Here is a 70547-nt window from a genome sequence, read left to right on the forward strand (position 1 = left end):
GCTCAGAGTTGCAGGATCTCTTAAGTACCCCTTTGTCCAGTAGAAGACAAATTCTGACTCTAATCACCTGGTGGTATTCGGGATGGATAGCATCACCATGTATTTTCTTTTTATGTTGTGTTTTCAGTTTAGAGTTGAGTTTTCCAGGTGGAGTTTTGCTGTCTTTACTTATTTCTTAACTCTGATTCAATTTTTTTGGTTTTAGCAGATGATTCTTTCAGAGGAGAATAACCAGGAAAAGATACTAACGGACAGGGTGCTTGATGTACATCATGAGCAAGAAAACATGCCAAGCGCCAATGGAAAGGCAAGTCCTTGGTCTCGCTCTCTGTCTGGTTCTCGTCTTACCATCCAGTCTGTGCGGGGCTGTTGGGACCTCTCACCGATGCACCATGTAGGTTTGAGTGGCCACGAGGGTCCTGTGAGCTCCCAGAGCACAGAAGGCAGTTTTGACCTCACAGATTGCCCGGAAGTACTGTGTTCCCTCCCTCCCAAAACCAGGCTGTGTAAGGCTTCCTTTCCCCCTTAGAGACCCTCCGACGGCTCTCTAAGCCACAAGAAAGACATGGTTAAGAAGATGGAGCTCCAGGAAATCATAGAGAGGCAGTTGCGGGAGCAGAGCCAGATGGAGGAGCGCGTGGCAGCCCTCTCTGCCCACGTGAAACATCTGGAGGAGGACCTGGACACGGCCAGGAAGGACCTCCTCAAGTCCAAGGACATGAACAGAATACTTGAGCGGGACATCCGCGAAGTGAGTGACTGCAGCTGTGTCTGTTGTCCTGAGGTGGAATGTGGGTTTCTTGTTCTCCCGGGGATCTCAGCCTTGGGATGGCTGCGTGAGTAAGAGCAGAGCACCGGAGAGACCACAAGTAGCTGCCTCCCTGCCTCTGCGTCGAGGTCTCTTGAGAAGAAGAGGCCTGGTCCAGGCGGTCCGTTGGCAGTGGACCAATGTGAGGGCAGCCCTGACGCTGTGCCGCACCCTGGGTGTGGACTCCTCATTTCCACAAGTTCTAGGGGGCCCACTGTGTTCCTTTTTAAAAAATTCATTCATCCATTCATTCATTTATTGGCGTATAGTTGCTTTACACTGCTGTGTCAATTTCTGCTGTACAGCAAAGTGAATCAGTCATCTATCTATCTATCTATCTATCTATCTACGTATCTGTCTCTCTTTTAGATTTCCTGCCCATTTGCTTCACCACAGAGCACTGAGCAGACTTCCCTGTGCTGTACACTAGGTCCTCACTCGTTGACTTTATGTGTAGTATCAGTGCTGTATATATGTCAACCCGAGTCTCCCGGTTCATCCCCGCCCCCCGCCCCCCGCAACTGCCTGTCGAATGTGTTCCTGATGATGCTGAAATTTGCTTCTGATTCACTCAGGCGAGTCTGGTGACACCTGTGGAGCCTGTTCTCTCGGAGAGATGGGAGCATGCTGTGTGGGCTCTGCTGAGGCAGCTTGCCTGGCCATCTTCTCGAGTTTTCTGAGGTTCCGCTCCTTGAAGGGATGTGTGACAGTGATACCGGTGGTCAGACAAGTCGAGTGGTGTTTGCTCACCCTCAGATCCTCAGGCCCGAGCTGTGTAACCATGTGGAATCGTGATGTCTCTGGCGGTCATGTCTGCAGGTGTCCTGATTTATGAGAAACTCCCTAGCGGTCACTGTGAAAACAGAGAGTGCTGGGGACTCAGGCCTCTTCCTGTGAGCCTCGCCTCTCCTCTGTGCACAGACAGACAGCACCCACCCGGCCCACCCCTCCCCCGTGAGACCGTCTCAGAGAGAACCCCTCCAACATGTGGTACAGCAGGTGTACTTGTTTAGTAGCTTGGTGTGAGTAATTCTGTGTGAGAACTCAAAACAGAAATATTTGCACAGGTTTGCATAAGCTATTCACACTACTCTTTGGCAACAGGAGATTAGGTGGCACAGTTTAATATGTATAGAATTCTAGAAAATGCGTTTTCAAGACCTTTCACTTTTAAAGTTAGGACTTTGCTCTCACATTGGTTACTTAGTGACCAGGGAGGGACCTGAAGTGGATTTTGAAGTGGCGGACAGGAGTTGCACCAGCAGCAAGTTCTGGTCCTGGTTTGAGCGTTTCATCCATGTGGTGTAACTCTGCTTTTGAAGAACTAGGCTTGAGAAGGCTGCTCCCAGTTGTGTACAATTTGACTTCTGTTTCCACTCGTTAATATTCTACTTTAATTCTGAGGAAATTGCATGAGACTTTTCCAACTTTCACTCGAGGAAACGAGCCTCAGAGCTCCCCGTTGGATCTGTTGAAGGTCCCTCCCTGTTCTGGGTCAAGCCCGCCTGTATGGTGTAGCCGACAGAGGTCCTGACTTCATGCCAGATACCTTCCCTCCTGGAATTCTTGCAATAACAGGGTAGTTTAGTATACTTTTCGTTTGCTGTTTGGGTTTATTATGTAGAAAAGAAGCTTGGTAAACCAAGTGGCTGGACAGAACGTTAAGACAGATGGGTGCCAATCGTGGCAAACGTGACCTTTGGGAAAGGCGCATTTTTGCTCACGTCCGAGAAAACTGCCGTGTCTAGGACTTTTATTCTGAGGATGTTAACTTTATGTTTGATTTGAAACTTAGGACGACATCAGTAATAAACTTAAAAATGAAGTTGCAAATAAGGATTCTAGGCATCGACAGGTAATGGCTTTTATGAACCGTGTCTGACTTTTATAGTAGTGAATTACTGAGGAAGGAAGGTAAAGATCTTTTCATGTGACTCCCACATTGGAAATCAAGTCCCAGTGTAAAGTTCTTATGACCCTAAAATACTGTGTTCAAAAGTGTGGATGTACATCATGGTAAATCAGCTGTACTGGAAGGAAATACATTTTTAAAAAATTGCGGGTGACTGCAACTTACAGGTTTGAATTATTTGGGACTTGGTTTAACCATTTTGTGGAATTCCATTCCTGACTCTTTTGTTTTACTTGAAGGTGAATCTGTTGGCTTGTTAGAGTTGTTACCGAAAGAGTAGAGAGCAGCAGGGAACCTCACGGCAGCTGGCTGCCTGTTGGGAACTGGGGTCACTGTGACAAAAGGCAGGGTTAGAGCTCCAGTCTGATTAGGGTTTGTACTTCCTGTGGTGTGGTGAGCCTTACTCGCTCCTGTTCCCGAGTGGTCTCAGATAATCAGGACTTAACCAGGAAAACCAAATCTGGCTTCTCCAAAACAAAGTGAGTCAGTCTGGTGCGTGCCAAAGTGTATCATTGTCCCCACCCTAAAAATAAAATACTAGAAAGCCATTGAAAAGTATGATGGGGAATGCTAATTAAAAGCATCACGATATACAAAATAATGGCTGTAAAAGGCAGATCAGAAAATACTATGTACCATATGCTATTGTTTTCTGCAGGTTTTAAAGCATAGCATATTGTTTGTGTACATACATAGAGGAATACGCACACAGAAAAAGTAAGAAAGCTGCTTAGAAACAAATGCTAACCTCTCAGGAACCTGAGCTTATAGATAGTTTAGTTTTTTTTTTGTTTTTTAAAAAAGAATCTGTCTAAATGTTCTACATTGAAAGTTTTTCAGAGTAAGAAGATCTGTTAAAAGAATAATCGTGCATTTACAAATACTAGTTGACTGGCATTTCACCAGGCATGCTCTTATCAGGTCTGTATTTCAGAGGAGATGAAAGCCATATTTTGGCTTACACGCCCGTAGCCATCTGCGGTCGGTAGGGTTCCCTCTAAATGATGATTCTGGTGATATTTTAAGAAGGGTCTGTAGTGAACCCTTCTTCCCGTAACTTGTCGATAAGAATGAATAAGATTCTACAGATCTTCTTTAATATAGAAGAACTTTTTTTTCTTTTTTTAAGATGTCCTTGGGGAATGTTTAGGAAAAGCAAATACTCTGGCAGGAGGCATTCTGCTCACTGAGACCAAGCCCAGGAACACTGAGAGAAAATTTACCCTGAGGGAGCTTCCGAAACAGAATGAATCCACTAGACACGTGCATTTAGGTTTTGTCTCAGCTTACTTAAAGCGACAGTGGCTACACCTCTCGGCCTGTGTTGATCCTCTGCTCTCCCTTTGTAGACAGAGGATAAGAACCGCCAGTTGCAGGAGCGCCTGGAGCTGGTAGAGAAGCTGCAGCAGAGACTGCGGAGGGCAGAGACGCTGCCCGAGGTGGAGGCGGAGCACGCGCAGAGGGTGGCCTCGCTCTCCAAGGTGCTGCTCTGGGTCCCTGGGGGGCGGGCACAGGGAGGGCCTGTTCCCCTGCTCTCCCACCGCGCCCCTGCCCGTGCTGCTCAGTCCACACAGGAGCGCAGACGTGGGGGTCGTGCTGCCCGTCTGAGATGGGAGCGCTCCCTGAGTGTCAGGCACGCCCCACTTCTGCGTCATCCCTACGTTAATTTCCCTCCAGTTTTGCCCCAAGTTGTGTGTGTGCCTAGGACGCTTCAGCTCCGAGTCACTGCTGCTCAGAGTTCAGTCAGCCACTCAAAGCCTAGCAGGATAGAGACCTAGAAAAATCCCATTCTCGTTTAAGAGATGGCCAAAATAGCTCTGTAATGAACACAGTTTTAAGTTGTTATCCATACACTTGTTAAAGAAGTCCCAGCAGGGCACGTGCAGACCCGAGGCCCCACTCCCCACTCGCCGTCCCCAGAAGCCTGTGGGTGAGAGGCCATGTCCTTGGGATGTGGCGCTGCTGGGGGCACCGACCCCATTGCCAGCCAGCCAGCCACCCTGTCCTTCTGACGGGAAACGTGTTGCCCTGCGCTGCCAGTGGGCACTGGCTGAACATAGAGAGTCGGGCCGGGTCTGTGCTGACGTGGCTGTCGGAAGCCTTGCCAGGAGCTCAGTGAGTGCCCGAGGGGCCATCACGTCGCGGGAGGCCGCCGGTGTCCGGTGCTCACAGACCCTCCCAGAGCAGGGTCACTAACAGCCGCCAGGGGGCACCCTTCTGCCTGTGATCTTCCTCTCCAGGCTTGGTTTCTCCTCTCCCCTGGCATCTCTGCTGTCCATCCCCAGTCGGCCTTGTAGTCCGACCTTTTGTCTTCCGGAAGCTCTACCACTCAGGAGGCTAAACGGTTCGAACTTCCTTCCCAGCTTAGGAAGGTAGAACGTGTGCCTCGGGTTTGCCGCTGTCTGCTGCCCACGCGGGCTCGCCACAGGCAGTCAGAGGAGGGAGTGCAGCGGCCGTGGGTGTGGGGCCTGGGGCACGGGGAGCACGTCTCCTCTCACGAGCTGGTCACCAGCATCCTCCGTGAGCCATGTGTCACACACGAAGCCGCGCAGGCTGTGTGAGCAGGCATGCGGGCATGCCCCCGGCGAACCCAGGGCCCGTGGTTCGCGCATGGCCCACTTGCCGCCCCTGCGATCACAGCCCGCGTGCTGTCAGGACAGGGTTGTTGTGAGTGGAGCTGACGCTGTTCTTGGCCGACAGGCAGGAGAGAGAGACACAGCAGCATCGAGGATAGGCTGTGCCAGATGGAGGCCCAACTGGAGGCAAAGAACAAGGAGCTGCAGCGGGTGCCTGTGCTGACAGGGAGGCGGCGTCTGGGCAGGAGACATGGCTTGGGCAGGGGCCAGCACTGCCTTTCTCCACCAGTCCCGTCTCTGGCATCGAGTGTGTGCCTGTGTGGCCCCATCTGCTGATCCGGGCACCCACCTCCTTGGGAGCAGGGCCAGAGGTGGTCGCCCATAGGCAGTGGGTAGGAGCCAGGGCTTCCCCACATTCAAAGAGGCTGCTTGTTGCTCTGACCAGCCAGTCCGGGGAGCTGCTTGGGATACAGGTGGACCTCCCAACTGCCCCTCAGACAAACCTAGGGGTGCCAACCTGGGGCCCATGAAACTGAAGGCATGGCACCCAGGTGTGGAGCCTGCTTGCCTCGGACATGGCGCTGGAGTCCCACATGCCAAACCGCTGGTCCAGACACGGTGTGTGTGTAGGATGGCTGCCTCTAGACAGGAGAACCGCAGTTGCGCTGCAACAGAAGGCGCGTCAGGAAAGGGTGATGGTGGAGGCTCACATCACCGAGTCCTGAGAGAGGTTTCCTGGAAAGGTTGGCCACACGGCAATACAGGCCATCCAGGAAATGGAGTGGGGATCCCGGGTCCAGCCTCACGTGTCAGTACTGTCCCCACCATACCTGTGTTCTTGGGCCTGGACTGCAGAGCCTCACAGGCGGACTTCCAGGGGGCAGTGGTTCTGACTCCCATCGTGAGACCCGCAGTGAGGCGCCCTCCCCGCTTAGGCAGAGAGCTCAATATCTCCCAATCAGGTGTGCATTTCTTACTTTCATAACTGCTGCTCAGAGGCTGTTGAGATCGGGATGCTGTTTATGACTAGACTAAGCCAATTCAAAGTCAACTTTTGTTTTGCTTTAAAAATCTTTGAATGCCGACGCCTTATTGTGGAAGCTGTGACAGGTTTTGTTTCCTTGGGCTCAAAAATCACTGCAGACGGTGACTGCAGCCATGAGATTAAAAAATGCTTGCTCCTTGGAAAGCTATGACAAACATAGACAGCATATTGAAAAGTAGAGACATCACTTTGCCGACAAACCATATACTCAAACCATATATGACAAACCATATACTCAAAACTATGGTTTTTCCGGTAGTAACGTATGGGTGTGAGAGTTGGACCATAAAGAAGGCTGAGCACTGAAAAATTGATGCTTTCGAATTGTGTTGCTGGAGAAGACTCTGCTTTAACAGAAAATAAACTTTTTAAATGTATTACGATGGAGAATTGCAAACATGCACAAAAGTGGATGGAGTAGTATAATAAATACCCATGACCCGTCCAGTCAATTAGTCTCAGCAATTTCTCATACAGAGCCAATCTCAAATAGATCATTCTTTTGTCTTCTCTCCATTTTTTTTTTTAATACAGTAGGTCCTAAAACAGCTTTTTAAACCTTGAAATTGATGCTCATCTTACAAAACACAGACTTGGCAACTTTGTTATTGCATTTAAAAATTGCTTGAGGTAATTATTTCCAGTTTTTTAATATGAATTTTCATATTGGAAAAGACCCTGATGCTGGGAAAGATTGAAGTCAGGAAGAGAGTGGATGACAGAGGATGAGATGGTTGGACGGCATCACCAACTCAGTGGACATGAGTTTGAGCAGATGCTTAGCAGAAGTCGAGTTCCATTTTCCTTATGGCTAATCCACTGCTATAACACGTATAGCACTTCTGGTTTTGAACACTGAATGTGTTTGCATTATAGATGGATTTAGAGTGTGTGGCTGTTGTGTGTGGTTCAGAATTCTGAATAGTCCTTTCAGGGATCACCCAAAAGCTCAGACAAAGCGTGAGCCATTCACGTGGACTGTGCTGTGCGTCAGAAAGATAATACGAGCCACCTACACAATCTAAAATTTCCTAAAAACCAACGGGCTACTCGACGTCCTTCTTTCACCATGAGTCTTGAAATCCTCTGTGTGATTTCCACATCGGGCTTTGCACCAGCCTGTCTCACGTGCTCAGGGGCTGCACGAGGCAAGTGACTGCCGTGGCCAACAGCACAGAGCTTCCAGGTTGAGTTGAGTGACTCACAAACTTGGCCCGTTTGACTTGTTTTACCCCATGAGGAAGTGAAGTGGGCTGTAGAGGAATGAATGTGAGGAATGCAGGTGAGCTCCATGGAGACAGTTTAAAGCAGTGAGAGGAGGGAGGGCAATACAGTGAGTCGTGTCCCCCTGACCCGAAACCCCCGCCTGAAGTCTAGCTTCTCTCTACAGACTTCATCGTTGTTAATGGCTTGCCATGTTTCCTCCAGAGAAACCTTTTCTACACCTGAGATGGAACTTCCTCCTCATTATGGTTAATAAGGGTTAATATTGTTCTGAGTGTTTCTATTTGCTAGGGACTCTTAGAGAACATTTTCTCAGAATTACAATGTTGGGAGTTGATACCTACTGATGTAACCTGTTCTGCACATTTTGGTGCAAGTCACTTTACATCCAGAAAGCAAGCGGTGCAGGCTGTGTCATTTACTGTTTCGTAGGACCAGCTGATTCTAAACCTGGAAACCCTGAGAGCCGAAGTGGACCAGACGAGACTGTGAGGGGCTCCCTTGCACCACAGGTAGGCTGCTCCCCCAGGCAGCTCCCCTCAGCGCTGTCGAGTGTGACAAGGGCCTGTCTGGTGTGTGGACAGTATGACTGGGTGTTGCTCATGGTCGCACCTCAAGGAGCCTGTAGCTTCGTGGCCAGCGAGAGGGAAGAGACAAGCATCGTTCCTTAGGGTCAAACTTGGTACCACGGAGTGGTCGTCACAGGATTGACAACACTCAAAACCACAGCAGAGGTTTGGAAGTAGGGGGCCGACCAGTTGGTATTTGGGCGTATTCATCTGAGGGGCCTGACAGACTGTGACGCTGACGTTTCTGAAGAGTCGCAGAAGGTTAATGACCTGTAGTCTTTTGACTGCGGTGGGAGGAATCACCTGGCTTGTGAATGAGGAGAGCAGATTACTGAGCATCCTGATTTTTTCTTCCTCGTTGTTATAGGGGCGGTAATTCTTATTAAGTATTTAAATGTTTCTTTGTCTTCTTCACGGAAAATGGTCACAAGTGAGAGAGAAACTTTAGCAAAGGTTATTAAGTGCTTACTGGTGACATTCATTCATTTGTAGGAAATGGACTACTGCTTGAATCCTGACTTAGGAGACAGTTTGGAGCCCATACGCATATTTCTGTGTTTGAGTGCTTAGGGGATCCTCACCGTCCAGAGCCCCCACCCAGCTTTCTTCTAGAGAAAAGGAGATGTCATTTGAGACAAAGGCAGAGCCAGAAACTGGTCCTGTGTCTGAAACCATGGTGGGTGGAGTTCAAGGAGAGCACGTGCCCTACAGAACAGGAGGGGACGTGGCCGGACTTGGTGGCAGAGCTCCTCCAGGGTGAGGGGCTGGGGCTGTCAGAGGTGGGGAACCCCTGCTCCCAGGGTGGATGAGGTGAGTGTGAGGAGGACTGCGTAGACAGTGGAGGAAGAGGAGGTGGACACGGCCTCCTCCTCTTGGGGGTTTTTGGGTAACGAGGAGGGACCTGGTGCCAGGAACCGAGGCCTGACACAATTGGGGGCTTCCAATGGAGAAGCCTGGGGCCTGGTCACCAGTCCCGTGTGTGTCAGTGAGAGTGAGAGACGAGAAGAGGAAGCAGCCGCGGGGCAGGAGGAGCTGCTGTGCTCTGAAGACAGTGGGCCACAGCGGCTGGTGCGAGGGAGGGGTGTCTCCAGGAGGCAGCTCTGGAGGGGTCACAGCAGTGACTTAGCAGCACAGGTGGGGCCTCAGAGTGGGGCTTGTGGGCAGTGTGGGCTGGGTGGGGGGCACTGTGCTGCCTCAGGAGGGAGGGAGTGGGGACTGAAAACTGGCTCACAGGCAGGGCAGGCATGGCGTATTTGGTGGGACCTCCCAGAGGAATTGGTCACCTTGTCTCTGAGACATTCTCCCGGAGGAAAGAGCTTCGGGTGAGGAAGGGGAGAGAGATGGAGGTTGCACCCCGCGAGGGGACTGGGAGGTGATGGTTGGGGATTGACCCAACCCGGAGGCCTCTGTGGCCCTCAGAGGACCCTCGAGGGTCCCCAGTCCACAGCGGGACTGTGTCATACCCCCCACTCAGTTCTCAAGTGTGCTCTAGCCCCAGGCCCTTGGGTGGAAGTGGAGCAGAGAAGGGAAAAGTTCTGTCAGGAGGGAGGGGAGATGGGAGGGAAGACAGGTGTGGCTCCGGGAGATTCCAGATTTCCATCTCCTGTGCAGCACAGTGTTCGCAAAACCGTCGAGCAGAGCAGCCTGTGACCCTGAGCAGGCTGAGCTGGTGGTTGGCCCTGGCCACTCTGCAGACATATGGGGTGTCCTGTCCTCGGAGGAAGGCCCTGTCTCCTGGGTTTAGGGACTTCTGCACATGAAGGCACCACCCTCGTCCCAGAGACAAGACTGAGCAGAGCCCGGGGGGTCCTGCAGTACAGGCGGCTCACAGTCAAGGCGGGGCTGCCCTGCCTCCCAGCAGGCCCCTGCTGAGTGAGCTCCTGGCACCTGCAGGCCCAGGCCTTAGTGCTCAGGGCCTGAGCATCTGTGCTGGGGCTTGTTCAGCCCAGACTCTGGTGACACGCTCACCTCTGCTTTAATGGGAGACACCAATGGTGCTCAGCTCCGAGCTGTGGGTCCGAGGCTTTTCTGCTGCGGGTTGTCTGAGGCGCCTTTAAAAGCACTGAGAGCGGTGCAGACAGTGTTCCAGGCAGACCGGTGATTGTGATCCACAGACTTCCCGTGGGAAAGGGAGGTCAGAGCAGGCGTGGGCCAAAGGGGAGGTGGGGTGCCAAGGGGAAAGCAAAGCAGGTGCACACCCTGCCCTGGAACTTGAGAGCGGGCTCCAGGGAGACCCTGGACGCCCCAACCCCAGACAGCCGGTCCTGTCCTAGTCAGCTCCACACCCTCGCGTCAGCACTGCCTTCCCCACATATGGGAGTTTTCCAGCTGCTGGGGATGAGCCCTGAGTGTCTGCAGAGCAGCGGGCGGCCTGTTGCTATTGGAGCCAGGAGGGCAGTGCCCTCCTGGGGGCCCTTTTGCTTTGAAATTGCCGATCTTCCAAATGGACAGGCTTTGGCTCGTCTGACAGAGTGAGCTCTCTTTTCTTCTAACAGCACTCTTCTTCCCCGTGTGTTTCAGCCGACCCCACTTGGGCAGCGCCCCGGACCTCAGGTTCCCTGTGGCGGACCGGCCGGCAGACTCCTTGGGCAATGGGGCGGTGCTGCGGTGCCCCCAGAAAGGCCGGCTGGCAGCGCTGCACGATGAGCCATCCGAGGCAAGGACCCCGCCACCCCCTTCCCATCCCTGGTTGGCACCTTGTGAGGCACCTGCCCCCTCACACTGTGGTCCTGAGGTGGGTTTGGAACAAAGCGCTGATAGATTGCTTTACGTCTCCCCATTTTCCTTTTTCTGGCTAAGAGTTTACTTTTAAGGCATGCTTTTTTTCCTTAACCAATTTTGATTATTTGTGGCCTACTGTGAGGCCCAGCATGGTACTAATTAGCACAGTTTTGAAATCGTCCTACGAGTAAATGGATACACATATCCATCAGCTTATAGTGAGAAGAATTCTCATTGGGAGTTTAAGTGCCTTTATCTTTTCGCCTCATTCATGCCATGTATTTGTTCATACATGTCTGTGTTTTGAGCTTCCACATTCAGTGAGCAGTTAGTTTGGGCCAGACATGGTCAGAAGTAGGACTCCAGCAGTGAATTAAAAACCGTGTGTGTCCTTTATCCACTGCTACGTAACGAATCATTGCAAAGCTTAGTGACTTCCCAGGGAGCAGCTCACAATCCCCAGTGCCTGTGCATTCTAGCAGGCAGGCCTGGTTCAGGGCCTCCTGAGGGCAAGGGAAGGCCCCCCAGGGCTGGATGGCAGGCTTTCAGACTCACCTGGCTGCTGGGGACAGGCCGAGGTCCCTGCTGTGTGGCTTTCCCATGGCCTGGCGCTCCTCGGAACACCCTCTGAGAGCGAGAGTGCGGGGTTTAGCCCGGGGCCTTTCACGCCCTGGTCTCAAGGCCGCACACCTTCACTTCTGTTTGCGAGAGTGAGCTGCGAAGTCCTGCCTCGCTCAGGGGCTGAGCAGGAGTTGCCCCTTCTGCCTCTTGAAGGGAGGAGGATGGAAGAATTTGTGGACCCCTTTTTAAACCCATGCAGCCTGTTGAACAGTAATGAGCAGGGAAAGGAGACCAGAGTGCCTGAGTTGTCCAAGGAGGAGGGGATGATCGTGTGTAAACAGGGTGGCCAGTGAGGTGACACCAGGAGGGTGACCTTGAACCAGAGACCCAGAGGCAGGAAGAGAAGTAGCCACTCGGAGATAGAAAAAGGGTCATGTCAACCAGCGGGGACAAGGGAGAGAGTAGGCCACATCAGGGAGGAGCCTGGGCTCAGGCCTGAGCAGCTCGAGGCCAGAGCCTGTTTCCTGAGGTGAGGAGGGCGGCTGGGGCGGGGAGCTAAGAGCCGGGCCTCAGCCCTGTTGAGGTGGACGAGCCCATTGGGTGTCCCGGGGACGTGTCAGGAGAACAGCTGAGTGTTCCGGCCTGCATCCGGGAGAAAACTCATTCAGGTCAGGGTGGACTTCGGGTCGTGGGCATACAGATGGCATTTAAAGGCACGAGCACAGTAAAGTCACCAGGCGGGGGCCGGTGGAGAGAGATGGGGTGCAAGGGTAGGGCTGTGGGGCATCCTGCATTCCAAGGTTGAGAAGGGGCGCAAGGGACTGAGGAATGACCGCAGGGAGGGCAAGGCGTGGAGCCCAGGGAGAAACATGCTGGGGGCAGGGGGTGGCGTGGGGGAGGGCAAGGAAAGGAAGGGGCTTGGTAACTCGGGTTCCTCGAGCCCCTGGGGAATTGCCCTGCAGGGCGGGGCTCACCGCCTGCTGGCAGAGAAGTGGAGACCTGGCAGGGAGGGGGACCATAGAGGCCACTCCCAAGGAGCTTTCAGAGACCCGCAGTGGGCGCTGCAGGGAGCCCTGGGGGAGGAATCTGCTGGTTCCCCTTGTGTGATTGGAAGGCGAGAGAAGGGAGATACATGCCGACCAGGCTGATGGGGGTGAACCCATAGGCAGCTGGTTCACTGGAGCAGAGGAGGAATGATGGCAGGCGGTCCTGGAGCCAGCAAATGGGGTAGCCCAGCCCTGGGGCGGGGTCGTGATGAAGACAGGAGGCTAGGGCACTGGACACAGGGGCAGGGAGCCAGCAAGCCAGCACCTCGAGGCTGCCCCTCAGTTCCTTTGAGGTCCTGTCTGGGAAAGAAGGCAGGACCTGGGTGACAGTGTGGCAGGGGGGACGTTTTCAGAGAGAAGGGTGTGAGGTGTGAGAGCGGGAGGGCGGCACGGGGCCCCGCTGGCACTATCCCATGTGTCTCTGATGACAGAGCCACCCTTGCAGTGCGAGGAGCCATCCCCCAGAACAGCCCGAGGGCCTGTGTCCCGAGAGGAGAGCCACGGAGGGGCTGGCCCTCCCGTCTCCTGGCTGCCCCTGCTTGCGCCTCTCTGTGGGTGTTCAGACCAGCCTGGGAAACGGAGGACTGGGAGCCTGTGAGGACGGCACACTCTGGTGAACTGGTACCAGTGATGACCGCTGATAGGGACCCAGCGGCTGCCGAGCTGAAGGGTTCTTTTTTCTTATTTTCCTCCAGCCTGGCTGATGGAGGCATGGATGTATTTTTGTAATTTTCAGTTTCTGTCTCTGACTCCATCAGCCCACCCTTGTGAATAACCTCATAGGATTGCCTGCCGTCCACGCTGAGACCTGAGTGTCACCAGGCCATCTAGGAACTGGATTCTCCCCCTGCCTGTTTCTTGAGTCCTGTTCGCTTAAGAGATGGCAGTGTCTCATGAGCATGGTCCATTTATCCAGAGTCAGGGCTTCCATGTAAAATTGGGTTCAGTTCCTGATAGACTTGAGCTGCCCTGAATGTCGCTGATGAGACGTGGTCCTCTCATGCCCAGGTGCAGACCCCGAAGGAGCAGGACTGGGAGCGCACGCAGAAAGCCAGCATGCTGGCCGACGTGGCCCAGGCATTTGAGAGTGACGAGGGCGTGTCTGACGACGAGGGCGACAGGGTCACCCTCTTCAGCTCGGCCACTCAGCTGTCGCCCGGCAGGCAGGCTGATGCCAAGACTCTGACCGTGATGATGCAGGAGCAGCTGGACGCCATCAACGAAGAGATCCGGTGAGTGATCCTGAACTCAGCTCCCCAGAAACTCGGTTTCTCTGAGGAGCTGTCTTCTCCTAGGGACGTCTGAGTGTTCCATAGTAAGAAACCTGACCTCAGGTCTGCTTCAAGAATTTTCAGTTTTGAGATGGCCCTTGATTACAGAGCTCGGTCAGCCAGGGCATTCTGTCCGTGGTGTGGTGTCAGCACTCTGTGGGGGCGGGGGGGGGGGCGTTGTGGGGTGTCCCCCCTCAGCTCTGAGCCACAAGGTGAGTGAGGTACCGAGGCGGTGTCCCCTGTGGCCCGTGGACCCTCCTGTGTCCCTCAGAGGCCCCCATGTTCTGGTGAAAAGCCACCTGGTGAAAGCTGGGGTTTTGGGGTTGGCAAATTCCCACTCAGATCTGCATTTTCCTTTTTAACTTAATGCAGTGTGAAGATTGGCTTGTTGTAAGACAGTGGTCCAAGGACGTGTGTTTGAGTTTTTCTCATCTCATCAGTATATTTAAGAAGTTTTCTTTAGACACCGTCTTGGCAGTTATAACAATTTTCAAAACAGGATAGAATCCAAAGGCCTGCCTCGTGGTGAGCGGGGGGCCTTGGGTCTGGGTGCAGCCAGGTGGCTGGGGGCCCCGAGGCCTGCCTGGTGCCACACCCTCACAGCTATGCCCGTGTCCCGAGTCCATGTTCAGAGTGGCCGCAGGCCAGTGACCCTGCACAGGACCAGGCAGAGCTGCTGCTCAGACTGTTCTCATCACGTCACCCCAGGCCGAGGTGCCCGTTACTGTCGGCCGAGCGGGATGCTCCGGGGGAAAGGCAGGGGGTGAATGGGACAACCAGCAAATGCAGGTGGTGTCGCCTGCCCATTTGACGCCAAGACAGACAGCTTTGTGGGCCGTGTTTGAGCACAGACGAGCTCAGAAAGATGGTCTTTCCACGTCCCTGCAGGAAGTATGGAACGGTTATATATTAATATTTTTATTTTTACAGCAAGTTGTCAGGTAAAAGTGATTTTTCCTTATTTGACAAGTTGACTTGATGTAAATGGTCAATTCTGTCCATCAACTTGTTATCAACAGTGAAAAACTTTCCAGATGTATGAGTAGAAGTGAAGCTGGAGAGTTTACTTCCTGTAAGAATCTTGTATTTTAATTTGAAAGTCATTTTATTTGCATAATCGTGTATTTAAACTGCTATATAAAAACATCCACCACACATTAGGGGAGAAGAGCAGAAACTGTGAATTCTAGGTTAATGCAGCACATTGACATGAATCCAGGAACTCACACAAAGCTGGTGGAGAACCTCATCAAGTGATGCGTCTGTATATATACAACCTTAAAATAAAAAAAATAAAAAAAAAAAGATCAACTCAGCACTTCATCTGGTCTGGAGACTTGTGTTTAGAAACTGCAGCTTGTTCGTGAATTGCTGTTTTGATTATACAGAGTTCCTGATTCCCAGTGGAAAAGACTTGAGGCACTGACGTGCATCTCTGCCCTGAGAGCAGGGGAGGTAAGGGTTGTCAACTTGAGGTATCTCTTCACAGGAAAGAGAGTGGCCACCAGGGCCCCTTCAGAATGTTAGAGTAAATAAGTGAAATCAAGCGTGAATGATCAGGGCCAGTTTGTAAGACTCAACGCTAAGTTATTCTAAGTTTGAGAATATTCAAAAGAGGAAACGTAGAACCTTTTGGCTGAGATGTTCATTGAGCAACTGTTTCTGGAATTTGCTAATCATGACACAGAATGCCAGCCCAAATTTATTGTCCAGATAGGTTCCTCTGCTGACAAAGGCAGGTGACGTATTTTATTCTATTTTAGGTTGATCGAAGAAGAGAAGGAGAACACGGAGCAGCGGGCCGAGGAGACTGAGAGCAGGGAGGACAGGGGGAGCTTAGGCAGCCTCCATCGTTTTAAATCAGTGAGCTCCCTCAACCTGCTTCCCACTTCCTCGCATGCTGGCTCCTGCCCGCCCCTGCCCAAGCCCAGAACGAGGCGGCACAGCCTGGCACAGGAGGGAGACCAGCTGGGCATCATGACTCTGGTATGTGTCTGCCTCCTCCCTGCCGCATCCCTCCCCCAGCACACTGTTTTTTTTTTTGTTTTTTGTTTTTTCTCTTTATACCCAGAAGAAAATCAGGTACATTTGCTACGCTCAGAGGTCTAAAAGTTTTTAAACCGCCTAGTCTTTAATCATTCCACAATGGCACAGCAACAAATTAGTCTTGATATTTGGACCACTACTTAGCACGTCATCATGAACTCAGCCAGAGCCTGCCTCTGTAACGTTGGGCCTGGCCTGTGCTGGGCACAGCAGCTGCAGGGAAGTTTCTGTTCTCACGGAGCAGACAGCTTCCTGAAAGTAGCCATAGGCAGCTCTCATGGCATGGGAAAGCCGTACAGCACATTCTCCATTGGGGATGCCTGGCTGCAGGGTGCAGGGCATGCGGTGGGAACAAAACCAAGAATCTACACTGGTCTGCTTGCTGATGGACCTGGCCATGCGCTCAGTCCAGCTCTGCGTGTGAAACCAGGTTAAAAGCCTAGGGCCCCAGGGCCCCAGGGAAGACGTTGGGCTGCCTCAGTTTTCTGAGTCTAAAACTGGGATGACGACCTAGGGCTTTTGGTGACAGAGTGTGCGGCTCTAAAGCACATGTTCCAGCTTTCTTGTGTGTTTAGCTTAGGTGTTGTGAGTGTATTGCTGTTTACCCCATGAAATCACGTGTACAACATTCTGCTTTGTAACTGGACTTGTATTGTCTCTTTTTTCTGTTACCACCCATTTCATGTTAGCTGCCTTGTTAGTCAGCTTATAATTAAATTAACCATGAATCATTTTAGCGGCCTGTGAAGTGGTAACCAGTCCATTTTGTGGTCTTTTGACACTGTTTTTATAATTGGCATCATTGGCTAATTAGTTGATATTTAAAATTCTTTGATGATTTCTCTGTGGTTTCATGCTTGATTTCTTTCCAAATATTTGGAAAAAAACAGTTCTGTATGTTTTCCTTGCTCTTGGAGTTCTCTGACACTGTGTCTGCTTTCATCATTGGTTTTGATTCCCTGTCTCATCCTGTTGTCTGCTTAGTCATCATGAATCCAGATCCCCCCCAGCCCCCGAGGCTGTAGTTTACCCATCCATCTCCCGTCCCCCGTCCCCTCACTTGCTCTGGTCATAGCCGTTCTGTGGTCCACAGCGTGTGTCCCCTTAGTCGGGTTTGTGCTTTGTCTTCATGTGTCATTAAATGGTGTTTTTCCCCCATAGCAGTAAGTTGAATTGGTGTATCACTGTGCAGTTACAGGAGAAGGCAGTGGCAACCCACTCCAGTACTCTTGCCTGGAAAATCCCATGGACAGAGGAACCTGGTAGGCTGCAGTCCATGGGGTCGCACAGAGTCGGACACGACTGAAGGGACTTAGCAGCAGCAGCACGCAGTTATAAGCATAATATATGTAGATGGATCCTAAACTACATATCATGTGTAATTCATAAATGAGATTGTGCTTACATGAAGAAATGATCCTCTTAAGTGTAGAATTAATGGACTTTTAGATATGCAGATGACATCACCCTTAAGGCAGAAAGTGAGAGGAACTAGAAAGCCTCTTGATGAAAGTGAAAGAGGAGAGTGAAAAAGTTGGCTTAAAGCTCACCATTCAGAAAACTAAGATCATGGTATCTGGTCCCATCACTTCATAGGAAATAGATGGGGAAACAGTGTCAGACTTTATTTTTTGGGGGCTCCAAAATCACTGCAGATGGTGACTGCAGCCATGAAATTAAAAGGCGCTTACTCCTTGGAAGCAAAGTTATGACCAACATAGATAGCGTATTCAAAAGCAGAGACATTACTTTGCCAACAAACGTCCATCTAGTCAAGGCTATGGTTTTTCCAGTTGTCATGTATGGATATGAAAGTTGGACTGTGAAGAAAGCTGAGCATCAAAGAATTGATGCTTTTGAGCTGTGGTGTTGGAGAAGACTCTTGAGAGTGAGTCCCTTGGACTGCAAGGAGGTCCAACCAGTCCATTCTAAAGGAGATCAGTCCTGGGTGTTCATTGGAAGGACTGATGCTAAAGCTGAAACTCCAGCACTTTGGCCACCTCAAGTGAAGAGTTGACACATTGGAAAAGACTCATGCTGGGAGGAATTGGGGGAAGGAGGAGAAGGGGAGGACAGAGGATGAGATGGCTGGATGGCATCACCAACTCAATGGACATGAGTTTGGGTGAACTCCAAGAGTTGGTGATGGACAGGGGGTCCTGGCATGCTGCGATTCATGGGGTCACAAAGAGTCAGACACGACTGAGCAACTGAACTGAACTGACACAATATCCTTTCTGTGTTGGTGCTTGTATTTAAGACTGTAAATCTCATCAGCTTTTGCACAGTTAATGTCTCTATTAGACTCGTTAAAAAAGTATCTTCTATGGTTAATGTAAAGACTGCACCTGCTATTATGCTAGCTTTCATTCTTACATATTTTCACAGGGAACTTGCTTTAATGAATTTATTCTGAGAAGTTTTAAATCAAATTCTGTGTCAGGATTTTACATTAATGTCCAAAAGTTGGTTAGATTTGTTCAGTGTTAAAATAGATATTATGGTAACTTCCTCATCAGTTAAATTACTAATTTAAAGTATAACATGTTTTTGATTAAGATAAACGAACTTATAGAGAAATTTGGCTGAGAATAGACACCTGTTAAGGCCCTTTGTTGTACAGAATGCTATGCTTTAATAAATCATGATGTTGTAATAGAATGGTATCTTCTTGAGTAATAATTTATAGTGTTTCTCTAGTAAATCTCGAATAGCTTATTTAACTTCTGTGGTCAAAAAAAATGTTCTGTTTCCAGTCACATGTTCTCTAAATCTTCATGTCACTTACATGTTTGCCATCATTTTTGCTTTACTGTATTTGCCTCTACGGATTCTTGAAATTTTAGCTTCAAAGTTGCAAAGAATCTGGTTCCTCTTCATTTCTTTGCATGCATCTATCAGCCTAGTGATTTAAGGAAGCAGCGTCGAAAGGTAGACTGTTTACTAATTTAGCAGGCCTTTGTTTCTCTGTGAAGTATTGAAGAGTCCTTATCGTTTAACATGAATGAACACTGTGTGGTTATGTCTTGGTGAATAATTGATGTTTTAATGGAAGTAATGAAACTCACCCACCACTTAAAATGTGCTGATGGTTCTGTTGGAAATAGGTCATTCGTTGGGAGAGTTGTAACAGTTTGCCTTTCTCCCACTTGTTTGCCTTCTGATCATCTCATGCTTGTTTATAATAGACATAGTATTATTTATTATTTTTAAAAGTTTCTATACTTATGTTTTTGGCCATGCTGCACAGCTTATGGGATCTTAGTTCCCCAAGCAGGGATCAGACCAGTGTCCCAGCAGTGAAAGTGCCAAGTCTTAACCTTTGGACCACCATGGAATTTCCGCTTAGTGTTTTCATGTAAGAAATGACTGAATCAGAGCCATAGATGTTAGATTTGCGGGAAGCCAATTTAATGATGGTGGGTAGCAGTGTGCAGGAGACTCTGTGTGCCGGGCACGTGCTTTCCAAGTCTGTCATCTCATCCCCAGGTGAGGTCCAGGCTGCTGCTATCCCCATTCAGCAGACATAGACACTGAGGCTTAGCGAGGCCGGGCACACTGCCCAGGCTCTCACACCCAGCAGCGTGGTGTGGACTGGTCTGATCAGAGCCTGGACACTTAACCATGGTGCTGTCCAGCCCGCTTTCCTCCAGAGGCTCTTGTGTCCATCACGGCATCCCTGATGGAGGGAGCATCAGGAGGGAGCTCTCTGCCTCTCCCCTCGGGTCACTTGGATGAGCCCCTGTTGTTGGAGTCCAGTGCCCCAAGGGATGGCCTTCCTTGTCCCTCTCCTGCTCCCAGCCCGCTGACCGAGCACTCCTGGGCCTTCCCGCAGGCCTGGGGTGGCCGTGCTCCAGTTCAGGCAGCTCAGTGCACAGGAGACCTTCTGCTGAGCACAGCAGACCAGCGCTGTCCCCCTGGGGTTGGTGACCTGGGTGTGCTGCTCGCCTGCTCTGTGGCCTGCTTTGCCCTCCTGTTCAGCGAGGACACGGCACTGCCCTTCCTAGCCACATGTGGCACCAGTGGGGCAGCTCCCATCCTGGGGGAGGGCAGCCAGGCGCAGACCCAGAGGCCTTCCTCAGGAGGAGGCCCGGGGGAAGGGGCTGGCCTGGGCCCTGACTCTGAGGCAGGTGTTTGTCTCCACTGAGTCCATAGTCAACCCAGGCGTGTCACTTCCCTGCTCTGTTCGTTGTTATTTTCTGATTTTTATAAATGCTTATTTTAACTTGAATTTGAGATTGATCCGTGTTCAGTTCCATGTGGAAAATTTCTAGCCTTTGTAGCCTTCTGTTGTCTGAGGGTTCTTGTTAGAGCTCAGGGGAGGGAGCCCAGTTTATCCAGCTGCTCTTAAATGAGTTCAGCTGTATTTTGCACTAAGTTACTTTGTTGTCACCAAGCTCCTGTGGGGCTGCACGGGATCAGTATTCTTTACAGAATCCCACCAAAAAAGCACAGGTTAGTTGGTCAAAACAACGCACTCATTGTTTATAACAATACATGCCATGCATGTTTCCTAAAACCTCCCCTGGTTTAACCACACACCGAAATGTATCAGTGAGACCTGTTTGGACCCTGCAGGGTTAATCTGTTCCCACACTGTCTTTCCTTTCCTCACACCCAGGACCAGCGGAAACGCTGGGAGTCCAAGAGAGATCATCATCTTCTTCTTCTTCTTTTTTTTTTTTTTAAATTAGTTTATTTTTTAACTGAAAGATAATTGCTTTACAGAATTTTCTTTTCTGTCAAACCTCAACATGAATCAGCCATAGGTACCCATATGTCTCCTCCCTTTTGAACTTCCCACTGCTCTAGGGTGATACAAGATCATCTCTTAGTGAAGACCTGGGGGTGCCTTATGGAAACCACTGTGAGCGAATGACACTCGAACTGCATGTAAGTACTTCAGTGGGTAGTCCCCAGTCTGTATGTTACCGAGAAATACGATCCAGGCACATGGTGTTCGCGTGGAGGGGTTAGGTACCTTTTCTGTGTTTCTCTTGTTGTCATGGGTTCCAGTAACCTGCATCATCACTACAAATGATCTTGGATGGTGGCACAAGCTGTGTCTTTTTCTCCTTCAAACAGAAAGGTCTGGACGGCTTTGCTGAGAGGTTTTGTACTCTAGCTGTGGTGCTTCCGAGCAGCATCTGGCGATGAGCACAGTCCTTTCATCAGGGCAGTTCATGCCGTGCAGGATTCAGGGTGCCAGCATCGCTCTGCTCTCCTGCCCTGCAGGGCCATCTGGTCGCTGGATTCCAGGGAGGGCCGAGGCCGGCTGCAGGGAGGCTCCCGTCCGGGGTCTCTGCACTCAGTCAGATGCTCTCGTTGCCCCATAGCCTCGCTTTTTTTGAACAAGACAGTCCTTTAAGATGGCATTAAGCTATAACAAGGGTTTTTTTGTACTTGGGGGAAAGCATAGCTAATAGATCTTCAAATAAGTTTCTGGTTATAATGTAAAGCCTGTGTGATTGCCTTTTTCAGAACAGTCTATTGTTAGCCAATTTGACACTTACCTCACTCCCTCAGCTGCCAGCTATACGGGAAGAGGTAGGAGATGACAAGACCGCCATCAAATGTGAAACCTCGACCCTCGCCTGGCCGCAGTCACTTCGGATGGGCCGCCTGCGCACGGGGGCGCTGCGCACAGCCACCCATGAGGACCTCGGGGAAGCCCACAAGTAAGTGACCTGTGTGTGCATCGTCAGTTTCAGGAGCCCTGCACCTCTTGTCTTGAAAGAGTTGCAAGGATGTTTTTAAAGGAATACCACTGGGTTCGGTGCCTGTGTTTAGTGGTGAACTTCAGGTGCTCGGGAAGAAGAGCTCAGTGACCTCAGTGATTTTAGAAAATGTCCATCTCTACAGATTGACTCCTGTGGGAGCTTTCTTCCTGCTCTGGGTAGAGGGCACGTTCCTGACGGTGACGGCCCCATGCCTCTCGGGTTCACTCTTGAGGGTCCCTCCCTTTTCTGCAGGGGTCTCCTCTCAGGAGACCCTGTCCCCTCCTGTGACTGACACTGTCCTCATTCAGACCACCACTTGCTAAGCTCCCGTCCTGAGCCAGGCAGCACTCGATGGGGGGCACGTGTGGTCACCTGACCAGCAGCCCTGCACGGTGACCGTCGCTCTCCTGCCACGGCCGGGGACGGTTACCCTGTGGGAGGCGGGGGGAACTACCCAGAGCAGGGGAGCTCGTCTTCTCCTGGAGCGTCGTCACCTGCTGAGCAGCGACCCTAAGGGAGGGTCAGAGCGCCCTCTGCACCAGCTGTCCTGAAGTCAAGCCCTCCTCTCGGGAGAGCTCGAGGCAGAGAATCTCAGCTTCCCGGTGCGGTTGTCTGACACCGGGGGCCTGCATTGCTCCTGTGGAGTCTGGTTGGTGAAGGAGACTCCAACTGTCAGCTGCGAGGTTGAGGCACGGGTGTTTCTGGGTGCCCGTTTCTATCAGTAGCTCTTATGGAGGGGTGTGTGTTTGCACAGGGGTGCCAGTTAAAGGTCGTTTTCTCTCCCCGAAGCTCCACAGGCTCTCAGGACAGCCCCGGGAATAACCCCAGCAGCAGCACCAGCAGCCAGGGCTCGCTGCACAAAGCCCCAAAGAAGAAGGGCATCAAGTCCTCCATCAGCCGCTTGTTTCGCAAGAAGGAAAAGGGCCGGCCTGAACACCCCAGCAAGGAGGCGTTAGGACCAGGTGGGTGCTTCACCGTTCAGAGGGAGGAGGGCCTGCAGGCATCTCCCTTCTGTGTCTCCCCTGTCGTCCCCACGAGGCTCCTGTCAATCACGCTGGGGGTCCTCCTGGGAGCAGGAGTGGAGGAGGCGTCTGTCTTCTCAATGGGTCTGAGATGATCGGCTGAGTTAATGAGTGGATGGTTGGATGGATGGATGAATTAAGAGTGGATGGATGGATTGATTAGTGAGTGGTGGATGGATGAACAGATGGCTGGCTGGCTGGGTGGATGAACGGAGCATGGAATGAATAAAGCAGATGATTGTACTCCAGTGCTAGAAACATATTCTACGAAATTGATTGAGTAGGAGCTGGGCGATGATTGTTTCATCCTAACAGTGACATGTGTTTGGAAACGGCCTAAGTGCTCCTCAGTGAGGGGTGAAGTACAATCTGTGGACACCCCACAAGGAACAGCCCGCCCTCCTTCCTGCCACCTTCCCCATCCCCAGGAGCTCATCAGGGGTCCTGCTCATGCTCCCCACCCCACCCGACAGCCACACAGGTCCTCCTGGGGTCCCCTCATCAGACAGGGTTATCATCAGGCCCCCATATCACTCAGCTTCCTCTCCTTGAGGACAGCGCATGTTCCTTCCTCTTCAGCCACAAATGTGTTGAGTCTCGTTTGTGCTGGGTGTGGGATTTACAGGGGTAAGTAAAGCAGATGTGGTCTGGAGCACAGTTTAGTGACAAGAGAGAAAAAGGAGCAGATTATTAAATGCTATCCCTATTAGTAGTAAATACAATGCTGAGATGGATGGTGCATTGATTATGTACCAGATGCTGTGTGTGCCCCTTACCAAGCAGGTGCTGCCCCCTCCCGATTTACAGAGGACAAAGTGACAGTCACCTGGCTAGGGAGCGGTTAGGGCAGGTTCACACCCACCCAGTGGGACCAGACACTTTGCCGAGCCCCAGCCACCTCTCTCGTGGATGAAACAGGAATGAGATGGCTCTATGGCATGATGATTCAATGGACATGAGTTGGAGCAAACTCCAGGAGATAGTGAAGGACAGGAAAGCCTGGAGTGCTGTAATCCAAGGAGTGACAAGAGTCGGGCACAACTGAGTGACTGAACTAAAAACTGAGTGTGTGCTAACCTGTTTCAGTCGTGTCTGACTCTGCGACCCCAGGAACTGTAGCCCACTAGATCCTCTGTCCATGGGATTTTCCAGGCAAGAAGACTGGAGTGGGTTGCCATGCTGTCTTCCAGGGCATCTTCTCAACCCAGGGATCGAACCCACATCTCTCATTATCTATTGCATTGGCAGGCAGGATCTTTACCCCTAGCGCCACCTGGAAAGCCCCAGTGAATGCTGACAACTAGAAATGCAGAAAATGAGGGCTGCTCCTAAGTTAAACTGGAAGAGCAGCAAGCACAGGTTGTAAAGAGGAAACCACACAATGAGTGACAACAGCGCCAACAGAAACAAGGGATGCGTTCACCCACAGAAAGAAAATGTCTGTGCCGTTCGGAAGAGGAGCCCGTCAGCCCTTGGAGGGACAGTTGGAACCAGAATGAAAACCGAGGCCATGGTCAGCAGTGCCCACCACACGGTCTGGGTGGCGTGGTGTCACTCACCAGGCTTCCTGTATCCCCAGAGCTGCTGGCAGTAACATCTCTGAGTGCCAGGCCGGGCAGCATCCCCGAGTGAGCTAAGGCATCACTGCTCTCCTTCCAGTGCTGCTCCGGAGCCCTCTGTAGGCGGCCACCCTCATCCCCTAACCTGCCACTTGCTGGGGCCCGGCTGTCCCCCTGGAATCCTTTCAGCCCTTGAGCTTGGGTGTTCCCAGCCCTCTGCTACACCGGACTGGGACACAACTCAGGACTTGGGCTTGAGATATCAAGGAGACCGTGAATCTGGAAGGACACCACCCTGGGGCCTGTGAGAGAGCAGGAGAGCAAAGCCCCTACGGGGAGGAAGCAGAGCTGGGGGAACGTGCCCACAGCCTCCACTGCCTCCTGCACAAGTGCCTTTTCTTTGTCTCTCCTTGATCTGAAACAAAGCCCAGCTGCTGCTGCTCCGCAAGTGATTCCTAAAGATGCACCTCCTGCCAGAGCTATTGTCCTGCTTCTCTGGGGCTGCCTGAGTGTGCTCAGGAGTATCAGACAAGTAGGTCTGCCACACCTCATACTGGAGGTGGGGGGCCTGATACTGGGGAAGGGTCGGAGGTGGGGGGAAGGTTTGAGCGTCGGGGAGGGCCTGATGCTGGCCTAGGGCCATGACGCTGGACTGGGGTCTGATGCTGGACTAGGGTCTGATGCTGGGGGAGGACCTGATGCTGGACTAGGGTGCATCATTTGGGTCCCCGTCAAGGTTGCCCTCGGACACCCCACGCTGTGACCGATGGCGAGCCTCGACACCTGAACTTTGTTCCCACCCTCGGCCCGCTGCCCACGCCTCAGCAGCAGAGGGGCCCTGTCCCCGCAGATGCTGAAGTGATGGAGCCTCTTGTCTCCGGAGCCAAGGGCATGAACACACCGTCGGTCGTCCTCTAGGGACACCTATGCTTCCGCCTTCTGGCCTTTCCATTGCATCCGTCCATTTCTCTTAACAGAATGTCCATGTGATGACACGGGCTCCCATTACCAGCTCTGGTCTGTTCTCAGTGAGAGTACAGCTTACCCTCGGCACTCTTTATTGGCCCCTGGGAAATTTTGCTTCAGTACTTTATTGAAAGAAAGCAATAAATAATACTGTGATAAAAATAGTTCAAAAGTAGACTGTACATACTTTGTCACATATTCGGGAAGTTCACAAAAGATTAATAGGAAAATAGAATGATAACAATGAATTGTACAAGTAAATTAAAGGCGGAACCCACATGTAAAGAAACATGCTGTCTCTGTCTACCAAGATACCAGCTGCATAATAAATATCACACTGTGACCTGAACGCATCTCTTGCTGGCTTTTTTAATGTGCCGCTGAAAAAGTAAAAATTACATTTGCTACTTATACAATCCAGAATGGCTATGTCATCACAATCTAAAAATGTACGCCTAGGTCCATTCTTTAAACATGTTTACAATCATGTAAAAAGATGATTTCCATAAAAATAAGGCCTTTGTCAGAGCTACACTACCCTGTCTGTCTGGGAAGTGGCACCTTCACTGTCCAGCTCGATGGCTCTGTAGTGGGTGCAGGGCATCGAGATTGGTCCCCAAAGAGTCTCACCAGAGAAGAGGGATCCAGGTCCACAGAGACAGGGTTACAGGAGAGATTTTCAGTCTTCTTCTAGGCATCCTTTCAGCCCAAATTTCATTAGAAGCTCACATTTAACACCCAGTACTTTTAAATCACTTCACGCTGTGGACAAAAAGCATTTCTTGCTAGAAAAAGTACAGTTTAGGCCAGTCGTTAACATCCAACAACAATTGGTTGAAATTAAGTTTTCTTATTTCAGAGTGATTGTTGGAGAGCTTGGTTACATTCTGGAAGGATAATAAAGCACACCGTGTCATGATGATTTTACAATCGCAGGAAAACCCCTTCTCTCATGGCTTAACATTGAAAAATTAAACAAGAATAATGACAATAAATGCATCATTTACAAAAGCCCTGTGTTTGTTCATAGGATTTATACAGACAAGCACTACAGTACATTCATTTGAAAGACTGAAATCAGGTATCAGAACATGAAATTGATCTGAAAGGATATTCATAGCCTGAATATACAAGAAAAAGGAAGGAATTATATAAATGAAGTCATAAGTTTACATAAATATCAGAAACATTAAATTCTAAAATATTTTCTCTATGGTATTCATGAATTTTTCACTAATTAAAAACCCTGTAATATCTTCGGGTCCATGTAACAAGTATTAACAGAGTAAAGATTCCATCGAGTTCAAAATGTAGTCTTTGTTGTATACTGGATGCTGTATAAACATCTGGAGAATTCGTGCAGGTAAACTGGAAACACACACAGAAAAGTCAGTCCTGGGTTGGCAGCTGGTGCCCCAGCCCCTGCCCCTCCTGACACCCCCACGCCCCCACCCCATTTGGGGCTTCAGCTGCTTTGAGAATTCAGAGAAACATGGAGGGCCAAGCAGATCAAGGAGAGAACTCTGTGGCTGACTTTATTCTGACATATAGCTAAAAGCTGCTGGTAAAAAAACCTCAAAAGCCCAATCCAGCTTTCTAGCTGAGATGTGAACAGGACAGAGCAGACAGCCTCCTGCCCTCAGAGTTGCTCGAGCAGGGCTGGGCCCCAGGGCCGGACCCACCAGAGGACCACCCAGAGCAGCGCCTGCAAGGGAGGGTGGCCCCTTAGCAGCAGCCGAGCCCCAGATGCCGGTGCACCTCCGTGTGAAACACTGGCCTCCGTACGGAGAGGCCCAGGGCAGGGCAGCCTCGTGAACCCTGACGCTCTGGGCCCTGTTCCCTCCGAGAACGTGCACGCAGGGCATGGCCGGCAGCACTGGCGCTGTGGGAGGGATACCCATGCGTCCCTATGCGAGGGGCCTTGGCCATGCTCTGACCACTCCGGCGGCAGTGGGGCGCCAAGGTCACGTTCTCTGGTGTGAGGGTTCTCCCAGGCTAACCTCCAGAGACCCACTGACCCTCCACTCCCTGGGGCGTGGGCTCCATGCCCCCGCAGGACCAGGCCGGCCTGTACTCACCCGGAAGCACATCAGGAGCAAGTCCTGACTGTAGCAGAATCCAGCCCCTGCATTCCCGCCACGCTGCCTGGTCCCATGAGCGCGGGAGGAAGGGTGCAAACACAGAGTGCGGTTAGTCGTGCAACGTCACATGGGGCACGAGGACACACAACGCACACCCGCAGCAGTGCCCACTCCTACTGAGGGTCTGGGGAAACTTCTAGAGGGTGGATGAGCCAGAGAGAGCGAGCCTGGGGGCTGCCACGTGGGGGTCCCTGCCACCCGGGGTGGGGGGAGGGAGGTCAATGGCACATTTGATGACGTAAACGTGGTCATGGGGACAGATACTCCACGTCGGCAGCTGCCAGTCTCTCCTTAGACCTACGGATTCACAGAGCTCCACATTCACAGATTCCACACAGTCTATTGTTATTCAATTTTACACTTACCTCATTCCCTCAGCTGCCAGCTTTACGAGAAAGAGGTAGGAGATGACAAGACCACCATCAAATGTGAGCCCTCGAGATCAGATGAGATCAGGCGCGTTCAGGGTGGTATGGCCTTAGAAGGAGGCGGCTGCCGCCGGGCGCCCTAAGAGCCCTGCACTGTGCCTCCCTTTCGCTCTGACCTGCCGGTCGGGCCAGCAGGCCGCACCTCACCGTGGGGGCGCGCGCTATACTTGAGCCGAACGACCCGCGACCAGACTCCGCCGGCCAATGCCGCCACGCCCCCGAACACTGCCACCCCGCTGCCAGCAAACGCCTGGCCAGGTTCGGCAGCCCGGAGGGCTTCCGGGACCCCCAGCGGCATGCCAGGCGTGCGTGCGCACGGGGCCTGGGGGGTGGGCTGAGGGGCACGGAGGTCTTGGCGCCCTCCACCCCGGGCCTCTCCAGGCCCGGCCGCGCTCGGCGAGCCGGGCCTCCCTCGATCCCGTTCGCTGCCCAGGGCCACGCGGCCCAGAGGTTTCTGGCTTTCGGCCCTGCTGCCGCCCGACCCCCGCGGCCCTCGGGCCTCTGAGCCTCCTGTGGGCCTAGGCGCAACCCAGCCAGGGCCCTGAGCGCCCATCCTGCCCAACACCTGCCCGATGCCCAAACCCACCGGGAGCCACGGAGGCGCGGTCCACCCAAGTGCCTCAGCCCCGCCCCTTCGCCCTACTGAGGCCCCCACCTTTCCCCCACGCCGCTGGACAAGCACACAACCTTCCTGCGAGAGCAGACGAGCGACAGGCAGGCACACGGACAGACACACAGACAGTTGACAGCCCGCCGTCGCAACCTCATCAGCCAGAGCCATAGCACCTGTGAGAGGCCGGGGCCAGAGGAACGGACGGGCCGCCGGGTGTCAGGAGAGACAGAGGCAGAAAGAGATGAAAGTTCAGAGATAGACTCCAGGACTGTGAGAGGGAGATACAGATAGACAGACAGACAGACGCGTGCGCGTGCGCGCACACACACACACACACGGAGCCAGAGACAGAGGGAGACACAGAGCGAGCGACAAAGAGACAGCAAACAGGAGACAGGGGAGAGAGGATGGCATCGGATCTGAGACAGACACACTGGCACAGCCCGTGACGCACCTCAGAGGAAGGCCACGTGGAAGAAGCAGCTTCCCCAAGGGAGGGGGCGTCGGCTTTGGGCCGGGCCCGGCTGGACGCGGTGCCCTGGGGCTGGCGGTCACCCGTGGGGACCCCAAGACTTCCTTGAAGCCAAGGTCTCAAAGGTCCCCTTTGGCCTGGCTACCTAAGGCGAGACCCAGCCCCCATCCCCAGGCCAGAGGGTGAGTGTGTGAGAGTGTGTGTGAGTGTGTCGGTGGGTGAGGGTGAGGTCGGGTCGACTTGGGGCCGAGTGAATACCCAGAGTGGAGGGGGGAGGGTGTGGAGGCCGGGGGTTGGGAAGCTTGAGTGTCCTCTTGCTGTCTCTCTCTCCCTCTTTCTCCGTCTCCCTTACCTGTGGTTTCTAGCTCTTGACCTGTCTCGGCGGCAGGGTGTGTGTGTGTGTGTGTGTGTGTGTGTACCTCCAAACCCAAAGCAACTTTCTATGGAGACATAGTGAAGGGTAAATGCATTCTTACTCATCTGATATATCCTAAAACACTGGACATGTCTGGACTCAAACTTTCAGGGCTGCCTTCCTGCCACCCCTGGCAAGCATTGATGGTGCAACTGTAATCCTCTAAAGGAGCAAAAGTCCTGTACAAGTCCAGACATCTGCTCTGTACAGTCTCTTCCTGCAGTACAGAAAAGTATAGAACAGAATGACACATTCTTTGTTGATTGTACAGAAGAATGAGCTGCTATCTGCTGCCTAGTCAACATGGTCAACATGAGGAAGTCAAGCAAGAGTTCCAAATCTCTTGAATGTGGTCCTTGGAAATACTTCTGTTCTTAGTTGCTCAGTTGTGCCCAACTTTTATGCTACCCATGGACTGTGGCCAGTCAGGCTCCTCTGTCCGTGGCATTTCCCAGTCAAGAATACTGGAGTGGTTTGCCATTTCTTTCTCCAGGGGATCTTCCCGACCCAGGGATCAAACCTGAGTCTCCTGCAGGTGGATGCCTTCCCATCTGAGCCACAATACAACTAATTGCCTAGTCAAAATACAAAGAAAAAAGCTAGTGTTCTACTAAATGGAAAGATGATTTAAGAAACGGAAGCTTTCCTTTGTTGGTATATTTGAATCTTTATTTATTTTTATTTTATTTTTATGATTAAGGCTACTTGAACAAGGCAATGGAGAAACCCCAGAGTTGAAAAGCAATTGACTTTTTAAAAGAAACATGTGGCAGGTGAAACTTTCTTCATTTTTTAGAGTTGGTTCAATGCAAAATCTTTATTCAACAAATATGACTCTTGTGAACTTTATTTCAAATCTCCACAATGAATCACTAAGGCATCAAGGAAGAAAGGAGTAGAGGTGGAGAAAAAAAGAGCAACCTTTCCCCTTGGCTCCATCTCAACCAGCTGCTTAGTTCCTTCATCTCATGGACTACGATCTGGGATAATCTTGTTTGTCTGATTTTTGTTTGGGGACCGTTTCTAGTCACAGGGCTAGAAACAGTGGAGGGGGTAAGCCCTTCTTTCCATTCCACATCAGACCCAGTGGGCAGTCCAGGCCCTGCCCACTGCATTGAGTCTGTAGCAACAGAATCACCAGTGATGTTGGTTAACAATGCATATTGCTGGAATCCACTCCATTCGCTACTGACTCTTTGAGGTGGTGGTCTGGAACCTATACCTGGAAACTTTCTTGATGATTCCAAATCACACCAAAGTCTGAGGACTATGGAAGATCTTCACATTTCTGGAAGAGCCGCACACCTCCAGAAGGAACCACAAGACTTGCCTGAAATGGTAAAGGTATAAGTATTGTACTGAAAGTTGGAAGGTCTCCACCTTTGCTATGTAAGTAAAATGATCTTTCTTTGAAATGAAAATGGATAATACTAAAAGTTCACATTGTTCTAGAGCATTAAATAAAAAAAAACCCTGAATTATAGAAATCTGATGTATGAGTTCCTGGAAAGCAAGAACCTATATTTATTGATATGTCTTCATGCCTTAGATCGTGCCTTGAATATAGTGTGCACATCAACAGAAGAAAGAAAAGAACTGAATTGACAAAGATACAAAGAGATCAAAAGTGCTGAGCCAAGTGAAAAGTTGAGGCTTCCCAGAACTTTTCTGTCTTTCACACACTGAATAAATATTGAGCACCTACTATGAGCTAGTAGGCATGCAATATGTTTCTGGAAATAGAATGCTGAGAGAAGAAGAAACACAGTTCCTTCTTTCACTGACTAATGATAAATAACAGGCAGATACTTTGAGAACTTCTATAGGGGCCTCTTCCCTCACCAAAAACTGGGTGTCAGAGAAGGCTTTTCAGACTAATAATTGAGTTGAGATCCATAGGTTGAACCAATGTCAACCAGGGTTGAGATGCAGGAAGAATTTCAGGCAGGTAAAATAGCATCTTGGAAGGCCACGTGACAAGGGAACCTTAGTACATTCAAGAAATGAAAAATGCCCTATGGGATGGAACCAAAAGAGTGCAGAGGGCATTCCAGTGAAAAGAAATCAGAGAAGAAAGTGGGGACCAAGCAATGAAGGGATTTGGTCATATCTTCACTATGATGGGAAAATACAAGAGCAGTTGGAGCAGGGAGGTGATAGAATTGCATCTGCATTTTAAAAAGGTCATCTTGCTCCACATCACTCATGATTGGACAGACTCAACTCCAAACTACAACGAGGTTCCACTTCACATTAGTCAGAATGGTCCTCATGGAAAAGTCTGTAGATAACAAATGCTGGAGAGGATGTGGAGAAAAGGGAACTCGCCTCCACCGTTAGTAGGAATGTGAGTTGGTAGAGCCACTATGGAAAAGAGTATGGAGGTTCCTAAAGGAACTAAAACTAGAAGTACCATATTCAGCAGTCCCACTCCCAGGCATATATCCACCAAAATTATAACTGAACAAGATACATGCACCGTCTGTGCACATATATCTGCGTGTGCGCGCGGGTGCGTGCGAGCTCGGGCGTTCGCCCGCGAGGATGGGGGTGGGGTGGGGTGGGGGTGGGGCTGGGGCTGGGGCTGGAGCTGGTGCAGCCCCCTGGGATTGCCTGAGGCACGCCAAGGAGCCCCAGACGGAGACCCGGGACGGTCGTCTGGTTTCCTGGAAGCCAAATGCGGAGGGGCTCGCGGGCCGCGCAGAGGCAACCCAGGTCTGCAGCGGGAGTCAGTGCCCTGGCCACCCAGCCCCAGGAGGGGCTGGGGCTGCGGGAGCCCAAGAGTTGGGACGTGGGGCGGGGTCTAAAGGAGAGGGAAGGCAAAGAGCCTACAGCACCCGGTATGCCCAGGCGGTCTCCCACCCAAGTACTAACCAGGCCCGACCCTGCTTAGCTTCCGAGATCAGATGAGATAGGGCGCGTTCAGGGCGCTATCGCCTTAGACAGAGGCTGCTGCCACCCGGCGCCCTAAGAGCCCTGCGCTGCATCTCCGTTTCGCTCTGACCTGCCGGTCAGCCATTCCGTCTACAAGTGATTTTACTCTCTCCCCTTTCTCTCCCTGCTTTCTGAGAGTCTCTCTCCTTCCATACTTGATGGTGTAATGAATGGATGCCTTAGATCATTTTCCCTCAACATTTTTTTCTCTTTATTTTTACATTGATTTGTATGAATTCATCTTCAAGTTTATGGATTATTTCTGCTAGCATCTCAAATGTGCTGTTGAACCTATCAATTTTTCATTTCAATTATTTTAGTTTTCAAATCCAGAATTTATGTTAGTTTCCTTTAAAAAAAATAATTTGTAGCTCTTCATTGAGTCTCTCTGTTTGTTGACTTCGTATCATACTGTCATCTAATTCTTCAAACATGGTTCCATTATTTCATTTTGTAGTTATCATTATTTTGATATTTTATCTTTTGACCTTCATACTGAATTTCTAAGTGATATATGAGTTATCAGTGGTATGTTATACAAATGCTTTACTCACCACCATTACAACATTAGAGTTTTCTGAGTTTAACTGTATACTTACCTGTCCCAGCAGGTTGATAAAGAGTCCAAGCCTAAAGCCCCTTTAAGGAGGAGGCAAGCTTGCTTTCTTTTTCACATTCTTTTGCCTAAGACAAGTAGGCATTGTAGGGAGCAGTATCTCAGGTTCAAGGACATTCCTCTCTTTGAGCTTTGGATGTATGTTATAGGAAAGGGTGTGGGCAAAATGCTCACATCCTTGAGATGTTTTTTGTCTATTCTCAGAGGCTAGTTGAGAAGTATATATGGCCCCACTTAAATTAGTGAGCCCCTTCTGATGTCTGTGTCAGAAGCTTTTTCTGTCACCTTCACTTTAAATAAAATATACACAAAGCTCTGAGTGACTGAGACTGTCTTTGGCCCCAGAGTAATATCTTCTTCTTAGACACCATGAATCCAGTGGCATCGGTCACCGTTGACTGCTAGGTTATCATCCTGGGGGCTTGTCCAAGATCTTCAAGACAAGGTAAGAACACTCAGAGTTGAGATTCTTTTGCTCTTTTACTGTGGTCTCTACTTTACTACGGAGAAGGCAATGGCACCCCACTCCAGTACTCTTGCCTGGAAAATCTCATGGGTGGAGGAGCCTGGTAGGCTGCAGTGCATGGGGTCGCTAAGAGTTGGACACGACTGAGTGACTTCACTTTCCCTTTTCACTTTCCTGCATTGGAGAAGAAAAGGGCAATCCACTACAGTACTCTTGCTTGGAGAACCCCAGGGGCGGGGGAGCCTGGTGGGCTGCCAACTCTGGGGTCTGACTCAACAGAGTCAGACACGACTGAAGCAACTTAGCAGCAGCAGCAGCAGCAGCTACTTTACTAAATCAGAAGCATGTGGACTGAATTTCTTTTCCCCAGTCAGCTTTTCCTGGTCCCTCTGACCATTTCATATCTGCTTGGGGAATTAAAGTTATTAACCTTGTGTGCCGGATTGTAGACTTTCAAGGGACTTGCAATCCATGCTGTTATTGTGCTTTTCTAGCAAGGCCCCCACTCCAAGTTTTACAGGACACTGCAGACAGGAGCACTTTAGGGAGCTAGCTGGAGCTCTAGCTCCAGGGACATCTCTCAGACTGGAAATCACCATCCTGATCCCACAGACACACAGGCAAGTTCTTGTCATGGCTATGCCTCTGGACTATATGGATTGAGGCATTGCTGGTGAGCATGAGATTCCTGAGGACACAGATTGGGACACCCCAGATTTGGGCAGATTGAAAGTGCATTGGGCTTCTTCCCTTAGTAACGCTAGCTCTTAGCAGAGCAGACGAAGCCCTCCAGTGGCTCTTGTCTCAACTCCTTAGGTATTCTTTTTGTACAGTCTGCTGGACAGGAATAAAAAGGATGATGCTGGCACTCCATGAATATGAAGGATTAGCTTTTCCTCGCAGGCGGGCCCTCCATCGCCTCCTTTGTTATTAAATAGACTCGTGTGGCCACTCTCAGGAGGATGTCTTGGGTTTTCTGTTCATCCCTTTATGACTTGCCACTTATACTGTTATGAGGAATGTGCACAGGTACACAGAAGTTGGGTGCTTCCCCTAGTGGTCTTGGCTCGGCAAGCATCCGGAAAACTACTCTGTTCCACCCCAGGTGGTGCCGGAATAAAAGGGAAATCAAACCAAGGTTTTAATGGTGAGGACCTGGACATCAATCTGGGATGCCATCAGGTCTAACCCTGGTGCATCTCCACCATGCCTGGGTGATAGAACGAGGGGGGTTGGGAGTAGGACACCTTCACCTGTAAGAGACAGGTTAGCTCTGGCCAGGGAAGGAAGCTTAGGTGGAAAATCAGTCTCCAACCCCGTCTAGAGCAGGGGCAGACACCTCTGGTAGAAAAAAGCCATGGCACTGGGCACTGCTTTTTTCTCTCTTACAGATGGGGCCTAACAGTCCAGAACCACCCCCCTTGAATAATATCTTGAAAAACTGGGATAATTTTGATCCTCAAGGCCTAAAAATCCCCTATATATGGGGTTTCTTTGCTTTAAGAGAAGACCTCACCTGCCCAGAGAGAGAATCCCTGCTGGGACATCTTATCGATCAGTCTACCCCTGTCATCAGAGCCCATCTGAGCACTCTCTGGTTTAAAGTTTAGCTATGAAGCTATGACTACATGAAGGAGAAATGACATTTTGAACCCTGAATGGCCATGTGTATTCTTTAGACTCCGGAGAAAACTAGGTAAAATGGAATCTTTTTGAAATTGCAAAACTGGTTCTTTTTGCACATGTAATTCCTAAAAGTTTGACTTGTGAAAATACTCTTTTGGGGAGCTCTGATCCTGCCTGAGAAACAGAAACATGCCTGGGGAAAAACCTGAGTTAACTCTTATCATGTCCTTGAGATACACAGCCCACTCTATCTGGGACTCCAGCCATGAGCTGGAACTCAAGCCAAGAAATTAAAAGGGACAAAGAGACATTTTAAATTTCAGGTGGAAAACTGTGAGGTTTCTGTCTGTCCAGATATGTGTGTGTCTCGGTGTATGTCTCCATCCTTGGAAAAAATTGCTAAAGGCTAAGTGGTTCAATGAGCTCTAATTAACTGGCCTAAAGAGAAGTCAGTGCTTACAAATCAAACAATTCTAAATTCAAGAAAATTAAAGTAAATGAATTTGAGGCTTGTGTGATCTGGGAAATAATCATTACTTAACTGATACATGATATTGATGTTTGTTTATTGATCTAATTAACAGAGGCATTGTGAAGATACTTTTATAAATGATATAACTTTGGGTGATTTATCCTTACCAATCTACAGAATGATGATGTAAAGTACAAGTCATGGTTTCTGAAGAAAAGTAAGATGTGTGTTTTTAATAAAAAGTAATAAGGAATGGAATTCCATTCTATTAAGGGAAAGCAAAGTAAGTCTAAACGTACAGGTGGCTGTCCTCTAAATGGACAAATGAAGTGATGAATACAGAAAGTGTAACCAGGTGTGTTGCAAGTGAAAGAAGAGTTTTGTGCATGCTACAAGTTTGTTAAGACATTAAACTGCCTTTGAAGTCTTATTGTTACTATGACTAAGTGAATAACTATTGTTTCACAGTGAATATAAGCTGTTACCAAACTGGAATTTGGTTTTCTCTCACTGATTAAAAGAACAAAGTTTTCTTGGAATGTGGCTTTTGAGAACAGACTACAGCACATATGAACAAAGCTCATTCTGCTTCTACAAAAGTTAACATGTCTTCAGGGAATTTAAAATGGATTATAAATGGCCATAAACCAAAGAGTTGGGGCTATGAGAGGTCCAAGATGGCCACTTGGCTTTTCCTGGCTCCCTGACAAACCTCATTTTTATTTGATAATGCCTTTCCTGGCTTCAGGATTAATATCTCAGAATAGAAAAAAATGGTTAAAAGGTGCTTTCCACAATCTCCAGTGATCAGGGCACCCACTTTGCTGGACAGGTCATACAGACGTTCACAAAAACTTCATGAGTCTCTTCGAGACTATTGCTTTCACTGATGTCCTTGGTCATTGGGCAAGGACAGCAGAACAAAGGGATCAATTGCATGGGATGGAGTAGACCACTAAATATGACCACAATTTTCACGACTTTTTGTCTGACATATTGTTGACTTTTACTCTGTGTTTTCAGATATAAAGAAGCACTTCTCCTCGAGTTACTGATCGTTTAAAACAATCTAGTGATTTACTCCTATGGGTAAAATTATACCTTTTTTCTCTCTGCCTCATCCCTCCAGAAACTGGAGACACTTGGGTTCTGAACAGCCTTATCAGGTAAATAAAAAGACTGTCTCCCGACATATACAGAAATCTCAACATATACTGGGGAGCTGTAAAAGAAAAATCCACCTAACTGATGTCCGGCCTATGGCATCTATTATGTTTCACTGAATATTAAGTTCCAGTTTTTTTAATTAAGGTCTGTATTTACTAAGACTCACTCCTTAGATAGTTTCTTGTGGTTATGTTACATTGCTAAGAGGTTGAATTAAGTTGTTAAAAAGGACATTCTGAGTTTGTTTCTAAAGCTTATCTCAATAACCAGTCTTTGAATAAAGATCAGATGCTCAGGATCTACAACCAGGATATCAACAGCAAGCTATAGTCATTTAGCAAACTAAGTCAGATGACATGGAGATGTCACTGGGCTACACCTAATAGAAGTTCTTGACTTAACTTCTTATGATTCTACTATTACTGCTATTGTTTTCGATATTGCCTGTTTCAAGAAGTGTTTTTCCTTACATTCTCAAGTGTGTGACTGAGCCACTAAGTGAGTCACTGTATGACTTAGCTGTAAAAAGAAGAGAAGTGAAAAGCAAAGGAGATAAGGAAAGATATAAGCATCTGAATGCAGAGTTCCAAAGAACAGCAAGGAGAGATAAGCAAGCCTTCCTCAGCGATCAATGCAAAGAAATAGAGGAAAACAACAGGATGGGAAAGACTAGAGATCTCTTCAAGAAAATTAGAGATACCAAGGGGACATTTCATGCAAAGATGGGCTCGATAAAGGACAGAAATGGTATGGACCTAACAGAAGCAGCAGATATTAAGAAGAGGTGGCAAGAATACATAGAAGAACTGTACAGAAAAGATCTTCACGACCCAGATAATCACGACGGTGTGATCACTGACCTAGAGCCAGACATCCTGGAATGTGAAGTCAAGTGGGCCTTAGAAAGCATCACTATGATCAAAGCTAGTGAGGTAATGGAACTCCAGAGGAGCTATTTCAACTCCTGAAAGATGATGCTGTGAAAGTGCTGCACTGAATATGCCAGCAAATTTGGAAAACTCAGCAGTGGCCACAGGACTGGAAAAGGTCAGTTTTCATTCCAATCCCAAAGAAAGCAATGCCAAAGAATGCTCAAACTACCGCACAATTGCACTCATCTCACATGCTAGTAAAGTAATGCTCAAAATTCTCCAAGCCAGGCTTCAGCAATACACGAACCGTGAACTTCCAGATGTTCAAGCTGGTTTTAGAAAAGGCAGAGGAACCAGAGATCAAATTGCCAACATCTGCTGGATCATGGAAAAAGCAAGAGAGTTCCAGAAAAACATCTATTTCTGCTTTATTGACTATGCCAAAGCCTTTGACTGCATGGATCACAATAAACTGTATAAAATTCTGAAAGAGATGGGATCACCAGAACCCCTGACCTGCCTCTTGAGAAATCTGTATGCAGGTCAGGAAGCAACAGTTAGAACTGGACATGGAAAAACAGACTGGTTCCAAATAGGAAAAGGAGTACATCAAGGCTGTATATTGTCACCGTGCTTATTTAATTTCTATGCAGAGTACATCATGAGAAATGCTGGACTGGAAGAAACACAAGCTGGAATCAAGATTGCCAGGATAATATCAGTAACCTCAGAAATGCAGATGACACCACCCTTATGGCAGAAAGTGAAGAGGAACTAAAAAGCCTCTTGATGAAAGTGAAAGTGGAGAGTGAAAAAGTTGGCTTAAAGCTCGACATGCAGAAAACGAAGATCACAGCATCTGCACCCATCACTTCATGGGAAATAGATGGGGAAATAGTGGAAACAGTATCAGACTTTATTTTGGGGGGCTCCAAAATCACTGCAGATGGTGACTGCAGCCATGAAATTAAAAGACGCTTACTCCTTGGAAGAAAAGTTATGAACAACCTAGATAGCATATTCAAAAGCAGAGACATTACTTTGCCAACAAAGGTCCGTCTAGTCAAGGCTATGGTTTTTCCTGTAGTCATGTATGGATGTGAGAGTTGGACCATGAAGAAGGCTGAGCACCGAAGAATTGATGCTTTTGAACTGTGGTGTTGGAGAAGACTCCTGAGAGTCCCTTGGACTGCAAGGAGATCCAACCAGTCCATTCTGAAGGAGATCAGCCCTGGGATTTCTTTGGAAGGAATGATGCTAAAGCTGAAACTCCAGTACTTTGGCCATCTCATGCAAAGAGTTGACTCTTTGGAAAAGACTCCAATGCTGGGAGGGATTGGGGGCAAGAGGAGAAGGGGACGACAGAGGATGAGATGGCTGGATGGCATGACTGACTCGATGGACATGAGTCTAAGTGAAGTCCAGGAGTTGGTGATGGACAGGGAGGCCTGGCGTGCTGCGATTCATGGGGTCACGAAGAGTCGGACAGGACTGAGCGACTGAACTGAACTGAACCGACATAACATAAGAAATCCCCACGCAATAGGAATTAAAATCAGTATATGAGTTTTCTCATACAGTTTGATTTACTAGCGAAAAGCAACCACCACCCCACAACCTGAACTGTTCATGAATCCAGACTGAATGAGGCAGGCAGAATAATGTCTTATTTTAAGCCTCATTCCGAGAGAGAGAGATTTGTATGAATGATGTCTCTGTGAAATGAAGCAATATATTCTGGCCTCTTTATTTCCTAGTACTTGTACTTATTAACAAGAGAGATAAGAATGGCATATATTGTAAGCATCTTTTTTAAAAATTCCTCACCCAAAATATCTGGTATTAAACTCTGTAGTTCGTGGCTGAAGGTCATGGATTATGGTTTATGCTTAATTTACACATGAAGGCAGAACTGAGGTCTCTATGGAAGGCTATTAAACACTATAAGCAAACACAGAGATGGGGATATTGAAAAATATCAGTTATTACCAGATATTCGCAACTATCTGGGAAGATGAATGGATGATCTTTATGAAAATGTAACTCCAAACAACTGATCCACTTGAGGAGATAATTCAATTGGGAAAATAAGTAAGATTTGGTTAATTTACATTATTTACTACATATTCATTCAGTTACTTTGATAACTTTTGCCTCCTTAAGGTTATTATTTACAATTCTGAAACACCATTCTTTTTTGACATGTAAATATGAAGCAAAATATGAAAATAATATTTGCAAAGTATCTTGCAAGTACAAAAATAAGACACATACATATTCAGTTCAGTTCAGTCCCTCAGTCGTGTCTGACTCTTTGAGACCCCATGTACTGCAGCAAACCAGGCCTCCCTGTCCATCACCAACTCCCGGAGTCCACCCAAACCCATGTCCATTGAGTCAGTGATGCCATCCAGCCATCTCATCCTCTGTTGTCCCCTTCTCCTCCTCCCCTCAACCTTTCCAAGCATCAGGGTCTTTTCAAATGCGTCAGCTCTTCTCATCAGGTGGCCAAAGTGTTGGAGTTTTAGCTTCAACATCAGTCCTTCCAATGAACACCCAGGACTGATCTCCTTTGGGATGGACTGGTTGGATCTCCTTGTAGTCCAAGGGACATTCAAGAGTCTTCTCCAACACCACAGTTCAAATGCATCAATTCTTCGGCCCTCAGCTTTCTTTAGAGTCCAACTCTCACATCCATACATGACTGCTGGAAAAACTATAGCTTTGACTAGACAGATCTTTGTTGCTAGTAAAGTAATGCTCAAAATTCCCCAAGCCAGGCTTCAGCAATACGTGCACCATGAACTTCCAGATGTTCAAGCTGGTTTTAGAAAAGGCAGAGGAACCAGAAATCAAATTGCCAACATCTGCTGGATCATCGAAAAAGCAAGAGAGTTCCAGAAAAACTTCTATTTCTGCTTTCTTGACTATGCCATAGCCTTTGACTGTGTGGATCACAATAAACTGTGAAAAATTCTGAAGGAGACACACACATAATATAGCCAAATATTAATATGGCCTATCTTTGTGTGGAGAACAGTTAACAACATTTTTATGACATATTAATAATATGATTCTTTAAAATTCATAATCTTTCCTATTAATTCTAAAAAATATTACATTATTTGAGAGAGAAACATTAGAAAATATCCTATTACCTAAAATAAATCTATAGTATTAAATATAGTTTAACTCATTATATAGAATACAAATCTATACTATCAATAGTTACATTTTATATCCAAAACTATGCACATTTTCATAAGAAAATGCAGCAATCTTAAAAATGTATTTCAAACAAAATGTATACTTTGCACTAGAAAATCATGAAAATCCTATAGGTATGGATGTATACACATTAGACTACCCTGGTAGCTCACCTGGTAAAGAATCCATCTGCAATGCAGGAGACCTCTGGTTGATTCCTGGGTCAGGAAAATCCCCTGGAGAAGAGATAGGCTACCCACTCCAGTATACTTGGGCTTCCCTGATGGCTCAGTTGGTAAAGAGTCTGCCTGCAATGTGGGAGACCTGGGTTCAGTCCCTGGCTTGGGAAGATCCCCTGGAGGAGAACATGGCAACCCACTCTGATATTTGTGCCTGGAGAATCCCCATGGACAGAGAAGCCTGGTGGGCTACAGTCCATGTGGCCACAGAGTCAGAAACACCTAAGCACAGCAGCAGAATATATATATATATATTCCCATCACTGAGTCTGATCTATATTTTGTCAAATATTATTTTAGGATTATTCTACACTTGAAATTAGAAACGAAGTGAAAGTCTTTTATTTTGAAATAAATCATCTATTTTGAGGAACTAAAGGATTTATATTTTCTTCTTTTTTGTAGCAAAGTCAGTTGTAGTTTATTTATTCCTTGATCATGTATACTTAATGTCAAACCCAGTTAAAATAGCAAGAGTTTGTGTGTGTATATATATATATATATATATATACACACACACATATATTTTCCCCAATACTTACAATGTTACTTCACAAACATATCACACAGTGACTTGCTTTTCAGACTGTAAGACTTGCCATGTAGACTATAAGGCTGGACTTTACACTATGTTGTATTTAGATCTATATATTCTTTTCACTTAAGTAAAATAATCGCAGTTCACAAATACACACAAAAAGATCTCTAGGTATTTGATTAAAAGAAATCTAGAGTTGTAGGATACGAGGCTAGGTATATAGTTCTGAAAGGAGTTTGCAGTATGTGATTGTTCTTATTTTCCTATAACTGCCTTTTTGTTTTTGTTTAGTCGCTGAATCATGTCCAGCTGTTTTGCATCCCCATGGGCTGTAGCCCACCAGATTCCTCTCTCCATGGGATTTCCCAGGCAAAAACACTGGAGTGGGTAGCCATTTCCTTCTCCAGAGGATCTTCCTGGCCCAAGGATTGAACCTGTGTCTCCTGCATTAGCAGGTGGATTCTTCAACTGTCTTTTACCTTTTAACATATTATTACCTTTTATACCTTGAGGCCAACTATTTTGAGAGCGAAGTCTCCCCCAGGTTTAGCCTTCAATACAGGCAGGATCACTCTCCCTCCAGATTTTTCAGTGTGTTTTTACTCTGTAAAAAGTTTTCTTTTCTTTTTTTTTTCTTTTTTTTAAACAAAGGGGATTATTAGTGAAAAGTGAAATCAAGGAAAACACATTGAGAGGAAAATAAAGAAGGAACCACCGAAGGCAAGCTGTTGTTGGAGGCTTGGCTTTTACACATTCTGACTGATTTTCCCATTAGCAGGAGAGAATCAGCAACAGAGGGAGTGATGAGAAGACAGTCACTGGCGTCAGACGAATGACCTTCAGATCATTAAGTTCCCTTCCCAGAACCTTTTATTGCACCAAACTCTTCTTATGGAATTTTTCATCTCCATGTTTCTAAGTGTGTAGATAAGCGGGTTGAGCATGGGGACAATAATTGTGTAGAAGAGCGTAAACACTTTATCTTCTGGTAATGTTGTGGCAGGTCTAATGTAAACAAAGATGACAGGTGTGAAAAAGAGGATCACAGACTGTGATGTGGGAACTACAGGTGGAAAGTGCTTTATGGTGGCTTTCTGCAGAATATGTGCACACATTATACAGAATCAAAGTGTAGGAGGCCATCAAAACCACAAAGAGCACCAGTCCCATCAAGCCAGAACTGGCAATGACAAAAAAGCCAATTTTGTGAGTATCAGTGCAGGCTAGTTTCAACAAAAGATATGCATCACGGAAATAGTGATCTATTTCACTGGGGCCACAGAAAGGTCAAACAATCGCAAGAAGAAAGAGACCAAGAGAATGAAGAAGTCCCCCTGCACACGACGCTATGAGAATTGAGTGACGTTTTTGCCTGTTCATGGTGATGGCGTCGTGGAGAGGTTTGCTGACGGCCACATAGCAGTCACAGGCCATCCCTGTGAGGGTGAAGACCTCAATCCCCCCTCAAAGAAGTGGGTGGTGAAAAGCTGTGTCATGCAGTTTTTATAGGAAATGGCCTTTTTCTCCATCAGTAAGTCAGTCATGAGTTTGGGTGTCACAGTGGAGGTGTAGAAGAGGTCTGAGAGTGCAAGGCAGTTAAGGAAGAAGTACATGGGCTGGGTGATTAGCTGACTGCATGTAATAGAAATCACAGTGATCAAATTCCCCAACCAAATAGCCAGGTAACAGAATAAGAAAAATAAAAAGCAGAGGATCTGGACTTTCTTGTCCATAGAAAGTTCTAAGAGGATAAATTCAGTAACATTATTTCTATCTTCCATGATCTGATGTTCAAGAAAGTGATCTGAAATGACAAAACCAATGAAACGAATCATTGATGAGAAAATGGAAACCTAATATCTACTTTAAATGGCACCCATGCCTTTTAAAGACAAGTTATTTTGAGACCCACTGAAATCATTTTCATTTAATACAAGTCTTTGACTATCTAGTACTAATATTCTTCTATGAGCTAAGAATACAGTGATAAATTAGACAAAGTTCCAGTTTTTATATAATTTAAATTATTTTGTGAGGAAGCAAGGAATTATATTTATCAAGAATTTTAAAAAAAGAGATAATCTTAATAGTGTTAAGTAGGGTGACATATAATGTGCCAATTTAGGATGTAAAATAGAGGTAACTATAGAATTTGCTTGATTAAGTGGTTTCTAATGAAATCACAAAATTGGTGTAGGGTGTGTGGGTGGGTTTTGCAGTGCTGGCACAGAGTCAATGTTAAATAAATATCAATTAAATAAAAATCTGGAAAGTGAACAATGTGCTATAATTTTGAAGGAACAATACAATAAATAATCATCCTTTAGTCAGGTAATTCATGATAAAACTGAAGAACAAATCATTTTTATGAGTGGGCTCATAATCCTTTTTGACTTTTAAGTTAGTTAAGTTGCTCAGTAGTATCTGATTCTTTGCGACCCCGTGGACTGTAGACCACCAGGCTCCTCCATCCATGGGATTCTCCGGGCAAGAATACTGGAGTGGGTTGCCATTTCCTTCTCCAGGGGATCTTTCTGACTCAGGGATCAAACCCAGGTCTTCTGCATTGCAGGCAGATGCTTTAACCTCTGAGCCACCAGGGAAGCCCTTTTGACTTTTAAGAGGAAATAATTCCTTCATGTGAAATACTCCATGAAACTTTCATATTTCTTAAACAATATTTGAAGCATCTCTAGGTTAATATATTGACAACTATGCTTTTCCTGTTTGTCTATATTTCTCTTGCAAGATTATTTCCTCTTTCAAAATAAATTAACATTCAGAAGTTATTTGAGTTCCATCTTATCAGACTGTAATTATAGTTGCCTAGTTTGGAAATAATATACTGAGAAATGGGCTCCACTAATTCCAAATTAGTTCCCCTAAACACAATGCAATAAACAAGATGGAGCACTTCTTCCCGTAATTTCTTAGAGAATTCACCCACACAGTCTGCATGTGGAGTAGAGTTCCCTTTGGTCCACATCTTCTCTAGCATTTGTTATTGATAGACTTTGCAATGAGGACCATTCGGATTCGAGGAAGTGGTCCCTCCTTGTAATTTGCAGTTGAGTCGCTCCAATCATTAGTGTTATGGAGCAAGATGAACTTTTGGAAATGCAGATGCAATTCTATCACCTCCCTGCCACAACTGCTCTTGGATTTTCCCATCATATTGAATATATGATCACATCCCTTCATTGCTTGTTCCCGAAGTTTGTCTCTGATGCCTTTTCACTGGAATGCCCTCTGCACTCTGGCTTCCATCCCATAGGGCATTTTTCATTTCTAGAATGTCCTAAGTTTCCCTGGTCACATAGCCTTCCAAGATGCTATTTTCCCTGCGTGAAATTCTTCCTGCATCTTAACCCTGGTTTACGTAGGTTCAACCTACGGATCTCAAACCAATTGTTACTCTGAAAACCCTTTGCTGACACCCAGGTTTTGGTGAGGGAAGAGGTCCCACTATAAGTTTGCAAAGGATCTGGCTGTGATGTATCATTAAATTCCTCTCAGTGAAAGCAGGAACTCTGTGTCTTCTTCTCTCCACATTCTATTTCCAGAAATTTATTACACGCCTCCTAGCTCATCGTAGGTGCTCAGTATTTACTTAGTGTGTGAAAGACAGAAAAGATCTTGGAGGCCTCAAGGTGTCACTTGGCTCGGCACTTTTGATCTCCTTGTATATTTGGCGATTGAATTCTTTCTTTCCTGGGTTGATGTGTACACTATAATCAAGGCAAAATATAAGGCATTAATACATATCCATAAATATAGTTTCTTGCTTTCAAGGAACTCGTACCGCAGATTTCTACAAGTTAGGGCTTTTCAAAAGCTCTAGAAGTATGTGAACGTTCAGTATGATTCATTTTCACTTCAAAGAAAAATCGTTGGACTTCCATAGCAAAGGTGGAGACCTTCCAACGTTTAGTCCAATACTTATACCTTGACCATTTCAGGCAAGTCTTGTGGTTCCTTCTGGAGGTGTGTGGCACTTGCAGAAATCTGAAAATTTTCCAATGTCCTCAGACTTTGCTGTCATTTGCAATCATCAAGAAAGCTTCCAGGTCTCCCACCACACACAGTCAGTAGCCAACGGAGTGCATTCCAGGAATATGCGTTGTTAACCAGCATCACCGTTGATACTGTTGCTGCACACTCAATGCAGTGGGCAGGGCCAGGATTGTCCTCTGGGTCTCATGTGGAATGGAGAGAAGGGCTTCCCCCACCCCCACAGAGCCCAACACCCCCACCCGCTGTTCACAGCCTTGTGACTAGAAACGGTCCCCAAAACAAGAATCAGACAAACCAGAGAAGCCCAATGATAGTCCTTGAGATGAAGGAACTAAGCAGCTGGTTGAGAAGGCACCAAGGGGAAAGGTTGCTCTTCTTGTCTGCCACTCTACTCCTTTCTTCCTGGACACCTTAGGGGTTCGTCATGGAGATTTGAAATAAAATGCACAAAAGTCATATGTGTTGTATCAAGATTTTGCATTTAACCATCTCTCAAAAAGGAAGAGAGCTTCACCTGCACATGTTTCTTTCAAAAACGTCAACTGCTTTTCAATTCTGGGGTTTCTCTCTTGCCTTGTTCAAGTAGCCTTAAGAGTAAAAATCGACGAAAACTACATAAAGATTCAAAGATACCAACAAAGGACACCTTCTGTTTCTGAAATCATCTTTCCATTTAGTAGAACACGAGCTCTATTCTTTGTATTTGGCCTAGGGAATTAGCAATGTCCTTGTTCAGATGGCAAGGCATCCGCCCGCAGGAGATTGGGGTTTGGTCCCTGGGTCGGGAAGATCCCCCCCCGCCCCGCCCCGGATAAGGAAATGGCAACCCACTCCAGTATTCTCGCCTGGGAAATGCCACGGACAGAGGAGCCTGATGGGCCGCAGTCCATGGGTCGTATCAAAGTTGGGCTCAACCCAGCAACTAGGAACAGAAGTATTTCCAAAGACCACACTCAAGTGTGTGTGTGTGTGTGTGTGTGTGTGTGTGTGTGTGTATCTCCTCTTGCCGTCTTGGAGTCTGTCTCGGAATCTTCATGTATTTCTGCCTCTGTATCTCCTGACAGCCGGCCGCCGGCCCGTTCGTCTGGCCCCGGCCTCTGCCAGGTGCTCTGCCTCTGGCTGAGGAGCTTGCGCAGGCCAGCTGTCTCCCTTGGCGTGGGTGCGTGCGAGTGTCTGTCTGTGTGCCTGCCTGTGGCTCGTCTACTCTCTCAGGAAGGTCGAGTGTTTGGCGGGCGGCGTGGGGGCAAAAGGGGGCCTCGGTAGTGCGAACGCGCGGGGCTGAGGCGCTCTGGTCAACCGTGCCTCCCTGGCTTCCGGTGGGTTTGGGCACCAGGCAAGTGCCGGGGAAGTTGGGCACTCAAGTTTCGCTGCGCCTAGGCCCACAGGATGTTCAAAGGTCCCTGGGCCGCGGGGGTTGGGAAGCGGGGGGCCCCGAAGACCGACACCTCCAGGGCCCCGCGGGCCTGAGCAGCGAATGGGATCGGGGGTGGCCCCGCTCAGCAAGCGCGGCCGGGTCTGGAGTGGCCGGGGGTGGGACGGTGCCGAGACCTCCGCACCCCTCAGCCCACACCCCAGGTCCCGCGCGCACGCACGCATGCCCTCCCGGTCACTGGGTGGTCCTGGAAGCCCTTCGGGCCCCCGGGCCCGGCCAGACGCTTGCTGGTCTGGTGTTGGCGGTGTTCGGGGGGCGGGCCGGCATCAGCAGGCTGGAGTCAGGTCGGGGGTCATGCGGCTCAAATACAGCACGCCCCCCGACGAGAGGTGCGGCCCGTTGGCCCGACCTGCAGGTCGGAGCGAAAGGGAGGCGAAGTGCAAGGCTCTTAGGGCGCCCGGCGCCAACCGCTTCAGTCTCCGGACATATCAGCCTGAAGGCGCTAGATCTTGTCTGCTCTCAGAAGTTAAGCAGGGTCGGGCCTGGTTAGTATCTTGGATGGGAGACCACCTGGGAATCCCGGGTGCTCGAGGCTTTTTGCCTACCAGAAGAGGTCCTTTAGCCCCACCCCCTCCCACCTCCCGCGTCCCAATTCTTGGATCCCCCCCGCAGCCCCAGCCCCTCTCAGGGCGGGGGGAGTGGGTGGCCCGGGCCCCGGCTCCCGCTGCAGACCTGGGTTGCCTCCACGCTGCCCGCGAGCCCCTCCGCATTCGCATTCGACTTCCAGGACACCAGACGACAGGCAGTCCCTTCTCCATCTGGGGCTCCTTTGGCTTGCCTCAGGCAATCCCGGGGCTTGCACCGACTCCAGCCAGAGCCCCATCCCCCACCCCACCCCCTGCCTAGCAGGCGATCACGCGCGCGCACGCACAGATAGATGTGCCCAAACGGGGCATCTATCTTGTTCACTTATACTGTGGGTGGATCTATGCCTGGGAGTGGGACTGCTGAACCATAGGCTACTTCCACTTTTAGTTCCTTCGGGAACCTCCATATTCTTGTCCATACCGGCTCCACCAACTCCCATTCCTACTCACCATGGAGGAGAGTTCCCTTTGCTCCACATCTTCTCCAGCATTTGTTATTGACAGACATTGCAGTGAGGCCCAATCGGACTCATGTGAAGTGGTCCCTCCTTGGAGTTTGGAGTTGAGTCTCTCCAGTCATTAGTGATGTGGAGCAAGATGACCTTTTGGAAGTGCAGATGCAATTCTGTCACCTCCCTGCTCCAACGGCTCTTGTATTCTCCCATCATATTGAAGATACGACCACTTCTCTTCAGGCTTGCTCCTCACGTTCTTCTCTGATGTCTTTTGCCTGGAATGCCCTCTGCACTCTTTGGCTTCCATCCCATAGGGCATTTTTCATTTCTTGAATGTCCTAAGTTTCCCTGGTCACATAGCCTTCCAAGATGCTATTTTCCCTGCCTGAAATTCTTCCTACATCTCAACCCTGGTTTACCTAGGTTCACCCTATGGACCTCAATGCAATGGTTCCTCTGAAAAGCCTTCCCTGACACCCAGGTTTTGGTGAAGGAAGAGGCCCCTCTATAATTCTCACAGGATCTGCCTGTGATGTATCATTAGAATCGTCTCAGTGAAAGCAGGAACTCTGTGTCTTCTTCTCTCCACATTCTATTTCCAGAAACTTATTACTTGCCTCCTAGCTCTTCGTAGGTGCTCAGTATTTACATAGTGTGTGAAAGATAGAAAAGCTCTGGGAAGCCTCAAGGTGTCTCTTTTGATCTCTTTGTATATTTGGCGATTCAATTCTTTCCTTTCCTGGGTTGATGGGTACACTATATTTGAGGCACAATCTACGGCATTAAGACACGTCCATAAATATAGGTTCTTGCTTTCAAGGAACTCGTACAGCAGATTTCTACAAGTTAGGGCTTTTCAAATGCTCTAGAAGAATGTGAACGTTCAGTATGCTCCATTTTCATTTCAAAGAAAGATCGTTTGACTTCCATAGCAAAGGTGGAGACCTTCCAACGTTGAGTCCAATACTTATACCTTGACCATTTCAGGCAAGTCTTGTGGTTCCTTCTGGAGGTGTGTGGCTCTTGCAGAAATGTGAAGCTCTTCCATCGTCCTCAGACTTTGGTGTCATTTGCAATCATCAAGACAGCTTCCAGGTGTAGGTTCCAGACCACCACCACACACAGTCAGTAGCCAACGGAGTGGATTCCAGGAATATGCGTTGTTAACCAGCATCACCCTTGATACTGTTGCTGCACACTCAATGCAGTGGGCAGGGCCTGGATTATCCGCTGGGTCTCATGTGGAATGGAGAGAAGGGTTTCCCACACACACACACACCACCCCCTCTGTTGACAGCCTTGTGACTAGAAACGGTCCTGAAACAAGAATCAGACAAACCAGAGAAGCCCAATGGTAGTCCTTGAGATGAAGGAACTAAGCAGCTGGTTGAGATGGCTCCAAGGGGAAAGGTTGCTCTTTCTGTCTGCCCCTCTAGTCCTTTCTTCCTGGACGCCTTAGGGGTTCATCATGGAGATTTGAAATAAAGTTCACAAAAGTCTTATGTGTTGAATCAAGATTTTGCATTTAACCATCTCTCAAAAAGGAAGAGAGCTTCGCCTGCACATGTTTCTTTCAAAAATGCCAGTTGCTTTTCAATTCTGGGGTTTCTCTCTTGCCTTGTTCCAGTAGCCTTAATAGTAAAAATCAACAAAAACCACATAAAGATTGACAGATACCAACAAAGGACAGCTTCTGTTTCTGAAATCATCTTTCCATTTAGTAGAACACGAGCTCTATTCTTTGTATTTTGCCTAGGGAATTAGCAATGTCCTGGTTCAGATGGCAAGGCATCCACGCGCAGGAGACTCGGGTTTGATCCCTGGGTCGGGAAGATCCCCCGGAGAAGGAAATGCGAACCCACTCAAGTATTCTCGCCTGGGAAATGCCACGGACAGAGGAGCCTGATGGGCCGCAGTCCATGGGTCGTATCAAAGTTGGGCTCAACCCAGCAACTAGGAACAGAAGTATTTCCAAAGACCACACTCAAGTGTGTGTGTGTGTGTGTGTGTGTGTGTGTGTTTGTGTATCTCCTCTCACCGTCTTGGAGTCTGTCTCGGAATCTTCATGTATTTCTGCCTCTGTATCTTCTGACAGCCGGCCGCCGGCCCGTTCGTCTGGCCCCGGCCTCTGCCAGGTACTCTGGCTCTGGCTGAGGAGCTTGCGCAGGCCAGCTGTCTCCCTTGGCATGGGTGCGTGCGAGTGTCTGTGTGTCTGTCTGTGTGCCTGCCTGTGGCTCATCTGCTCTCTCAGGAAGGTCGAGTGCTTGGCGGGCGGCGTGGGGGCAAAGGGGGGCCTCGGTAGTGCGAAGGGGCGGGGCTGACGCGCTCCAGTGGACTGCGCCTCCATGGCTCCAGGTGTGTTTCAGCACCAGGCAGGTGCCCAGCAAAATGGGCGCTCAAGATTCATTGCGCCTAGTCCCGAAGGAGGTTTAGAGTCCAGCGGGCCGCGGGAGTCAGGTCACGGCAGGTCCCGAAGATCGACACCTCTAGGGCGGCGTGGCCCTGATCAGAGAAACGGATCGGGGGCAGGCCCTGCTCAGCGAACGCAGCCGGGCTTGGAGTGGCTGGGGGTGGGAATGGGCCAAGACCTCCGCACCCCTCAGCCTACCCCCCAGGCCCCACGCGCAAACACGCCCACCCTCCCCGTCACTGGAATGTCCTGGAAGCCCTTCGGGCCCCCGGGCCTGGCCTGGCGATTCCTGGTCTGGTTTTGGCGGTGTTTGGTGGCCGGCTGGCGTCAGCAGGCTGGTGTCCTTTCGCAGGTCGTGCACCTCAAGTACAGCACGCCCCCCAAGGAGAGGTGCGGCCTGTTGGCCTGACCTGCAGATCAGAGTGAAAGGGTGGCGACGAGCAAGGCTCTTAGGGCGCCCCACAGCAACCGCCTCTGTCTGGCTGTCGCAGTTTCCGCGGGGTGGCATGTGTTTTCCTCTTTATAACCCGTGCTTGCTGCTCTTCCAGTTTAACTTAGAAGCAGCCCTTATTTTCTGCATTTCTAGTTGTCACCGTTCACTGGGGCTTTCCATGTGGTGCTTGGGATAAAGATCCTGCCTGCCCGTGCATCAGATAACAAGCGATGTGGGTTCGATCCATGGGTCGAGAAGATGCCCTGGAGGAGGGCGTGGCCACCCACTCCAGTATTCTCGCCTGGAGAATCCCATGGACAGAGGAGCTAGTGGGCTACAGTCCCTGGGGTCGCAAAGTCAGACACGACTGAAGCAGGTTAGCACACACTCAGGTTTTAGTTCAGCCACTCAGGTGTGTCCGACTCTTTGCCACTCCGTGGACTGCAGCACTCCAGGCTTTCCTGTCCTTCAGTATCTCCTGGAATTTGCTCCAACTCATGTCCATTGAATCATCATGCCATAGAACCATCTCATTCCGGTGGCATCCACCAGAGAGGTGGCTGGGGTTTGGCAAAGTGCCTGGTCTTGCTGCGTGGGTGTGAACCTGCCCTCACCACTCCCTGACCGTGTGACCGTCACCGTGTCCTCCTCTGTAAATTTGGAGGGGGCAACACCTGCTTGGGAAGGGGCACACACAGCATCCTGTATATAATCAATGCACCATCCATCGCAGCATTGTATATATTAATAACAGGGATCACATTTAATAACATGCTCCTTTTTCTCTCTTGTCACTTAACTGTGCTCCAGATCACATCTGCTTTACTTACCCCCGTAAATCCCACACCCAGCACAAACAAGACTCAACAAATTTGTGGCTGAAGAGGCAGGAACATACCCTGTCTTCAAGGAGATGAAGCCAAGCGAGATGAGGGCCTAATGATAACCCTGTGTGATGAGGGGACCTCAGGAGGACCTGCATGGCTGTGGGGTGGGGTAGGGGCATGGGCAGATGAGCTCCTGGATGGGGAAGTGGCAGGAAGGAGGGCGGGCTGTTCCTTGTGGGGTGTCCACAGATTGTACTTCACCCCTCACTGATGAGCACTTAGGCAGTTTCCAAACACATGTCACTGTTAGGAGGAAACAATCATTGCCTAGCTCCTACTCAATTGACTTCGTACAATATGTTTCTAGCATTGGAGTACAATCATCTGCTTTATTTATTCCATGCTCCGTCCATCCACCCATCCAGCCAGCCATCTGTTCATCCAACCATCCACTCACTAATCAATCCATCCATCCACTCATTAACTCATCTGATCATCTCAGACCCATTGAGAAGACAGACGCCTCTTCCACTCCTGCTCCTAGGAGGACCCCCAGCGTGAGTGACCGGAGCCTTGTGGGGACAACAGGGGAGACACAGAAGGGAGATGCCTGCAGGCCCTCCTCCCTCTGAAAGGTGAAGCACCCACCTGGTCCTAATGCCTCCTTGTTGGGGTCTTCAGGCCGGCCCTTTTCCTTCTTGCGAAACAAGAGGCTGATGGAGGACTTAATTGATGCCCTTTTTCTTTGGGGCTTTGTGCAGCGAGTCCTGCCTGCTGGTGCCGCTGCTGGGGTTGTTCCCGGGGCTGTCCTGAGAGCCTGTCGAGCTTTAGGGAGAGAAAAGGACCTTTAACTGGCACCCTTGTACAAACACACACCCCTCCACAAGATCTACTGATAGAAATGGGCACCCAGCAACACCCGCACCTCAACCTCGAAGCAGACAGTGGAGTTTCCTTCACCAAACACACTCCACACAAGCAATGCAGGCTCCGAGACACAGAGAACCACCCCAGGAAGTTGAGATTCTCTGCCTCGAGCTCTCCCCCGAGGAGGGCTGGACTCCAGGCCAGCTGGTGCAGAGGGCACTCCGACCCTCCATCAGGGTCGCTGCTCAGCAGGTGAAAACGCTCAAGCAGAAGGCAAGCTCCCCTGCTCTGGGCAGTTCCCCCCACCTCCTGCAGGGTGACTGTCCCCGGCCATGGCAGGAGAGCGACGGTCACCATGCAGGTCTGCTGGCCAAGTGACCACATGTGTCCTCCATCGAGTGCTGCCTGGCTCAGGACGGGAGCTTAGGTGGTGGTCTCAATGAGGACAGTGTCAGTCACAGGAGGGGACAGAGTCTCCTGAGAGGAGACCCCTGAGGAAAAGGGAGGGACCCTCAAGAGCGAACCTGAGAGGCACAGGGCCATCACTGTCAGGAACATGCCCCGGGCCGGGCAGACCTCTACCAAGATCAGGAAGAAAGCTCCCACAGGAGTCAATCTGTAGAGAAGGACGTTTTCTAAAATCACTGAGGTCACTGAGCTCTTCTTCCCCAGCACCTGAAGTTCACCACTAAACACAGGCACTAAACCCAAGGGTATTCCTTTAAAATCATCCTTGCAACTCCTTCAAGACAAGAGGCGCAGGGCTCCTGAAACTGATGACGGGCACACAGGCCGCTTACTTGTGGGCGTCCCTGAGGTCCTCATGGGTGGCTGTGTGCAGCGCCCCCGTGTGCAGGCGGCCCAGCCGAAGGGACAGCGGTAAGGCGGGGGTCGAGGTTTCACATTTGATGGTGGTCTTGTCATCTCCTACCTCTTCCCGTATAGCTGGCAGCTGAGGGAGTGAGGTAAGTGTCCAATTGGCTAACAATAGACTGTTTTGAAAATGGCAATCACATAGGTGTTACATTATAACCAGAAACTTATTTGAAAATCTATTAGCTATGCTTTCCTCCAAGTACAAAAAAACCCCCTTGTTCTAGCTTAATGCCATCTTAAAGGACTGTCTTGTTCAAGAGAAGCAGGGCTATGGGGCAGCGAGAGCATCCGATTGAGTGCAGAGACCATGGATGGGAGCCTTCCTGCAGCTGGGCTCTGCCCTCTCTGGAATCCAGCGACCAGATGGCCCTGCCGGGCAGGACAGCAGAGCGACGCCAGCACCGTGGACCCTGCATGGCATGAACTGCCCTGATGAAAGGACTGTGCTCATCGCCAGATGCTGCTCAGAAGCACCACAGCTAGAGTACGAAACCTCTCAGCAAAGCCGTCCAGACCTTTCTGTTTGAAGGAGAAAAAGACACAGCTTGTGCCACCACCCAAGATCATTTGTAATGATGATGCAGGTTACTGGAACCCATGACAACAAGAGAAACACAGAAAAGTTACCTAACCCCTCCACGCGAACACCATGTGCCTGGATCGTATTTCTCGGTAACATACAGACTCGGGGCTACTCACTGAAGTACTTACACGCAGTTCGAGTGTCATTCGCTCACAGTGGTTTCCGTAAAGCACCCCCTGGTCTTCACTAAGAGATGATCTTGTATCACCCTAGTGGGGTGGGAGGTTCAAAAGGGAGGAGATATATGGGTACCTATGGCTGATTCATGTTGAGGTTGGATAGAAAAGAAAATTCTGTAAAGCAATTATCTTTCAACTAAAAAATAAACAAATTAAAAAAAAAAAAAAAAGAGAGATGATCTCTCCTGGACTCCCAGCATTTCTGCTCGTCCTGGGTGTGAGGACAGGAAAGACAGTGGTGGCAACAGTGTGGGGAACAGATTAACCCCTCAGGGTCCAGACAGGTCTCACTGACACATCTGGGTGTGTGGTTAAGCCAGGGGAGGTTTTAGGAGACATGCATGGCATGTATTTTTATAAACAATGAGTGTGTTGTTTTAACCAACTAACCTGTGCCTTTTTAGTGGGATTCTGTAAAGTCCCGTGGGACTGCACGGGAGCTTGGTGACAACAAAGTGACAGTGCAAAATACAGCTGAACTCGTTTAACAGCAGCTGGATAAACTGGGCACCCTCTCCTGAGCTCTAACAAGAACCCTCAGACAACAGAAGGCTACAAAGGCTAGAAATTATCCACATGGAACTGAACAGGGATCGATCTCAAATTCAAGTTAAAATAAGCATTTATAAAAATCAGAAAACAGCAACGAACAGAGCAGGGAAGTGACACACCTGGGTTGACTATGGACTCAGTGGAGACAAACACCTGCCTCAAAGTCAGGGACTGTGGCCAGCCCCTTCGCCTGGGCCTTCTCCTGAGGAAGGCCTCTGGGTCCACAGCCTGGCTGCCCTACCCAGGATGGGAGCCACACCACTGGTGCCCACATGGCCAGGATGGGCAGCACCGTGTCCACTTAACAGGAGGGCAAAGCAGGCCACAGAGCAGGCGAGTGGCACACCCAGGTCACCAACCCCAGGGGGACAGCGCTGGTCTGCTGTGCCCAGGAGAAGGGCTCCTGGGCACTGAGCTGCCTGAACTGGAGCACAGCCACCCCAGTCCTGCGGGAAGGCCCAGGAGTACTCGGTCAGTGGGCTGGGAGCAGGAGAGGGACAAGGAAGGCCAGCCCTTGGGGCACTGGACTCCAACAACAGGGGCTCATCCAAGTGACCCGAGGGGAGAGGCAGCGAGCTCCCTCCTGATGCTCCCTCCATCAGGGATGCCGTGATGGACACAAGAGCCTCTGGAGGAAAGGTGGCTGGACAGCACCATGGTTAAGTGTCCAGGCTCTGATCAGACCAGTCCGCACCGTGCTGCTGGGTGTGAGAGCCTGGGCAGGGTGCCCGGCCTCGCTAAGCCTCAGTGTCTATGTCTGCTGAATGGGGATAGCAGCAATCTGGATCTCACCTGGGGCTGAGATGACAGACTCGGAAAGCACGTGCCTGGCACACAGAGTCTCCTGCACACTGCTACCCACCATCATTAAATTGGCTTCCCGCAAATCTAACATCTATGGCTCTGATTCAGTCATTTCTTACATGAAAACACTAAGCGGAAATTCCATGGTGGTCCAGAGGTTAAGACTTGGCACTTTCACTGCCGGGACACTGGTCTGATCCCTGCTTGGGGAACTAAGATCCCATAAGCTGTGTAGCATGGCCAAAAACATAAGTAAAGAACATTTTAAAAATAAGAAATAATACTATGTCTATTATAAACATGCATGAGATGATCAGGAGGCAAACAAGTGGGAGAAAGGCACACTGTTACAACTGTCCCAACGAATGACCTATTTCCAACAGAACCATCAGCACATTTTAAGTGGTGGGTGAGTTTCATCACTTCCATTAAAACGTCAATTATTCACCAGGACATAATCACACAGTGTTCATTCATGTTAAACGATAAGGACTCTTTAATACTTCACAGAGAAACAAAGGCGTGCTACATTACTAAATAGTTTACCTTTCGACACTGCTTCCTTAAATCACTAGGCTGATAGATGCATGCAAAGAAATGAAGAGAAACCAGATTCATTGCGACTCTGAAGCTAAAATTTCAAGAATCCGTAGAGGCAAATACAGTAAAGCAAAAATGATGGCAAACATGTAAGTGACATGAAGATTTACAGAACATATGACTGGAAGCAGAACATTTTTTTTGACCACAGAAGATAAATAAGCTATTCAAGATTTACTAGAGAAACACTATAAATTATTACTCAGGAAGATACCATTCTATTACAGCATCATGATTTATTAAAGCACAGCATTCTGTACAACAAAGGGCCTTAACAGGTGTCTATTCTCAGCCAAATTTCTCTATAAGTTAGTTTCTCTTAATCAAAAACATGTTATACTTTAAATTAGTAATTTAACTGATGAGGAAGTTACCATAATATCTATTTTAACATTGAACAAATCTAACCAGCTCTTGGACATTAATGTAAAATCCTGACATAGAATTTGATTTAAAACTTCTCAGAATAAATTCATTAAAGCAAGTTCCCTGTGATAATATGTAAGAATGAAAGCTAGCATAATAGCAGGTGCAGTCTTTACATTTTATTAACTATAGAAGATACTTTCTTAACGAGTCTAATAGAGACATTAACTGTGCAAAAGCTGATGAGATTTACAGTCTTAAATACAAGCACCAACACAGAAAGGATATTGTGTCAGTTCAGTTCAGTTCAGTCGCTCAGTCGTGTCCGACTCTTTGTGATCCCATGAATCGCAGCACGCCAGGCCCCCCTGTCCATCACCAACACTTGGAGTTCAACCAAACTCATGTCCATCGAGTCGGTGAAGCCATCCAGCTATCTCATCCTCTGTCGTCCCCTTCTCCTCCTGCCCCCAATCCCTCCCAGCATCAGAGTCTTTTCCAGTGAGTCAACTCTTCACTTGAGGTGGCCAAAGTACTGGAGTTTCAGCTTTAGCATCAGTCCTTCCAATGAACACCCAGGACTGATCTCCTTTAGAATGGACTGGTTGCATCTCCCTGCAGTCCAAGGGACTCACTCTCAAGAGTCTTCTCCAACACCACAGCTCAAAAGCATCAATTCTTCAGCGCTCGGCTTTCTTCACATCCCAACTTTCATATCCAAACATGACCACTGGAAAAACCATAGCCTTGACTAGATGGACCTTTGTTGGCAAAGTAATGTCTCTGCTTTTTAATATCCTATCTAGGTTGGTCATTAACTTTCCTTCCAAGGAGTAAGCGTCTTTTTAATTTCATGGCTGCAATCACCATCTGCCGTGATTTTGGAGCCCGCAAAAATAACGCCTGACACTGTTTCCCCATCTATTTCCCATAAAGTGATGGGACCAGATGCCATGATCTTAGTTTTCTGAATGGTGAGCTTTAAGCCAACTGTTTCACTCTCCTTTTTCACTTTCATCAAGAGGCTTTCTAGTTCCTCTTCACTTTCTGCCATAAGGGTGGTGTCATCTGCATATCTAAAAGTCCATTAATTCTACACTTAAGAGGATCATTTCTTTATGTAAGCACAATCTCATTTATGAATTACACATGATATGTAGTTTAGGATCCATCTACATTATGCTTATACCTGCATGCTGCTGCTGCTAAGTCCCTTCAGTCCTGTCCAACTCTGTGTGACCCCATGGACTGCAGCCTACCAGGCTCCTCCATCCATGGGATTTTCCAGGCAAGAGTACTGGAGTGGGTTGCCATTGCCTTCTCCTGTAAATGCATAGTGATACACCAATTCAAATTACTGCTATGGGGGAAAAACACCATTTAACAAGACAGGAAGACAAAGCACAAACCCGACTAAGGGGACTCACGCTGTGGACCACAGCACTGCTATGACCAGAGGAAGTGGGGGGACGGGGGAGGGGAGATGGATGAGTAAACTACAGCCTCGGGGGCTGGGGGGGGGGGGATCTGGATTGAGGACGACTAAGCAGACAACAGGATGAGACAGGAAATCAAAACCAATGATGAAAGCAGACACACTGTCAGAGAACTCCAACAGCAAGGAAAACATACAGAACTGTTCTTTTCATAAATATTCGGAAAGAAATCAAGCATGAAACCACAGAGAAATCGTCAAAGAATTTTAAATATCAACTAATTAGCCAATGATGCAAATTATAAAAACAGTGTCAAAAGACCACAAAATGGACTAGTTACCACTTCACAGGCCTCTAAAATGATTCACGGTTAATTTAATTATAAGCTGACTAACAATGCAGCTAACATGAAATGGGTGGTAACAGAAAAAAGAGATAATACAAGTCCAGTTACAAAGCAGAGTGTTGTACACGTGATTTCATGGGGTAAACAGCAATGCACTCACAACACCTAAGCTAAACACCCAAGAAAGCTGGAACATGTGCTTTAGAGCCGCACACTTTGTCACCAAAAGCCCTAGGTCGTCATCCCAGTTTTAGACTTGGAAAAGTGAGGCAGCCTGACATCTTCCCTGGGGCCCTGGGGCACTGGGCTTTTAACCTGGTTTCACACGCAGAGCTGGCCGGAGTGCGTGGCCAGGTCCATCAGCAAGCAGACCAGTGTAGATTCTTGGTTTTGTTCCCACCGCATGCCCTGTACCCTGTAGCCAGGCATTCCCAATGGAAAATGTGCTGCACGGCTTTCCCACGCCATGACAGCAGCCTATAGTTACTTTCACAAAGCTGTCTGCTCCCTGAGAACAGAAACTTCCCTGCAGCTGCTGTGCCCAGCACAGGCCAGGCCCAACGTTACAGAGGCAGGCTCTGGCTGAGTTCATGATGACATGCTAAGTTGGTGGTCCAAATATCAAGACTAATTTGTCACTGTGCCATTGTGGAATGATTAAAGACTAGGCGGTTTAAAAACTTTTAGACCTCTGAGCGTAGCAAATGTACCTGATTTTCTTCTGGGTATAAAGAGAAAAATCAAAAAACAAACAAAAAACAGCATGCTGGGGGAGGGATGCGGCAGGGAGGAGGCAGACACATACCAGAGTCATGATGCCCAGCTGGTCTCCCTCCTGTGCCGGGCTGTGCCGCCTCGTTCTGGGCTTGGGCAGGGGCGGGCAGGAGCCAGCATGCAAGGAGGTGGGAAGCAGGTTGAGGGAGCTCACTGATTTAAAACGACGGAGGCTCCTAAGCTCCCCCTGCCCTCCCTGCTCTCAGTCTCCTCGGCCCGCTGCTCCGTGTTCTCCTTCTCTTCTTCGATCAACCTAAAATAGAATAAAATGCATCACCTGCCTTTGTCAGCAGAGGAACCTGTCTGGACAATAAATTTGGGCTGGCATTCTGTGTCATGATTAGCAAATTCCAGAAACAGTTGCTCAATGAACATCTCAGCCAAAAGGTTCTACGTTTCCTCTTTTGAATATTCTCAAACTTAGAATAACTTAGCGTTGAGTCTTACTGGCCCCTGATCATTCACGCTTGATTTCACTTATTTACTCTAACCTTCTGCAGGGACCCTGGTGGCAACTCTCTTCCTCTGAGGAGATACCTCAAGTTGACAACCCTTACTTCCCCTGCTCTCAGGGCAGAGATGCATGTCAGTGCCTCAAGTCTTTTCCACTGGGAATCAGGAACTCTGTATAATCAAAACAGCAATTCACGAACAAGCTGCAGTTTCTAAACACAAGTCTCCAGACCAGATGAAGTGCTGAGTTGATTTTTTTTTTTTTAAGGTTGTGTATATACAAACGCATCACTTGATGAAGTTCTCCACCAGCTTTGTGTGAGTTTCTGGGTTCATGTCAATGTGCTGCATTAACCTAGAATTCACAGTTTCTGCTCTTCTCCCCTAATGTGTGGTGGATGTTTTTATATAGCAGTTTAAATACACGATTATGCAAATAAAATGATTTTCAAATTAAAATACAAGTTTCTTACAGACAGTAAACTCTCCAGCTTCACTTCTACTCATACATCTTGAAAGTTTTTCACTGTTGATTAAAAGTTGATGGACAGAATTTACCATTTACATCAAGTCAACTTGTCAAATAAGGAAAAATCACTTTTACCTGACAACTTGCTGTAAAAATAAAAATATTAATATATAACCATTCCATACTTCCTGCAGGGATGCAGAAAGATCATCTTTCTGAGCTCGTCTCTGCTCAAACACGGCCCACAAAGCTGTCTGTCTTGGCGTCAAATGGGCAGGCGACACCACCTGCGTTTGCTGGTTGTCCCATTCACCCCCTGCCTTTCCCCGGGATCCCCGCACTCGGCCGACAGGAAAGGGCACCTCAGCCTGGGCTGACGTGGTGAGAACAGTCTGAGCAGCAGCTCTGCCTGGTCCTGTGCAGGGTCACCAGCCTGCGGCCACTCTGAACGTGGACTCGGGACACGGGCATAGCTGTGCGGGTGTGGCACCAGGCAGGCCTCGGGGCCCCCAGCCACCCGGCCGCACCCAGACCCAAGGCCCCCTGCTCACCACGAGGGAGGCCTTTGGATTCTATCCCGTTTTGAAAATTGTTATAACTGCCAAGATGGTGTCTAAAGAAAACATCTTAAATATACTGATGAGATGTGAAAAACTCAAACACATGTCCTTGGACCACTGTCTTACAACAAGCCAATCTTCACACTGCATTAAGTTAAAAAGGAAAATGCAGATCTGAGTGGGAATTTGCCAACCCCAAAACTCCAGCTTTCACCAGGTGGCTTTTCACCAGAACGTGGGGGGCTCCGAGGGACACAGGAGGGTGCAAGGGCCATAGGGGACACCGCCTCGGCACCTCACCCACCTTGGGGCTCAGAGCTGATGCGGAACACCCCACAACGCCCCCCCACAGAGTGCTGACACCACACCGTGGATAGAACGCCCTGGCTGACCGAGCTCTATAAGCAAGGGCAATCTAAAAACTGAAAATTCTTGAAGCAGACCTGAGGTCAGGTTTCTTGCTATGGAACACTCAGATGTCCCTAGAAGACAGCTCCTCAGAGAAACCGAGTTTCTGGGGAGCCGAGTTCGCATTCACCCACTGAATCTCTTCATTGATGGTGTCCAGCTTCTCCTGAAGCATCACAGTCAGAGTCTTGGCATTGGCCTGCCCGCTGGGCGACAGCTGAGTGGCCGAGCTGAAGAGGGTGACCCTGTCGCCCTCGTCGTCAGACACGCCCTCGTCACTCTCAAATGCCTGGGCCACGTCGGCCAGCATGCTGGCTTGCTCCGCGTGCTCCCAGTTCTGCTCCTTCAGGGTCTGCATCTGGGCACGAGAGGACCACGTCTCGTCAGCAACATTCAGGGCAGCTCAAGTCTATCAGGAACTGAACCCAATTTTACATGGAAACCCTGACTGTGGATAAATGGGCCATGTTCATGAGACACTGCCATCTCTTAATCGAGCAGGACTGAAGAAACGGGCAGGGGGAGAATCCAGTTCCTAGATGGCCTGGTGACACCCAGGACGGCAGGCATTCTATGAGGTTATTCAAAAGGGTGGGCTGATGGAGTCAGAGACAGAAACTGAAAATTACAAAAATACATCCATGCCTCCATCAGCCAGGCTGGAGGAAAATAAGAAAAAAGATCCCTTCAGCTCGGCAGCCACTGGGTCCCTATCAGCGGTCACCTCTGGTACCAGTTCACCAGAGAGTGCCATCCTCGCAGGCTTCCAGCCCTCCATTTCCCAGGCTGGTCTGAACACCCACAGACAGGAGCGAGCAGGGTCAGCCAGGAGACAGGAGGGCCAGCCCCCCTGCGGCTCTCCTCTCTGGGCACAGGCCCTCGGGCTGTTCTGGGGGACGGCCCCTCGCACCACAAGTGTGGTTCTGTCATCAGAGACACACGGGAGAGGGCCCACGGGGCCCCGTCCCGCCCTCCGGCTCTCACACTTCACACCCTTCTCTCTGAAAACGTCCCCCCTGCCACACTGTCACCCAGGTCCTGCCTTCTTTCCCAAACATGACCTCAAAGGAACTGAGGGGCAGCCTCGAGGTGCTGGCTTGCTGGCTCCCTGTCCCCTGTGGCCAGTGCCCTCGCCTCCTGTCTTCATCACAACCCCACCCCAGGCCTGGGCTACCCCCTTCGCTGGCTCCAGGACCACCTGCCATCATTCCTGCTCCGCTCTAGCAAACCAGCTGCCTATGGGTTCACCCCCATCAGCCCGGTCAGCAAATCCTCTCCCTTCTCTTGCCTTCCAATAGCACAAGGGGAACCAGCAGATTCCTCCTCCAGGGCTCCCTGCAGCACCCACTGTGGGTCTCTGAAAACTCCCTGGGAGCAGCCTCTATGGTCCCCTCCCGCCCGGTTCCTAGCTCTCTGCCAGCAGGCGGTGGGTGTGCCCCAACCTGCAGGGCAGCTCCCCGGGGGTTTGAAGAACCCATGTTACCAAGCCCCCTCCCCTCTTTGCCCTCCCCCACACCCGCCCCAGCATGTCTCTCCCTGGGATCCAGGCCCTGCCCTCCCTGCAGTTATTCCTGTCGCTTGCACCCCTTCTCAACCTTGGAATGCAGGGTTCCCCACAGCTCTACCCTTGCACCCCATCTCTCTCCACGGGCACCCACCTGGTGACTTTACCGTGCTCGTGGCTTTCAATGCCATCTGTATGCCCACGACCCCAAGTCCACCCTGAGCTGAGTGAGTCCTCTCCCGGATGAAGGCCGGAACACTCAGCTGCTCTCCTCACAAGTCCCTGGGACACCCCATGGGCTTGTCCACCTCAACAGGGCTGAGGCCCAGCTCTTAGCTCCCCGTCCTGGCAGCCCTCCTCACCTCAGGAAACAGGCTCTGGCCTCAAGCTGCTGAGGCCTGAGCCCGGGCTCCTCCCTGATGCGGCCCGCTCTCTCCCTTGTCCCCACTGGTTGACACGACCCTTTTTCTATCTCCAAGTGGCTACTTCTCTTCCTGCCTCGGGGTCTCTGGTTCAAGGTCACCCTCCTGGTGTCACCTTGCTGGCCACCCTGTTCACACACAATCGTCCCCTCCTCCTTGGACAACTCGGGCACTCTGGTCTCCTTTCCCTGCTCATTACTGTTCGACAGGCTGTGCGGGTTTAAAAAGGGGTCCACAAATTCTTCCCTCCTCCTCCCTTCAAGCGGCAGAAGGGGCAACTCCTGCTCAGCCCCTAAGCGAGGCAGGACTGTGCAGCTCACTCTTGCAAACAGAAGTGAAGGTGTGCGGCCTCGGGATCAGGGTGCAAAAGGCCCCGGGCTAAACCCCGCACTCTCGCTCTCAGAGGGTGTTCCGAGGAGAGTCAGGCCATATGGGAAAGCCACACGGCAGGGACCTGGGCCTGTCCCCAGCAGCCAAGTGAATCTGAAAGCCTGCCATCCAGCCCTGGGGGGCCTTCCTGTGTCTGTGCCCTCAGGAGGCCCTGAACCAGGCCCGCCTGCTACAATGCACAGGCACTGTGGACTGTGAGCTGCTCCCTAGGAAGTCATTAAGCTTTGCAATGATTCGTTACGTAGCAGTGGATAAAGGACACACACGGTTTTTAATTCACTGCTGGAGTCCTACTTCTGACCATGTCTGGCCCAAACTAACTGCTCACTGAATGTGGAAGCTCAAAACACAGACATGTATGAACAAACACATGGCATGAATGAGGTGAAAAGATAAAGGCACTTAAACTCCCAATGAGAATTCTTCTCACTATAAGCTGATGGATATGTGTATCCATTTACTCGTAGGATGATTTCAAAACTGTGGTAATTAGTACCATGCTGGGCCTCACAGTAGGCCACAAGTTATCCAAATTGGTTATTTTAAGAAAAAAAAAGCATGCCTTAAAAGTAAACTCTTAGCCAGAAAAAGGAAAATGGGAAGACATAAAGCGACCTATCAGCGCTTTGTTCCAAACCCACCTCAGGACCACAGTGTGAGGGGGCAGGTGCCTCACAAGGTGCCCACCAGGGACGGGAAGAGGGCCGCGGGGTCCTTGCCTCTGACAGCTCATCGTGCAGCGCTGCCAGCTGGCCTTTCTGGGGGCATTGTAGCACTGCCCGATCTCCTGAGTAGTCTGCTGACCAGTCTGCCACAGGGAACCTGAGGTCCAGAGCACTGCCCAAGTGGGGTCAGCTGAAACACACGGCAAAGAGCAGCGCTGTTAGAAGAAAAGAGAGCTCACTCTGTCAGTCGAGCCAGAGCCTGTCCATTTGGAAGATTGGCAATTTCACAGCAAAAGGGCCCCCGGGAGGGCACTGCCCTCTGGCTCCAATAGCAACAGGCCACCCGCTGCTCCACAGACACTCAGGGCTCATTCCCAGCAGCTGGAAAACTCCCATATGTGGGGAAGGCAGTGCTGACGCCAGGGTGTGGAGCTGACTAGGACAGGATCAGCTGTCTGAGGCTGGGGCATCCAGGGTCCCCCTGGAGCCCACTCTCAGGTCCCAGGGCGGGGCCTGCACCTGCTCTGCTTTCCCCTTGGCACCCCACCTCCCCTTCGGCCCACGCCTGCTCTGACCTCCCTCTCCCACGGGAAGTCTGTGGATCACAATCACCAGTCTGCCTGGAACACTGTCTGCACTGCTCTCATTGTTTTTAAAGGTGTCTCAAACAACCCGCAGCAGAAAGGGCTCGGACCCACACCTCGGAGCTGAGCACCACTGGTGTCTCCCATTAAAACAAAGGCGAGCGTGTCACTGGACTCTGGGCTGAACAAGGCCCAGCACAGATGCTCAGGCCCTGAGCACTAAGGCCTGGGCCTGCAGGTGCCAGGAGCTCACTCAGCAGGGGCCTGCTGAGAGGCATGGTGGCCCCGCCTTGACTGTGAGCCACCTGCACTGCAGGACCGCCCGGGCTGTGCTCAGTCTTGTCCCTGGGAAGAGGGTGGTGCCTTCACGTGCAGGAGTCCCTAAACCTGGGAGACAGGACCTTCCTCCGAGGACAGGACACCCCATACGTCTGCAGAGTGGCCAGGGCCGACCACCAGCTCAGCCTGCTCGGGGTCACCCGCTGCTCTGCTCGACGGTTTTGCAAGGAACACTGTCTTGCATAGGAGATGGAAGTCTGGAATCTCCCGGAGCCACACCTGTCTTCCCTCCTGTCTCCTCTCCCTCCTGACAGAACTTCTCCCTTCTCTGCCCCACTTGCACCCAAGGGCCTGGGGCCAGAACACACTTGGGAACTGGGTAGGGGGTACGACACAGTCCCACTGTGGACTGTGGACCCTCGAGGGTCCTCTGAGGGCCACAGAGGCCTCCGGGTTGGGTCGCCACCCAACCATCACCTCCCAGTCCCCTCGCGGGATGAAGCCTCCATCTCTTTCCCCCTCATCACCCGAAGCTCTATCCCCCCCGGAGAAGGTCTCAGAGACAAGGTGACCAATTCCTCTGGGAGGCCCACTAAATATGCTGTGCCTGCCCTGCCTGTGAGCCAGGTTTTCAGTCCCCACTCCCTTTCTCCTGAGCCAGCATAGTGCTCCCCACCCAGCCCACAGTGCCCGCAAGCCCCACTCCGAAGCCCCACCTGTGCTGCTACGTCACTGCCGTGACCCCTCGAGAGCTGCCTCCTGGAGACACCCCTCCCTCGCACCAGCCGCTGTGGCCCACTGTCTTCAGAGCACAGCGGGCCCTCCTGCCCCGCGGCTGCTTCCTCTTCTTGTCTCTCACACTCACTGACACACAGGGGACTGGTGACCAGGCCCCAGGTTTCTCCATCTGAGCCCCCCAACCATGCCAGGCCTCGGGTCCTGGCACCAGGGCCCTCCTCATTACCCAAAAACCCCCAAGAGCAGGAGGCCATGTCCACCTCCTCTTTCTCCACTGTCTACACAGTCTGCCTCACACTCACCTTGTCCACCCCGGGAGCAGGGGTTCCCCACTTCTGACAGCACCAGCCTCTCACCTTGGGGGAGCTCTACCAGCAAGTCCAGCCATGTCCCCTATCCATATTGCAGGGCACGTGCTCTCCTTGAACTCCACCCACTGTGGTTTCGGACTCCACCTGCCAGTTTCTGGCTCTGCCTTTGTCTCAAATGATATCCCCTTACTCTAGAAGAAGGCTGGGTTGGGGCCCTGGACTGTGAGGATCCCCTAAGTACACAAACACAGAAATATGCGTATGGGCTCCAAACTGTCTCCTAAGTCAGGCTTCAAGCAGTAGTCGATTTCCTACAGATGAATGAATGTCACCAGTTAAGCACTTAATGACCTTTGCTAAAGTTTGTCTCTCACTTGTGACCATTTTTCCGTGAAGAAGCCAAAGAAACATTTAAATACTTAATAAGAATTACCACCCCTCAAACAATGAGTAAGAAAAAATCAGGATGCTCAGTAATCTGCTCGCCTCATTCACAAGCCAGGTGATTCCTCCCACCGCAGTCAACGGCAAGTCATGTCTCAGTCTCCATTCATGTAAAAAAGACTACAGGTCATTAACCTTCTGCAACTCTTCCGAAACATCAGTGTCACAGTCTGTCAGGCCCCTCAAATGAATACACCCAAATATCAACTGGTCGCCCCCACACTTCCAAATCTCTGCCTGTGGTTTTGAGTGTTGTCAATACTGTGACTACCACTCCATGGTACCAAGTTTGACCCTAAGGAACGATGCTTGTCTCTTCCCTCTCGCTGGCCACGAAGCTACAGGCTCCTTGAGGTGCGACCATGAGCAACACCCAGTCATACTGTCCACACACCAGACAGGCCCTTGTCACACTCGACAGCGCTGAGGGGAGCTGCCCGGGGGAGCAGCCTACCCATAGTGGAAGGGAGCCCCTCGCACTCTCATCTGGTCCAGTTCAGCTCTCAGGGTTTCCAGGTTTAGAATCAGCTGGTCCTACGAAACAGCAAATGACACGGCCTGCACCGCTTGCTTTCCTGATGTAAAATGACTTGCACCAAAATGTGCAGAACAGGTTATGTGAGTAGGTATCCACTCCGAACATTTTAATTCTGAGAAAATGTTCTCTAGGAGTCCCTAGAAAATATAAACACTCAGAACAATATTCACCCATAAACCACAATGAGGAGGAAGTTCCATCTCAGGTGCAGAGAAGGTTTCTCTGGAGGAAACATGGCAAGCCATTAACAACGATGAAGTCTGTAGAGAGAAGCTCGACTTCAGGCGGGGGTTCGGGTCAGGGGGACACAACTCACTCTATTGCCCTCACTCCTCTCGTTGCTTTAAACGGTCTCCATGGAGCTCACCTGCATTCCTGGGCATTCCTCACATTCATTCCTCTACAGCCCACTTCACTTCCTTATGGGGTAAAACAAGTCAAACGGGCCAAGTTTCCGAGTCACTCGACTCAACCTGGCAGCTCTGTGCTGTCGGCCATGGCAGTCACTCGCCTCGTGCAGCCCCTGAGCACGTGAGACAGGCTGGTGCAACACTAGATGTGGAAATCACACAGAAGATTTCAAGACTCACAGTGAAAGAAGGATGTCAAGGAGCCCATTGGGTTTTAGGAAATTTTTGATTGTGTAAGTGGCTCGTATTATCTTTCTGACGCACAGCACAGTCCACGTGAAGGGCTCACGCTTTGTCTCAGCTTTCAGGTGATCCCAGAAAGGACTACTCAGAATTCTGAACCACACATAACAGCCACACACTCTAAATTCAACTATAATGCAAACACATTCAGTGTTCAAAACCAGAAATGCTATACGTGTTACAGCAGTGGATTAGCCATAAGGAAAATGTAACTTGACTTCTGCTAAGCATCTGCTCAAACTCATGTCCATTGAGTTGGTGATGCCATCCAACCATCTCATCCTCTGTCATCCACTCTCTTCCTGCCTTCAATCTTTCCCAGCATCAGGGTCTTTTCCAAGATGAAAATTCATATTAAAAAACTGGAAATAATTACCTCAAGCATTTTTTTAATGTAATAACAAAGTTGGCAAGGCTGTGTTTTATAAAATGAGCATCAATTCAATTTCAAGGTTTAAAAAGCTGTTTTAGAATCTACTGTATAAAGAAATGGAGAGAAGAATGATCTAGTTGAGATTGGCTTTGTGTTAAAAATTGCTGAGATTAATTGATGGGTCATGGGTATTTATTATACTACTCCATCCACTTTTGTGCATGTTTGAAATTTTCCATTGTAATACATTTAAAAACAGTTTATTTTCTGTTAGAACAGAGTCTTCTCCAGCAACACAATTCGAAAGCATCAGTTCTTCAGGGCTCAGCCTTCTTTATGGTCCAATTCTCACACCCATCCGTGACTACTGGAAAAACCATAGCTTTGACTATATGGATCTTTGTCAGCAAAGTGATGTCTCTACTTTTCAATATGCTGTCTATGTTTGTCATAGCTTTCCAAGGAGCAAGCAGTTTTTAATCTCATGGCTGCAGTCACCGTCTGCAGTGATTTTTGAGCCCAAGGAAATAAAACCTGTCACAGCTTCCACAATAAGGCATCGGCATTCAAAGATTTTTAAAGCAAAACAAAAGTTGACTTTGAATTGGCTTAGTCATAAACAGCATCCTGATCTCAACAGCCTCTGAACAGCAGTTCTGAAAGTAAGGAAGAGCACCCCTGATCGGGAGCCACTGAGCTCTCTGCCTAAGCCGGGAAGGCGCCTCACCACAGGTCTCACAATGGGAGTCAGAACCACTGCCCCCTGGGAGCCCGTCTTTGAGGCTCTGCAGTCCAGGCCCAAGAACACAGGCATAGTGGGGACAGTACTAACATGTGAGGCTGGACCTGGGATCCCCACTCCATTTCCTGAATGGTCTGTATCGCCGTGTGGCCAACCTTTCCAGGAAACCTCTCTCAGGACTCGGTGATGTGAGCCTCCACCATCACCCTTTCCTGACGCACCTTCTGTCGCAGCGCAACTACGGTTCTCGTCCTGCCTAGGAGCAGCCATCCTACACATACACCGTGTCTGGACCAGCAGTTTGGCATGTGGGACTCCAGCGCCACGTCCGAGGCAAGCAGGCTCCACACCTGGGCACCATGCCTTCAGTTTCATGGGCCCTGGGCTGGCACCCTCAGGTTTGTCTGAGGGGCAGTTGGGAGGTCCACCTGTATCCCAAGCAGCTCCCAGACTGGCTGGTCAGAGCAACAAGCAGCCTCTTTGAACGTGGGGATGCCCTGGCTCCTGCCCACCGCCTATGGGCGACCACCTCTGGCCCTGCTCCCGAGGAGGTGGGTGCCCGGATCAGCAGATGGGGCCACACATGCACACACTCGGCGGCAGAGAAGGGAGCGGCGGAGAAAGGCAGCTCTGGCCCCTGCCCAAGCCGTGTCTCCTGCCCAGACACCACCTCCCCGTCAGCACAGGCACCCGCTGCAGCTCCTTGTTCTCCTCCAGTTGGGCCTCCATCTGGCACAGCCTATTCTCCATGCTGCCATGACTCTCTCCCGCCTGTCCGCCAAGAACAGCATCAGCTCCGCTCTCAACGACCCTGTCCTGACGGCACGCGGGCTGTGACCGCAGGGGCGGCAAGCAGACCATGCTCTGTGTGGACCACCGGCCCCAGGTTCGTGGGGGGCATGCCCGCATGCCTGCTCACGCAGCCTGTGCAGTTTTGTGTGTGACGCGTGGCTCACGGAGGGTGCTGGTGACCGGCTCGTGAGAGAAGACGTGCTCCCCTCTGCCCTGGGCGCCGCAACCGCCGCCACTGCGCCCCCTCCTCGGACTGCATGTGGCAAGCCAGCGCAGGCAGCAGGACGCGCAAGGCACACATTCTACCTTCCTAAGCTGGGAAGGAAGTTTGAACCGTTTAGCCTCCTTAGTGGCAGAGCTTCTGGAAGACAAAAGGTCGGACTACGAGGCCAACCGGGGAAGGACAGCAGAGATGCCAGCGGGGAGGAGAAACCAAGCCTGGAGAAGATCACAGGCAGAAGGGCGCCCCCTGGCGGTTGTTAGTGACCCTGCTCTGGGAGGGTCTGCGAGCACCCGACACCGCCCACCACCCACCAACGGATGGACGGCCCCTCAGCTGCTCACTGAGCTCTGGGCAACGCTCCCAACAGCCACTCCAGCACAACCCCGCCTGACTCTTCATCACCAGCCAGTGCCCACCGGCAGTGCGGGGCAACACTTTCCCACCAGAAGGACAAGGTGGCTGACTGGCTGGCTGGCTGGCAGTGGGGACGATTCCCATAGCAGCACCACATCCCTGGAATGTTTTTCATAAATCATGACCCCCACAGACACGACCGCCAGAAACATCATGATTCCACATTTCTTCGGGCCTGAAGATCTGAGGGTGAGCAAACATCACTCGACTTGTCTGACTGTATCACTGTCACACATCCCTTCAAGGAGCGGAACCTCAGAAAACTCGAGAAGATGGCCAGGCAAGCTGCGTCAGCAGAGCCCACACAGCATGCTCCCATCGCTCTGAGAGAACGGGCTCCACAGATGTCACCAGACTCGTCTGAGGGAATCAGAAGGAAATTTCAGCATTCAACAGGCAGGTGGAGGCGGGGATGAACTGGGAGACTGGGGTTGACATATATACAGTACTGATACTACACATAAAGTCAATGAGTAAGGACCTAGTGTACAGCACAGGGAAGTCTACTCAGTGCTCTGTGGTGAAGTAAATGGGCAGGAAATCTAAAAGAGAGGCAGATAGATAGACAGATAGATAGATAGATGATTGATTCACTTTGCTGTACAGCAGAAATTGACATAGCAGTGTAAAGCCACTATACACCAATTAATGAATGAATGGATGAATGAATTTTTACAAAAGGAGCACAATGGGCCCCCTAGAACTTGTGGAAAGGAGGAGTCCACACCCAGGGTGCAGCACAGCGCCAGGGCTGCCCTCATGTCGGTCCACTGCCAACGGACTGCCTGGACC

The 70547-nt window shown here is 49.6% G+C and overlaps 1 protein-coding gene, 2 long non-coding RNA genes and 4 pseudogenes across 6 annotated transcripts in view; 2 read left to right on the plus strand and 5 right to left on the minus strand.

Moving 5' to 3' along the window:
• Positions 1 to 285, plus strand: part of LOC147345772 (uncharacterized) — a 1457-nt gene extending 1172 nt beyond the window's left edge. The window contains exon 2 of the long non-coding RNA XR_015153620.1: positions 209 to 285. This is a non-coding gene — a long non-coding RNA (uncharacterized LOC147345772). The remainder of the gene's footprint in view (positions 1 to 208) is intronic.
• A 3518-nt stretch (positions 286 to 3803) lies between these two features.
• On the minus strand, positions 3804 to 6196 carry LOC147345773 (uncharacterized; annotated as a pseudogene). The gene is made up of 2 exons (XR_015153345.1): positions 6127 to 6196; positions 3804 to 5213 (listed from the first exon to the last, which is right to left on the minus strand). The product of XR_015153345.1 is annotated as an uncharacterized LOC147345773 (transcript).
• Positions 6197 to 22188: 15992 nt separating this feature from the next.
• On the plus strand, positions 22189 to 25395 carry LOC147345774 (uncharacterized). Its single transcript, XR_015153621.1, has 2 exons — positions 22189 to 22461; positions 23770 to 25395. It is a non-coding gene; the product is annotated as an uncharacterized LOC147345774 (long non-coding RNA).
• A 2158-nt stretch (positions 25396 to 27553) lies between these two features.
• Positions 27554 to 28499, minus strand: LOC147345775 (uncharacterized). Its single transcript, XM_086372492.1, has one exon. It carries the CDS (start codon positions 28394 to 28396, stop codon positions 27695 to 27697), a length of 702 nt encoding a protein of 233 aa, XP_086228618.1. The 5' UTR covers positions 28397 to 28499; the 3' UTR covers positions 27554 to 27694.
• A 3441-nt stretch (positions 28500 to 31940) lies between these two features.
• Positions 31941 to 32059, minus strand: LOC147345776 (5S ribosomal RNA; annotated as a pseudogene).
• A 9807-nt stretch (positions 32060 to 41866) lies between these two features.
• Positions 41867 to 53279, minus strand: LOC147345777 (olfactory receptor 4P4-like; annotated as a pseudogene). Its single transcript, XR_015153616.1, has 3 exons — positions 53078 to 53279; positions 52059 to 52235; positions 41867 to 43056 (listed from the first exon to the last, which is right to left on the minus strand). The product of XR_015153616.1 is annotated as an olfactory receptor 4P4-like (transcript).
• Positions 53280 to 60637: 7358 nt separating this feature from the next.
• Positions 60638 to 63844, minus strand: LOC147345778 (liprin-alpha-1 pseudogene; annotated as a pseudogene). The gene is made up of 2 exons (XR_015153618.1): positions 63641 to 63844; positions 60638 to 61041 (listed from the first exon to the last, which is right to left on the minus strand). The product of XR_015153618.1 is annotated as a liprin-alpha-1 pseudogene (transcript).
• Positions 63845 to 70547: the final 6703 nt, after the last annotated feature.

This window comes from Bos grunniens, chromosome 24 (assembly GCF_055505025.1).
Source record: "Bos grunniens cultivar Pamir isolate PY7600 chromosome 24, Bosgru_T2T1.0, whole genome shotgun sequence".
Classification (NCBI taxonomy): domain Eukaryota; kingdom Metazoa; phylum Chordata; class Mammalia; order Artiodactyla; family Bovidae; genus Bos; species Bos grunniens.

Coding starts and splice junctions, on each gene's coding strand:
- LOC147345775 (XM_086372492.1), bottom strand. CDS start 28,396: ATGGCTCTGGCTGATGAGGTTGCGACGGCGGGCTGTCAACTGTCTGTG.